Source organism: Hylobates moloch, unplaced genomic scaffold, assembly GCF_009828535.3.
Source record: "Hylobates moloch isolate HMO894 unplaced genomic scaffold, HMol_V3 SCAFFOLD_15, whole genome shotgun sequence".
Classification (NCBI taxonomy): domain Eukaryota; kingdom Metazoa; phylum Chordata; class Mammalia; order Primates; family Hylobatidae; genus Hylobates; species Hylobates moloch.
Window position 1 is genome coordinate 65,913,724 of NW_026652290.1, and position 72,089 is coordinate 65,985,812.

General features: G+C 38.7%; 1 protein-coding gene across 1 annotated transcript; it reads right to left on the minus strand.

Moving 5' to 3' along the window:
• Positions 1-8,570: 8,570 nt before the first annotated feature.
• Positions 8,571-40,953, minus strand: LOC116483294 (putative uncharacterized protein encoded by LINC01549). Its single transcript, XM_058428881.1, has 7 exons — positions 40,813-40,953; positions 38,370-38,481; positions 37,681-37,726; positions 28,177-28,298; positions 18,705-18,755; positions 11,384-11,419; positions 8,571-9,202 (listed from the first exon to the last, which is right to left on the minus strand). Exons 3-7 carry the CDS (start codon positions 37,695-37,697, stop codon positions 9,156-9,158), a joined length of 273 nt encoding a protein of 90 aa, XP_058284864.1. The 5' UTR covers positions 37,698-37,726; positions 38,370-38,481; positions 40,813-40,953; the 3' UTR covers positions 8,571-9,155.
• Between the last annotated feature and the right edge of the window lie 31,136 nt (positions 40,954-72,089).

A 72,089-nucleotide genomic window follows, 5' to 3' on the forward strand; every position in this document is an offset into this window, starting at 1 on the left:
AGCCAACCCCAATTATCTGCTTCCTGGAACACTGTGTTGAGAAGGATTCTGAGGTCTCAATGTGAATGAAAAGAGGAAAATGGCAGCATGTATTTCAGTTCTCTCAGCCACATATGCCAATCTCCAAGTTCCAGATGTCGCTGACAGCATGCCTGCCCTCTCTTGCCTGAGACACCCTTCAGCATGCCTCATTTTTCAAGACAGCTCTCCACAGAACGCTTTCAGACCTTTGTCATCCTTGTGTACTAAGAACTTTTGGTGAGGATATATAAAGAATTGTTACATATCATGTATGTTGTATAGGAGGCAGATTTCATACATATTACTAAATATGAATACATTTTTAGTCATGTGCCTTCACATGGAAATTAGAATATGTAGAAATATTTTCATGTTGATGTTGATTCTTTATGAGAAATGGGCATGCCATGGTGTAAGTAAAACAGAGATACCTATAGCTAATAAAGAGCACAATCTAATAGGTTGGTCTAATAGAAAAATGGAGGACAGCTCTCCGGTAGTGTGGTTTGCTGGGATTCTGAATATTTGCATTCTGCTACTGTTAATTCCCACTGGCCTTCTGCGGTGTCTCAGGTGCTAGCAGAATCACCATTATGGGTTGATACATCATTTCCAGGATGCCCCAACTTGAACACAAACAAACTACTAGGCAGGACTCACATACTAGATCAATAACCTTATTGCCTATTATCAAATCAGCTACTAACTTCTAAAGAGAGAGTAGAAATCTAAGGAAATTGTAGGATTTTTAAAAATATATCATTTTAAAGAGATGTGACATAGATTGAGTAGCAATATTAGCAACAAAGAATTATGCTGAGAAAGACACCTCCAGATAGAGCTGGCTGTCAGGGCTCTAAAATCCTGAGAATAAGCGATGTCAAATCAAATCAACAAACATTTTTTACATACCTCCTAGATGCTCTGGGATCTATTGCATAACACATAGACACAGCATGAGCAGATGTTTGAGGGTCACAGATAAAATGGCTTAGTATGAGAGATCTCACTTTAAAAGACCACTTGTCTTTGTTATTACTCATAATATTTTAACAAAAATGATGATTTTTAGTCTGTATCAGAAGATATAGAACTACAGCTAGCATTTTTCTATTTATATAGCTTTAAGAGCTTCATCACATTTTGAGAATTCAACATTTTTTCTCATGTCAGCACTTTCGGCGTCATGTTTTAACACTGTGAAATCTGCCCACCCACTTTCACCTCCACCACCAATACTCTGTTTATAAGCATAGTCTCTGCCCTTGAAGTTCTTATGCTTTCATGGAAGAAAGATGAGACAAAATGAAGAGAACACCTGCCAATATTCAAAATCATAAACATCTCAGTAGAGTAGCAAAATAAATCGCACATATCATCATATGCCAGAGCTCCAAAGAGAAAGAGCTAAAGCCCACCTCAGCTATGGGCAGACAGGAACAGGCCTGAGACATGTTTTGCAAAGTAGCTTAGGGCTGGTCCTGACTTTATCTTCAGAATGGAGACTGTACCTCATCCTGGGAAGAAAGCCTCCTTCAATAGAAACAAACACCAGTCTGGGGCCATTATTTGTGGCCACTTTGATCACTGGTGTACTCTTTTCCAGATTGGCCCCTTTAAACTTGAGGTTCCCAGGGGAAGCCCTGGTACAGGGAAACAAAAATAGCTATTGATGTTTAGTTTAAAGGCATTTCTGTATTTTGGCTTTCCTTGTCTTTCTTTTCCCCAGGTACCTCTTTCCACCCACCCTGACTGCAGCCTCCCTGAGGCCTCCCTGGATTTGATCTACTGACCTGGCTGCTGAGGCTAGATTTGAAATCTTCTGAAGGGTTCTTAACATGCCAGAGTTAACAGGCCTGCCTGGGCCAGCTGCTGTCTTGGAGCTGCACAAACTCCACGGATTGTTTGGCAATAAAAATCAGCTATAAAAGTGTGAAAAATACCAGGGAACCAAATGGAAGAGGGAAGAGACAGGGGAATGGTTCTTACACCCTTTTAGTGGACAACTGATTTATTTTTTAAATGGAAAAGCCACTTTTATAGCTACTGTAGTTCAATTATCTCTAATTTTACACATTTTATGCAAATTATCAGCATCTTAATTGCAAATGAGAAGGAAACTTATTTTTTAAAGCAGAACAAGGTATAGTTTCGTATTTTCTTTTCAATTTTTAATCCTATGCTTGGTTCAGCACCATTAAACTTTTAAAACTCTTAAAACTCTTTTTACACAGTTGTTTAAAATTATGTGTAATTTAAAGCACACTCACATGTTCACAAACACCCATAGCCTTAAACAAGTAGCTAATTTTGTTCCCAGATCTCATTCTCCCTTTTGGAGAAGATATTTTGATGTTCTTCCACATACAATTTCAAAAGACCACAAGGGGATATACTCAAAAGATTTCACAAAGGAACTTGGTGTCATGTGTTACAAATTAAGCACATTGGAACAGAGTCTAAGCATCAAGAAACCCAATTGCAAGGTTTGGTTTTTTGTTTTTTTGTTTTGTTTTGTTTTGTTTTTGCCTGAGTGCCCAGATTTCTAGCAGTAGTATGCTGGTAGACACTTGACAACTGACCCTCTTTGTGTGGAGATGCAGGGGGCATAATTTGTATATGATGTTTGCCGATTTCCATGGTGTAAACACTCATGCCATGGCTGATTTCAAGCTGCCAACGCTGTATCATTCAATGCGAAAGTGAAAAAGATGTGCTGAATCAGCTGGTGAGCTGAGCCCCTGTGGAGCCAGCTCTAGCACAACTCTACTCCCAGAAATTCAGACATGCTTTGAGGATTTCAACTAACTTTACTCTGATTTGGGGTAACCAGAGATAAAAAGCCAATAGAATACAAGTTTTCCACATTGAGTAAAAATCTAAGATTTTATAGACTGACAAAGGAAGTTTAGCATAATACTTACACATCTAGAATCAGGAGTTCTACTGAAGAATCCAGCAATTGCCAGCCACATAACCTGTGCTAATTCTTCATCATGGAGTCGGCTTCCTTATGTTCAAAATAGTAATAAAGTTGGCTCTGCTGTGAGCTTATCTTCTAATAGGGTGTCCGGAATTGGCGGGTTTTTGGTCTCACTGACTTCAAGAGGCTCGGGCCGGGTGAGAGCCCATGGCGGGGAGGAGGCTCGGGCATGACGGGCTGCAGGTCCCGAGCCCTGGCCTGCGGGGAGGCAGCTGAGGCCCAGCAAGAATTCGAGCGCCGCGCGCGAGGGCCGGCACTGCTGGGGAACCCCGCACACCCTCCGCAGCTGCTGGACCGGGCGCTAAGCCCCTCACCGCCCCCGGCCAGCGCTCCGGCCAGCCGCTCCGTGGGCGGGGCCCGCCGAGCCCGCGCCCACCCGGAACTTGCGCTGGCCCGCGAGCGCCGCGCGCAGCCCCGGTTCCCACCCACGCCTCTCCCTCCACACCTCCTAGCAAGCAGAGGGAGCCGGCTCCGGCCTCTCTGTCTCCCAGAGAGGGGTTCCCACAGTGCAGGGGCGGGCTGAAGGGCTCCTCGCCGGCCAGAGTGGCACAGAATGGCCTCGAGGCCCAGGAGGTCCCGAGAGCGAGCGAGGGCCGCTAGCACATTGTCACTTCTCAATAGCAAAAGAGCTTGTAGGTGAGCACTTGGTACATTGAAAGGATGTGCAAATAAAAGCAAAATGTCTTCCTGGTTTATTCAACAATTATTGGTTTAGTCAACAAAATGTCACTATAGAAGATACAAAGATGTATATATCACAATACGTGAGTTATTTTTCAATAGATTATAATTAGTGTTTTTCTGAAAAAATTCCACCTTGGCCATTTGTGGGAAATATAAGTATTTTTCTGTGTCCTGAATCTTGAAAAAAATCAGTCAGGAAATTAGGAAATGAGGAAAAAGGGTTATCACTCTGATATGGATTAAAGTTTAATTTTAATATGTGCTAATTTCTCCAGTGAAAAGAACAAAAAGAGCAGAATTGCCGTAATTAATACTCCCTGGGAAGAATGAGTAGTGCACACAAAAGAATTCAAAGATGGTGATGGCATTAAGTGAGCTCCAAGCACTTATCACATCCACCCCTCACTACAAACAATATTCCGCTGGAACATTGCTCAATGGCCCACTCAAACAGTTCGTAGTCCCAACACTTCCCAGTAGAGATTCTCCTTTTTTTCCCAATCATATTTCATCCTAGCACATCAAGCAAAGGAAACAATCATTTACCTCCAACAAAATCTAGACTCCTCTGGAAACAGAAACAAATGAGAACTGAAATGAAGACCCTTGTGTTAGCACTTCTCATTAGACTCTCTGCCTAACAATAACCAGGCTTGCTCATACTAATGTAGGACTAGGGGCAGCTGGTCCAATACTTATTTGCAGAAAGGAAAATGAAGAGTACATATGAGTGCCTGACTTTTACTACTTCTCTTTTCTCCTTTCCCTTTGTAACTTCGTGCTGGTTTGCAATTTGTGTTTTCACCACTGTAGTTAATTCTAAGACACAGTTGATCAATTCATAGCCTCCTTAGTAATGGAAGTGCTTCTAAATAAAATTGCGTAAAGCTTAACACTTTGATGGAGAGAATTCCTACCAGTCCTTTCATCTCGTATTTAGCTGGTTACCCTTCATTGAAGTTACATTTGCAGCATAATTAATGAAATAAGCTTCTCTTCTGACTTGCTTAAATAGTTATGCCAGGTGACTTGGAAAGTATCTATTTACAAGGAAGCACTGCTCCCTAAAAGGTCTGGGACCTTTCTGCATAACCCCTGGCAGCCAAAATATTAAGCCTTGAGCACGTGACAGACCGACAGGCTGAACAATACACATGCCTCCTAATGCATGTCAACAATTTTACTATCTGGTACAAATGGAAACTTGCTGAATTTATTCCCTAAACTGCTTTTTATGCTTTTCTTGGTTCTGGCTTAGTAGTAATGTATTTAAATGTCTGGAAGAAATATTCAAAAAAATGAAACACATAACTTTAGTTGAGATGCCTACATTTCAAACCAAATACTGGCAGATCAGTGAGTATCTGGGCTAATACTATCCTTATTTGATTAGGATAATCCAGCGAGACACTGACTCATGCCTTCAGATCCTGCCTTTTAACCAATCAATATTTTTAGGGTTATGGTTTTCAGAAAGCAGGTGATAATTTTGGAGATGATAACATCCCAAGGTGCTGCTGACATTGAGATGCATATTTAATATGTTCCTGGAATGACAGAATACAGCAATGTTGGAATCTCCCCCTAGAAATACACATGGGCGTGCACACACACACACACACACAGACACACACTGCTACTAACCTTTAAATTCTTGAAGCCCCAATACAGATTTAGCAAATTGCCTCTTATTAATGTCAATGAACATTTGAAAATTTAAGAAGAATTGGGACTGAATACTTTTCCCTTGGATAGTCCTGTCTTTTCAGCGTCAAGAAACTCCTGAGAAGGAAAGGGAAGAAGCAGCTCTCCACTCAAAGATCAATAGTGGGGACAGGAGAAGGGACAGTGAGTATAGCTAAAGCAATGACCTTTATCAGCACATGTCACTACCTACACAGAGCAGCAGTTCACATGCGAACAGGGGAAGGTGGGAAAACAAAGGGAATATATTAGACTTGGATTTTGTAGAATGCCATTAAAATATATCTATTTAATTTCACATGGCTAAAATTATCAGCTGGCTTTGTATTAATTTTGCCTTGTCTGAAATTAGTTGTCAGACTTCTGTTTATAGCCTAATTACCTTTTTCCTGAAAAAAAAAAAGGAGTTAAAAGTAATAACAATGAATTTGTAATGCAAAAGCTACAAGTTTGTGTATTAGGACAGGTTAGGGATGGTTCTAGGAAGAGGATTTGGAAATTGTTTAAACGAATGTGAACAGCTTTCTATTTTTCTGAAGACTAGAATTTTGCTAGTTCTCTCTGTATTATTCAGTGCCATGACTATTTCTTGTGACCACAGACACTTGAATGTGAGTACTGAACAGGTAGCTGCAGTTTGGTGTCTATTTTATTTAGCTCTTTTATCAAACCAGCTAGGTAATTAAAGGTACATACTCAGGGCCACAAATTGGCAAATATTTTTGTTGCAGGCCAGATAGCAAATACTTTTGTCTTTGTGGTCCATATAATTTCCATCACAACTACTCAACCCTGCCATGTGTGCAGAAACAGCCACAGACGATGTGCAAACAAATGAGTGTGACTATGTTCTGATAAAGCTTTATTTACAAAAACAGGCAGTGGGATAGATTTGGCTCACAGGCCATCATTTGTCAACCCCTGCTCAGGACAATTCAACCAACGGACTGTGGAAAGAAAGTAATGTATGCCCAGCCACAGCAGAGAGTAAGTGCTCAACAAATATATTTTGAATAAAAATTAGTATTAATTAAACTAAAGCAGGCACACACACATTTTACTCAACACCAGAAAAATGAAGCTACCTCAAAATCAGAATCTATGATTTAAAAAAATTAGTGACTTCTTGTAATCAACAAAACTAGCAAATGAACATGAAGGAGACACAGATTTAGCAAACTGGCTCATTAATTCAATGAGCATTTAAAGCGAATGTTCATGGAAGCTAAGTAAAGGCAAACTGGTCTTCACAATCAACTGGCCACAAAGGATGCCACTATATTATATAATACCATCTAAAAACTGAGATTTACAGTTATGCCCTTCTGCCATCAAAATAAGAGAATGTTGCAGAAAATGTTGGCTATGTCAGGGAGATGTGAAATGTTTTTTGTTGGTTGGTTGGTTTGTTTTTTGAGACGGAGTCTTGCTCTGTTGCCCAGGCTGGAGTGCAGTGGCACAATTTCGGCTCAGCACAACCTCTGCCTGATGGGTTCAAGCAATTCTTCTGCTTCAGCCTCCTGAGTAGCTGGGACTACAGGTGCGTGCCACCATGCCTAGCTAATTTTTTTATTTTTATTTTTAGTAGAGATGGAGTTTCACTATGTTGGCCAGGCTGGTCTCAAACTGACCTCATAATCTGCCCACCTCGGCCTCCCAAAGTGCTGGGATTACAGGCATGAGCCATCCCGCCTGGCCCGAAATGTATTTATTTTTTTAAGATACACATTGAAATGAGTAGTTTTAAAATAATTATCTCTCTTGAAAATATGAGCTTTATTTATCTCATAAATAAGCTCCAGATTTGAGGGTAACATTCTGGATCTCAGTCCTAACACTGCTTCTTGCCCTATAGCCAGAGTTTTCTCATCCAGTGACAAGGGCTGGGCCAGATAATCCATGTTACACAAACCCTGATTCTAAAATTCAGTGAGTCCGATGCTAGCTTCCACTATCTGCTTTTTAGTTAGAGAATTCCTGACTTTTTCTATTATGTTTATTACCTAAAGGTGAAGTGTTGGATTGCTTGTTTTTTCCTCCCCTACTAAGCAGGTTTTCACTCCACTTCCCACATCCCACCCCAGACCTCTCACAAAAAGAGTCTCATCTGAAATGTGAATGCAGCTTATCTCTCCACAGGTAGCCAGGAACAGGGTGCACAGTCAAGGCAACCCCAAAAAGGGCCTCTCTCCCGGCCGCGCCTGCAAAGTCGTCCTGAGCGTCCTGAACATTCCTCAGCTGGAGGGGCTTTTCCCTGCTCAGTGTCTGGACCATTGCCAAGAAGATCTGTCCAGCTGTAAGCCTGATTTTATATAGTTATTTTCATTTATTTTTTATTTTGCAAAATGTAAACGAATCTGTTTAGCTAGGAAATCACGTCCCTTGAAAGTGATTATAACCTAATTTGACATGCAGTATTTGTATACTTATTCTAGTGTTATGATACATTTACTGTGTTTACATAAATAGAGATTTCTGTATAATTACCACAAGATAATGTAAAGAGTTAATCATATAAAATCCCCCAAAATCTCATCTGAGTGATTTTTTTAAATTTGAAAGTAAATTTTCCTTTAGAAATAAATTGGGCCCATTTCCAAAATATTCTATAAATCTTCTTAGGCTCACAAAAACATCTACTTTATCCATTCTTATTGATCATTAATTGATATGCTCTAATTGCCCTTATACCTAATATGTGCCAAATACCAGCAAAGATAGCATAGACATGAGTCTTGCCTTCAAGGGTATTACATGTAAACAAGTCTGGAAGGGCTTCATGAGGAAAGGTGGAACTCTGCCTTGAACTTATCTGCTGATCTTTGATAATCACTATGGTTCCTTCATGATCTATACAATGAAAAATGAATATAAGAAAAGATTTTTATAGAAGAAATATCAAAAAGAGAGGCAACTAGCATGAAGGAAGAACTATACAGATTTTAAAACTTACCTCTTTTATTTTATTGACAAATAAAAGAATTTCCCTCAAATTGGAATATTTTTACTAAAACTGGGAAGGAGTAATCACATAAAGAACAACCCAATAGTTCTATACTCATACACCAATTGAAGCTATACTAGTAGATAGTAATATACAAGTATACCAATATACTACTTGTTTATCTTTCTGAAGGTAAATCAATGTTTCTCTCTGCACTTATCTGCTTCCATTCACTCAGTTTTTTATTTGTTTTTGTGACAGAGTCTTGCTCTGTTGTTCAGGCTGGCATGCAGTGGCACAATCTCAGCTCACTGCAAACCCCCCTCCTGGGTTCAAGTGATTCTTGTGTCTCAGCCTCCCCAGTAGCTGGGATTACAGGCATCTGCCACCACACCCGGCTGATTTTTGTATTTTCAGTAGAGACAGGGTTTCACCATGTTGCCTAGGCTGGTCTCAAACTCCTGACCTCAAGTGATCTGCCCACGCCTCGGCCTCCCAAAGTGCTGGAATTACAAGCATGAGCCACTTTGCCTGGCCTCATTCAGGTTTTATTGTGTGCTTTGTTCTGTCTTGGAATATTTGAGGGTTAAGAAATTAGGTCAAAAGTCTGCCAGCATACACCAAGCTGTGTGTATAGTGAAAGGAGGGCTGGCAAAATGTCTACCATGGCATCTGCTTTAGAAAGATGGAGCTGTCATTGCAGGTGTACACATCACTAATGCCATCCTTTCTTATCACTAGGTGCTGGAAACTCAGGTAAACCAGGGAGGAGAAAGTATCTTCATTTCTCCCAAGAGTGTTATTTCTCCATCATCACGTTCAAAACCTTCTCTCAATTCTTTGAGTTCTTCTCTTTATCTTGTTTCCTAAAAGAAAAATGACATTTAGACATAGCTATGAAGTAATGTCCCCAGTAAGACAGATTTTTAAATGAATGAATTCCATACAATTTCTATTTAAAAATTGTCAGAACAAAAGACAGATATTCAGAAATAATATGGGTTACAAGAATTGCTTATGGTCTTAAAAAAAACAAAGTCACTATTTGTTGTTACTAATATTCATGACTATCATTTAATACTCTATATGTTTCCATGAAATCTAATTCAAGTCAATACTTCAATGACTTGTTTTCAATTACTGTACACTGACTAAAGTACCTTAGTATGTCCAGTGGTTCACAAGTTCATTTCTTTATATCAAAAGAAGGAATAAAAAGTACCCATCATTTGTCAGTGACATCCTGTAGAACTAAAATAGTGGTATGATACCACCATTTGTAGAAGTATTAGTTATTATTTCTATAACTGAATGAACTTTAACCATCAATTACGGAATACTTAAAAGGTAACACCCTCCAGGTAAGCTGACTAAACATGTATACCCTACTTTCTGTTTCAAGCCCAAGTTCCACTTTGTTCTCCCAATCTAGATTCAGCATAGGGTCATCATGGTGAAGAATTCTAATTATGTGATTTGGATCCTAGTTCTTCTACCCAGTCCGGTGGTCCTTTGAGCCAGTTGTCAAACCTTTCTGTGCTTTAGTTTCACTTTCTGCAAAATTGGAATAACAAACACTTCCCATTTTTTGTAAGGGTTTATGTAAATTATTCCCAGAGGACACATAGAGCATTGCCTGGCACATGGTAAAATCACAGGAAATGCTCACTAGTTGTACTGGTGAGCCTTGGATGGCCTTGATTTACACTTACCACTATATTTTCCTCATTTATTTATTCAGTCTATTTCCTGAATTCTAATCAATGTCAATGGGAAATTACATTAATGATAAATTATCCATTTAAGTGTATGTGTTCTCCTCCTCCCTCCAATATCTCCATTACATTTTTGTCTTCCATTAATGTGTGGCTAATTGTGAAGTGACTATGTTCATAACTACCTTATTTATCTGCCTATTTGATGTTCCTAGTGGGAGACACTAGACATTAAAAATGACACTAACTATAATACCAACAGTATAGGAAACTGCCTGATTACAAAGTTTCCTTTTATTGCCTCCCTCTCATCTTCAGCCTACTTTCCTTTCTAACTGACCCAACTAACCCAACCCAGGCTACCAAAGATGAGCCTATGTGAAATGCAAAATGTCTAAGATCCACCCTTGCTCCCCTTTTGCCAATCAGTGCTTATAAAACTCCTAGGGCAAGTTTCCTTATTTTTGACATGAGTTCTTTGTCATAGTCATCTTAGGAAGAGGAATAATTTCTCCTGCTGCATCTATAGCATTTTCACAGTGTTACATCCAAACTGACTTGATACAGTCTCAAGGGGATGACAGGACGTTTCTGTGGAAAGTCTTCTCAGATGTGGGGATTTTGTTAGAGAGCCACATGCCCCACTTTTGAGGCAATTACCCCAGTTTTCACATTCTCTCTCTCCTGTGTTTCGGAGAACAGATCGAACGTTCTCTTCCTCCAGGTCCCTGTTGATTGCCTGAACTGTGAGAGTGCTGCTTGAAATGACAAGGGAATGGGGTAGAATTGGAGTTATCAAAAAAAAAAATGTGGTAGGAGGCTCACCATTCAATAATACATATTCTATGAGGCCTCCCCGAGGGTCGTCAGGTTTTCGGCAGAATATGAGTTGGTTACTTAACACACTCTATTACCTTCACTTAAGGACTTTAAATCAGGAAGCTTTGCTTACTTTTACTAAATAAGATACTGGAAAACGGAATCCCCCTTACTTTCAATTGGTAGGATGAGGAAAAGTCTCCTACAACAATGCTCTTTCTACTCTGGAAGGAGATGCTATATCATGAATGTGTGTGTTTGGTCTGCTTAGTAAAGTATTCATAGAATCATATAAAGCACATACTCTTCAGGTTTTTCAATTGGCAGACATGAGAAATAGTTTTGTTTTCGTTTTGTTTTAATTTTCTCTGATCTCTAAAATGTATCATTTTGCATGTGAGAAACCCAAACAAAAGACAAAAATATCAGAAGTGTCTTGCTTCAAATTATATTGGTTTGTAAATAAGTTTAGGATGGTTTATTGAAAACAGGATTAAAATTTCTCTGTCTTACCTACTGCCAACACAACTTGCTTCTGCTGTGGCACATCTGAAGGAAAAAATAAATGTTAGATGTGAAATTTATAAAAAATGACACGGAGAAAAACAATGCTCTTAATAAATAATATATTATTATAAGAGAAACAGAGTGATTGAGTAATGGCACTCTAATGATTTTTCCCCAACAGCTAGCACACCTGCTCTGGCATTGTTTTTGTACCGATTTGTTTTCTTTGCTCAGCGGAACTACTTACTGTGAGAACAGTCGTCATGAAGTCGTTTACAAAGGTGACTAAACTACCTTCTGCTAGGGTGTCAAACTGCCCCAAATTGGAAGATCAAATAAAATTCTGAATATGATGCCTGGGTGTTGGAGTGAGCACGTGTTGTGAAACACTACTGAATGGGGAGCTCAGACTGTCTTTGAGAAATCTTTACCAAGGTCCTGAGGGCCATTTTACAGATTGCCTTTCTAAATTTTACAGTGTAAACAGCCCAGACTGGAATGAATCAACATGTGTAAAGAACTGTGAGGCAGCTCCTCTCTCTCCCTGGATCTCAATGATTGTTACAAAGATGAAGGTTCCAGTCATTCCTCCAGCTCTGAATTGTCATTTGACCTATGCCAAATGTCATCAGTTACTGGATTACCATTTATTTCTATCACATGAAAACAAATCCACTGTCTTTATCATAGAGATTAAATATAGGCAAGAGATATAAAGAGTTGAAAATGTATAAAGGAACAGTGATTAATATTAAAAACAATTTTGGGTATTATTTGGTAAAACATCATTACTTATAAATATATAAGAGCAGGTTTGGGGGTTGTAAATGCATTTCTTACACTTGTTATCTAATTTATATGCCATAATCGAATGTATATTGTCATCTTGATGCCATTCATCCTTGAAGCACTGACATTTGCTATTCTAGAAAAGGCCATTTCACCGAGTTCTCTATTATAATGCCTGAACTTCTGTTTCTGAATGAGATTCAATGGGATTTCTAGAGGAGGGGGAATAGAAGAACACCCATTTCTACTTTTCTGTCTTCAAAGTTAAGACATAGCAATGATTACACATTCTTTTTAAGGGAATAGGCTCAAATTTAAGGCAATGGAAATCAGTTGTAAAGAGTAGTCAATGATAATCTGTAATCTCAATTCCTGTTCAAAAACCACTTAGCATAATTTGGTCTACATTTACTAAGCAAAAATTAGACACTGACCAGAACCAGAAGGAGAAACTAGTAGTGTAGGGGTTGATACTGTGGAATGGTATTGAATAGGTCATTCTAATTTGCCAGGCCTTCTCACAACAGTGTCAAGGCCTTGGAGTCACAAGACACTGAATTCTTATATAGCCTTAGCTGTGACAGTATCTTCTGAAACTTCTTTCGGCTATAACTTGAGAGGTGAGTCAAGTGTCTATTTGGAGGCAAGACCTTAGTTTTGTGTTTATGTTGTGTCTTGTAGTTTGAGTTAGGAAAAATGTCAGAACAAACACAATGCCATTTGCAAATGAGTTAGCTGGTTTGTGCATGCTTTGCCTGGCATGGAATGTCTATGTACATTCATTTTTAGTCTCAGGAGCTGTACTTGAAGTGTCTGCAAATGGTAAATTACCATCTGATGTGTGACACCATGGTTTATCATCTTACACTTGATTAAGTCAAGCAGGATATTGTTTATAATAAGCTACAGATCTGTGTGGTTGGATAACCTTGTAAAGCACTTAGGTCAGGGTTTGTTGCATAGTAAGCTCTCAATAAAATTAGACTCTGGGTAATTGTCATGGAACTATCTTAGAGAAAAATGGCTTTAAAAGGCCATCACATCCAGCCTCCTGCCTCTTTGTGGTAAGTATCATACAGTGAATTACTTTCTCCAACTCTTCATTCTCTTATCTTATACATTTACGTGTCTACCCTGGCTTGGCCATAGGACTTTCTTTGGTCAATGGGACAATACAGGAATGTTGGAGAGCAGAGCTGAAATATGCTTGTGGAACTGGCCTGCTATCTTGCACTTCTACCATTGCCATGAGAAGAATATTCCCCAGATAGTCACTCTCCCTTCAGCTTAGGCCTCAGAATGCATATGGCTGTCCCAGCCACCTCATGCACATCATTTTTGTGGCAATGGCTGATAGATACTGTAAATATAACCTATTATTTGCCATTAATGTGTGAGGCATCCAAAACCCTAAAGGGTAAGTGTATTAATTTTCTAGAGCTGCCATAACAAAGTATCATCCACTGAAGGGCTTAAGCAACACAAATTTATTTTCTCACAGTTCTGCAGTCTAGAAGGCCAAGATCAAGTTGTTGGAAGGGTTGGTTTGTTCTGAGGTCCATGTGGTAAAGATCTATCCCAGGAAACTCTCCTTGACTTATAGATAGTTATCTTCTCTCTATGCCTTCGAAAGGTCCTCTCTCCCTGCATTTATCTGTGTCCTGATTTTCTCTTCTTTTAAGGACACTGGTCATATTGGATTAGGACCCACCCTAGTGACTTCATTTTATCTCGTTAAAGACTCTATCTCCAAATACAGTCACATTTTGAGGTATAGCGGGTTAGGACTTCAACACATGGACTTTGAGGAGATGAAATTCAGTCCATAAAAGTAAGTGATGTACAAGTTTTCTACCAGTACAGGGAAATAAAACCCACTTTGTCTGCTACCTTTCAATTTCAATCTTGGGTCAGCAACTTTTTCAAGGGCCCTAGAATTCACTCTTCTCCACAAGTTAACATCTGTGTGTTTTAGCAACCTAATACTACATGCCTGGAAATTTAGGCCTGAGCACGGGGTAGCACTTTTCAGTGAGCAGAGGCTGAACATATCTCTCTTATGATGCCATTGACATTTCAGGAACTGTAGGGCATTGCATTCTGGCTCTGAGGGATCATTCTGGACCTACCACTTTTGTCATCAATAAAACAGCAACAGACAAAGCATTAAAGTAAGTTGTCTAAATTGAAAAGGAATTTATTTGTCAATTAATCAGCATATAACTAGGCAAATGTGTATGAGAATGTTCCTGTATGGTGGAACCCTCAAATGGTAAAGAGAAAACTTTCAAGTAATACTAGAAAATGCCTTCAGACAGATAAAGTCTGTTGTATACTGTGCCTGACTTGGGATGGATGACTTGGAGAAATTTCCATGTGCGCAGTTCATCTTTGGCCAACCTAACTTATCAAGTTCGTCAGGAACCCTACCTTCATCATAGGTCTTCCAAGCTCTGCCACCTCAATCATGTTTTCTGATATTTTATAACCACTCCCATTCTCACTTGTTACCCTAGTAGCTTTTCCTGCAGTTTTTTTTTTTTTTTTCCTTTCTATGGTCTCTAGGACTCCTCTGTGACTTCATTAATAAAAACATTTCCATTGAGCAAAACATATTACACAAAGAAAGAAAGTGAGAAAGAGAAAAGAAAGAAAGGAGAGAAAGAGAAGAAAAAGAAAGAAAGGAAAGAAGGAAAGAAAGAAAGAAAAAGAAAGGAGAAAGAAAAAGAAAGAGAAAGAAAGAAGAAAGAAAGAAAAGAAAGGAGAAAGAAAAAGAAAGAAAGAGAAAGAAGAAAGAAAGAAAGAAAGAAGAAAGAAAGAAATGAAGGAAGAAAAGACGGAAGAAGGAAGGAAGGAATCAAAATTCTTCACCTGACTTTGAAAACGTCTCCAAAATGGAAGATTCTTTCATGTCACTTCCCCCACCAACACTAGTCTCTCATATAAGCCCTTCTCTGCACATGGACCTGGATTTTTGCTAAATTCATACACCTCTTAATGTTATCCAGTTCACTGCTTTAACACATACTGTTTCCCTATGTAAAGTGACCTCTCTCATCCTCTCCACCTGTGCTAATATTATTCTGTGTCAAGGCACAGCCTAAGAGGCTTCTAAACCCTTCCTGTTCACCCAGCCGACATGCTCACTCTCCACCCCCTACTTCCAACCCTTACAGTCTTTATCTCTCTCGGACCTGTATCATGCATTATAACATAAAGTTATTTATCTTTTTAACAAATACATTTTCTCTCCCAAATGATATTATTAGTTCTTCACCATCAAGAACTCATCTTTTCACTGATATCAACAATGAAAAGTGTTACGTATGCAGCAGATTGCTCTTTAAAAATACATTGAATAACATATTTATTGAATGAATCAATGGCATCAACTCAGTATATGTTTATTAATTGAATAATGAAATATGGAAGGAACAAAGCAAGTATGTATTGAATAAGTGAATCTCTGAAATCAAGCCTACAGACTGCCCAGATGTTCTCACCCATGGGGAAAGTTCCACAGTTCCAAATCACAGTTGGATGATATTTACATGGCTTAATACCATCTTTACTGAATTATCTCAAGTTTTCACTGATACCAGAAATAAATGTTTTTGTCACGCAGCCTAATTTATATTTCTTGGCATATATGAGCATTCTATTCATAATATGGCTATTTATAGTCATTTGTTTTGCTTTAATACAATTTAACTCAGAAGTACTGAATAGAGGGCATTCAAGTTTTTGATGGTTCAGTGAAGTCAAACATATTTCAGAAGCAAATCTGGGCCACAGGGCCTTATTTTGGAGACAAAACAGTGAGAGTATAGAAAGGTTAAATAATATGCCCTAAGATGCACAGCTAATTGGCAAAAAGCTCTAGTCTAGAATAGAGATTCCTTCAGTCCCTATACCATATTCTTCACTACCTCCTGCTACCACTATTGGTGAGATAATTAAAAGACAATCTGCAATATGACCATTTTCTTCAAAATAATATTTTAATGCTATTCTCTGCACATTGACTATTCACATATAGATTATAGCATAATCTATATTATGCTGTGTATAGAAGAAGTTTAATTTCCAGCACCATAAGGAAGTCTTTGTAGTTGTTTCCCTCAACTAAGACAATATAGAAATTGGTATAAATGTGTGATCCAGGACCAGGCAAGCACAGGACACCCAAGTTGAGCTAAAACTAGTGAAGGGACACCAACCACACAAATGGAGAAGTGGCCAAGCTGAAAATGAACCACAATCACCCCATATTTGCTTTGAAATTTAAGATCCTTAAGTAGATATTCCCTCCTTTAAGTCGATATCCCTCCTTTAAGTGGAAATCCCTCCTTTAAGTGGAAAGCCTCCGTATGAAGCTTTTGTTCATACAATGTGCTATTAACTAAATGTTTGTAGAACCCTAAAATTCATATGTTGAAGCCCTAATCCTCAATGTGATGGTATTTGAAAGCAGGGGCTTTGGGAGGTAATTAAGTTTAGACAAGGTCAAGAGGGTGGGGCTCTTATAATGAGCTTAATACCCTATAAAAAGAAGATATACACAATCTCTTTCTATTTCTCTCTTTCTCTCTCCCTCCACAGGAAGGCTCCAAAGAAAGGCCACATGAGGACATAAGAAGAGATGGCATCTGCAAGTCAGGAATAGACTCTCACTAAGAACCAAATGCACTGGCACCTTGATCTTGGGCTTTTCAGCCTCCAGAACTGTGAGAAATACGTGTCTGTTGTTTAACTCACTCAATTTATGGTATTTTGTTATAACAGTACAGAAAGACTAAGATAGTAACTGGTACCAAAAAAGTGGGGTGCTGCTATAACAAATACCTAGAAATGTGGAAATGGCTTTGAAACTGGGTAATGGGTAGAGACTGAAAGAGTTTTAAGATGCAAGCTAGAAAAAGCTAAGATTCCCATAAAGGGCAGTTAGGGATGATTCTAATGAGACTTAGAAAGAAAAGAGGAGAGCTGCAGAGAGCGCGTCTATCTTCTTGGGGGATATCTAAATAATTAGGAATGGAATGTTGGCATAAATATGGACAATAATGGCCATTTTGGTAAAGGGCATTCAAGTTGTTTGGAACAACTTAGGTAGAAATGAGAAACGTTATTGGAAACTGGAAGGAAGGCAACTTTTGTTTTTAAAAAAATAATACTTGGCTGAACTGCATTTGTGTTCTAAAGTTTTGAGGAAGGTAGAACTTCCAAGCAATGAAATTAGATATTTAGCTGAGAATATTTCCAAGAGAAGTGTCGAAGGAGTGGCCCAGTTCCTCCTGACTACTTATAGTAAAATGCAAGAAGACAGAAATAAATTGAAGAAGGAATTGTTAAGCAAAGATAAACCAGAACTTAAAGATTAGAAAATTCTCAGCCCATCTATATTGTAGAGAACACTAAGCATGTGGTGGAGTAACCACTTGATAAGAGGATTAATATGGGTAGGAACCATGGACCTAATCAGCCACCCCAGCAGGAACGATGCTAATTTGAATGTAAGGGGACAGAGATGAGACTAAATGAAGGAAAGCTTTCACACTTTTTACATCCTACAGGACTAGACCAGAGAGCTATTTGGCTGTCAACATTATTCTTCAGGGAAATAGAAGCATGACTCTGAAGGTGATTCAGAAATATCAGACCTGCTTCCTTGCTTTCAAAGAAGCAGGAAGGGCGAATGCCTTCACTTCAACAGCCAGATTGCAGCATCCTAGAGCAGTAAAAGGGGGCCCACCAAGAGATTTTGGATCATGACTTTCACAAACCCCACCTGGCAGAACCACCCACCCCAATGAGTCTGGAAGGCAGGACTGCTGCTCCAGTTGGTCCAGTAGGCAGGAAATCATTTTAAAGAGGATTATTACTGAGCCTTAAGATTTCATGGAATTTGACTTGCTAAGTTTTGGACTTACTTAGGATCCATCATTCTTTCTTCGTTCAGATTTCTTCCGCTTTGAAGGGAAATGTCTGTCCTATGCATGTCCCATCATTGTATTTTAGAAACACATATTTTTTATGGTTTCACAGGATCACAGACAGAAAGGAATTTTGCTTCAGGATAAATGTATTTCTAGTTTCATCTATATCTTATTTGGATAATATATAAATAAAACTTTGGACTTCAGAGTTGATGCTGGATCAAGAGTTCTAGGGCAATTTGGATGGAATAAATGTATTTTGTATGCAGGAAGGACATTAATTTGGGGGATCACGGGTATACTATTATGGACTGAATATTTGTATTCCTCAATATGTTGAAATGTTGAAAACATAATCCCCAGTGTGGTGATATTTAGAGATGGAGCATTTAGGAGGAAATAGGGTTAAATTAGGTTATGAAGGTGGGGTCTTCATGATTGGATTAACACCCTTATAAAAAGAAGGAGATACAAAATCTCTCTCTCTCTTTCTCTCTCTCCTCTTTCTCTCTTTCTCTTTCTTCAAATGCATGCACCAAGGAAAGATCACATGAAGACATAATAAGAACACTGTATCTACAAATCAGGAAGAGGACCCTTACCAAGAACTGAATCCACTGGCACTTTGATCTTGGATTTTGCAGCCTCCAGAACTGTGAAAAATAAATATGTATTGTCTAAGCCATCCAGTCTATGGTATTTTGTCATAGCAGGCTGAGAAAACTAAGAGACTAAGACACCCATTCAATACACCTTGACTCACCTGACTATAAACTCATCTCAGCTCTGTGTTAAGAGGAGGGCTAGGCCAGGAGTGGTGGCTCACACCTGCAACCCCAGCACATCAGGAGACCAAGCACATTGGGAGGCCGAGGAGGGAGGATCACTTGAGCTCTAGAGTTCAAGACAAGCCTGGGTATTATAGCAAGACCTCCTCTCTACTAAAGTCAAAAAAATTAGCCAGGCATGGTGGTGTGCACCTGCAGTCCCAGCTACTTTGAGGGCTGAGGCAGGAGGATTGCTTGAGACTGGGATATGGAGGGTGCAGTGAGCTATAATAGTGCCACTGTACTCCAGTCTGGGTGACAGAGAAAGACCCTGTCTCAAAAAAAATATATAAATAATTAACTTTTAATTTAAAATAAGAGGCTTAATAGCCTGGTTCTGTGATGTCACATATGTACCCATTAACAGTAGCCTTCTGGTGACAATGACTTAATCTACTAGCACAGGTAGGCAATAGAGATAAAAGCTTAGCTAATTAACAAAAAAACTGATTATTCACAATAGTTCAGATATGGAAAGAATTTAAGTGTTCATTGACAAGTGAATGTTAAAAAAATCTGTGTATATGTATATATACTTTATAAATATGTATAATAGAATATATATATTTCATATATATACAGCCATATATATGTGTGTGTGTGTATGGTGTGTGTGTGTATATATATGTATATGTGTATATCTATGTATATGTAAATGTATATATTTCCAAGAGTAAAATTTCTAAGGGAGAAATCCTGCCAAGCTTGTTAATCTCATGCAGATGTATGTATGTATATATACATATGTGTATATATGTATATGTGTATATATACAGCCTTAAAAAGGAAGGCAATCTTGCCATTTGTTTCAACATGGATAAAACTGGAGGATATTATGATAAATGAAATAAACCAGACACAGAAAGACAAATACTACCTGAGTTCACTTACATATGGAATCCAAAAAGTCAAACTCCTGGAAACAGAGTAGAAGGATGGTTGTCAGGGGCCAGGGAGTGGAGGGAAATGTGAGATGTTGGTCACAGGGTACACACTTTCAGTTCTAAGATGAATAAGTTCTGAGAATCTAATGCACAGCATGGCGACTACAGTTGATAATAATGTATTGTATACTTGAAATTTGCTAAGAGAAAATCTTATGTATTCTCACTACAAAAGAAAAGGTAACTATGTGGGGCAATGAATATGTTAATTCGCTTGATTGTGGTGATCATTTCACAATGTATATCTAAATATGTTTTCATGTGTAATTTAAATGCATACAATTTTTATTTGTTAATTATACCTCAATAAAGCTAGGGGAAAATGATTGGATTCCAGGACCATTCTGCTGTTAGCTGTGTGGATTTGAGATTCTGCATTCAATCTACACATTTATATCCAAAAAAGGTTGGACTGGAAAAATACTTGCCATATAGTGTCCTCAAAAACCCTGGGGTCTCCCAGAAGTGCCTCTTGGCTTTATCAGCTAAGTTATCAGGTTAGGAATTCATGCCTCCCAACCCAACTTCAACCTGAGCTGTTCTGTTTTAATCCGCTGTATACACCAGGATTCTGCATAATGCTTAACTGGGAAAAAAACAGTCCTACTGTGAAAACAATAGCAACAAAACAAAATATTTGAAATCCACCAGAGTAATTAATCTCAGGTGCTTGCTGGCTCCTTCTCTCTGTGAGATATTAGAGAATAGGAAAACCATTCTGGTGCCTTTCAGATCCTATCAAGCAGTTCTGATCTTGTCTGGATCAGCCTGTGTTACTGGGATCAGCCTGCATTATTGAAGCTACCTACCACACAGATTCTTAGAGGAATCATTCTCCCCACTTTGAGGGCTTTGTAGGCCATAGGCAATCCAGGATTCTAGATCCAATCAGAAAGATATGGATGAAATACATTTTTTGCAATTTTCCCTATGGCCTAGACCCACTGTGAAAAAGTTCTGGGATGGTGTGAGGATCTGACTCAACAAATATTCACTGAACATCAAATATAGGCTACACATTAGCTTGGTACTGCTAGGTTTGAGCTGATGTTTGTCATTTTGTTTTCGTTGTTGTTATTATTATTTGTTGTTGCTTTTCCGTACTTAATTCAGAAACTCCAGTTCCTACAACTTTACAGAGTAAGAAAATGTAGGGGTTAATGTCCTTTCCCCTGCTCTACATATTTCCATTGAATTCTTCCAATCTCTATTTAGCACTAATTGAATGTCCAATACTGAGCTAGGTACAGAGATAAATAGAAGAAAAGTTTAAAAGATATGGTCCCTGTCTTCAAGGATTTAGAGTGTATCGAGGAGAAAAAAAAACTTCCACACACAACACGAGCAGGTAACAAAGGAAGAGTGCTAAATTAGCTACAACCACCTGCCAAAGGTGTGGTACTGACACTACATCTGCTTGGCAGTTTGAAAAGGGCAAGATCAAAGCGAGCTGGAGTTTTGGGGTCAGGGGTGGGATTTGATCTGTTTATTGAAGGGCTAGAAAGATTTGGACATAAAGAGAAAATGGCTCCTTATAGGGAAAGGGGAAAAATCAGAAGATAAGCACAAGGGGCCCTAAGGAGACTGGCTGCCTTGGAGCAAAAGCTTACTATGTCAAAGAGCCTAGACACCTAGCCACTGCCATCATGTTAGTGGAGGTTGCTGGTCAAGTGACTTCTCTGTCCTGGATCTCAACTCTTCAATTTCCAATGAAAATTAGCTCCTGGGCTCCTATTTATCTTAAAGATGCATCTCCATTTAAATGTGTTTAATGCTTGCAACATGCTCAGTGTTCACTACCTATGAGAGAGGCACACATTATTATTACCATAATCATTGTTTACCACCTGCTTGCCTCACTTGAACTCATTACTCATGCCATCCCTCTCCCAGGGGGAACACTTCGTCACCTCTCAGGGTTCATAAACCTGCTCTTTGGGAGATAAATTTACTAAATTATCAATTTTACAGTGATCCCTTTCAAACGCTTTGGGAACTTGAAAGGGAGAGTGGTATTTGACTTGGATTCCTCAATAACTATGCATGCTTTGAGAAGCTGATGGTGTTTGAGAGTGGGTCAGTGTCCTTTCAAAGTCAGTAAAAGAAAACATCCCACAGAGTGACTTAAGAAACATAAGATCCAAAATATCTTCCAAAGTAGGGGCCTTCCCACAAGAGAACAATCTTCCACATTTTCCTGTTTCTCCCACGTTCTCTTTTTCTTAAGCTAGTAATGATAATCTGGGAATAAATACACATTTTCTAAGGGAGAAATCCTGCCAAGCTTGTTAATCTCATGCAGATGTGATGATACTTTTACTATGTTGTAATATGGCTTCTTAAAAAACAAGTTGGAAGGGGGGGGGAAGCCCACCAAAAAACAACAAATATTCGCCAACCCATATGGTCAGTAATTGCTGTTTAATAGTCCTCCTATTACAAACCTAAGAGGCAGCAGTCTGAATTACCAGTAGAGTATTAATAAACAGGAATGAGTTAATAGTGCATAAAGACCTTCTAGTGGAACAGTGGGGGAGTTGAATATTCTTTTCTTCAGTCAGCTGTAAGTAATTACTGCATGGTGTGCTTCTGACTATTACCATAACAGAGCAATTGGACGTGAAGAATGGATAATAGTATGGACATGGAGGTATTTTTAGAATATCAGCAGTGAAGCAGGTAACTGGCCTACTCCAGTAGAAACCTTTAAATAAGTTTCGAAGACTTATTTTTTTTTCCTTATGACATTTAGCCATGGCAGAATTTTGAAAAGATCAATCTAATACATTATTTAAAATAACTTTACAAAGAGGATGCCTGTGATATGTAAATAAGGAGCCAAGAAGGGAGGAAGGAAAAGCCTAAAAAGCCCAGGCGGACACGAGGCATGAGCCGACGTTACTGTAACTACATAATCACAGGTTCCCTCCTGCTCCTTGGAGACACAGCCTTCCTCTGCCTGGATGCCCAATCTGCTTGACTGGCTCCCACTGGCTGCTCAGGTGAAAGTGAAAATATTCAAATCAGAGCTGTAACTATGATTGCTGGAGTTGTGGGTTTTCTAAAATTGAGTTAGTCATCCTCAGTGATTTAATGATGCATATCATTTATTTTAAAATATTATTACAGGGGCATTGACTGAGCTGCGGCTCCTTTTTCAAGGGACTGTCCATTATGCAATGTGGCAGGGTATGTCATGGATGGCGGCAGGCTGAGATATTGTCTAACGGCACAACATATGTTCTCAGATGAAAACAGCTTGAGACTTTGATTCAGAAAGCGGCAATTTTGTAAATGCACACAAATATCATTTAAGGAATATTTTGATTTTTTTTTTCAGGGTATAGGTCCTTTTCCTGCCTCCTGGCTGCACAGGCCGAAGCTGATTTTTCAATTTGCAGGTTTGTTAAGCATCATGGAATGTTTTGGTTCTCAATCAAGAATATTCTTCCCAAGTGGTTCCAAAGTCCTACGCTTGAAAATAAACGCGTGTCCTCTTTGTCTCCTAGCAGCATGTGTTCCAATGTACAATAGCAGCACAGGACGGAGCAAGGCATTGCCTTTGATTGAACCACCCTATAGGTTTTTAACCTGCCACTCTCAGGGGCTGCAAGCTTTCTTAAAGCCAGGCAGCATGCTCTCTTATTTGGGCGGCACTGGCAGCTGGAGTCCAACGGGGGTGGTTAGGAGCCAGGACCCAAGTCCTCCTCCTGGCAGGACTCCTGTCTTACATTGTGGCACAGGAGCTGAACAGAGGATAAGCCACCCCAGTGCTAATGACCTCAGAGTCCCACCTGAAAAGAAGAAGCACAACCTATGGGACAGATGGCAATGCTTAACTGATATCTGCCCACCCCTTTGAAGTCCTCTGACAAACAATTGTGTGTGAAATAAACACTGTCACACTTATTTTTCCTGAAAAAAACACATTATTGTGTCTGAGCTCCACCAGCCAGCATATTCTGATTCATCTAGACACAGCCCCTTGCTTGCTAAAAGATGCTGCAGTGTAAATGTACAGCTGTGTATTTCACCTGTTTAGCTGGTGATTCTTAATAGAAGTCAAGGGCACACCTGTAGAGGTGTTATGGCGACCCAGGGAAAGCCACGGTTTCTCTGTGTTGCTGGTTTAGGTTTTCTTTTTTTCATGTTTTTGAAAATAGATTAGTTCTCTTTTCCATAAATCTACAGAAAGATGAGGACAAAAGAAAATCTGGCTAATTAAATGCCAATTTTAAACAAAATTTTTCACATTGAACAAAGATCAAAAGTCATTTCTAGAAAGTGCTCATGACCTCTTATTTTAAGGCATTTTAGTGTTTAGAGCATTTGTGTTTCTAATTCAGTAAAATTTTGAGATTTGTACAACTCTCTTTCCATGTGACCACACTATTTATGGTGATGAGTATGTCCCATTTAAATATATTCTGCATCTCCTATTAATCCTGAAGTTCCCAAGGGCATGGGATGGACCTCTGAGTTTTATACCCAGAGTTGACACCATATCCAAAGGACCAGTACAAAAACTTCCCTAGGAAATGATACCACCAACAACCAGAACTGTTACTGTTTCATACCTAGAGAACCTTCTTGGGAGTAGAGAATAAGAGAATTCTCCTGAGTGAAACTAAGAGGGAGAAGGGGGGCTCCAACTCCTTTATATTTCCATTTAGCTCTGAGAAGCCCAGGGAAAAAGAAATACCTGGAATTGTTAAGAAGCTGAGCAGTTTCAGAGGCTACCAATTTATCTCTTCAGTATTTCAGCTGGCAACTCTCTAGTCAAGAATTCTTAGTATTTTCAGGTGTTCCATTGAAACAACTTAGCAGGCCAACACTCCAAAAAGAACCAGTGAAAAGGTAAATTATTGAGTCAATTACAAAACTCGACCATTATAAAACTTTCCAGAGTGGTTGAATTCAGCTACCCTATTCATGGGCTATCATGACAACCATTAGGACTCACAAAAATCTTTTTTATTTCTTCAGCATTTGGTAAATAATCCTCTGAAATGACCACTTATATAATATTGCACATAACAGTGATAATAAAAGGTCTAAATAATTTGGCCTCTACTTCCTCACTGGTTTCATCTCCTACCATCCTCTCTGTGGTTTTATTTCAGTTCTTCCATCACCCTGAGCTTATCTCTGCATCTAGGTCTTTTCATTGTCTGTTTCCTCTGCGTAGAATACATTCAACCTCAGTTAAAATGTCATCTCAACAAACTATTCTTAGTGGTTTTCCAAGCATTCTCTAAACCTGCTTTATTTTCCTCACAGAATTTATACTAGCTGATGTTTTCTTGTTTGTATATATGCTAGATTGAACTCTTCTTAATTCTTGACTCTTTCATGCTATAATATACATATCATTTGATATGTCACTGTGAGTAGAAAATATTCCTACCTCATTGCAATTAGGCTTAGTCATGTGACTTGCATTGGTTAATTAAATGTTGGTAGTCATCATGAGAATAGGCTTCAAATATGCCATGTGTCTTGCTTGGATTCTGGTGCTTCTGCCTTTCCCTATTAGAGAAATAGACCCTAGGTAGTCAGTTTTTGAAGAAGAGTGAGGAGACTCTTAGGACAAATCTGAACCTAATCTGAGACTTGGAGCCAAGTCTCCCTATGACCTAAAGTAGTGCTGTTTCAGCCAACCCATGAAACCATTAGCAAGGAAATAAATACTTGCTTATGCCACTGAGTTTTGGATTTGGGTGTGAGGTTTGTTATATATTATACTTGTGGCAATTGCTAGTTAACATAGAAACGCTACCAAAAATGGGCTTCTGCTATCAAAAAATATTAAAATGTGTCATTAGTTTGGGATCACATGGTAAGAAGAGAAGAAACTATTATTTAAAAAGTAATAGAAAGCTAGAAAAATGAAAACCCATATTATGCAATACCAAAACATTTGATAAAACTGTTGACTACAATAATCTGGAAGGCAGAAAGTGTACTAAATTTACTCGTAGCTTTGAGCTGGGAAGTTTTGGGGGCAAAATATTTATAGTATGAATTGGCAGTTGTTGTCTGCATGTAATAAGTTACTACAAGAAAAATATAAGCTTAGAAAAGAATTGACTGACTTGCAAATAAGATTGAGTGAAACTGAGAGAACTCCTAAATTCTGGAAATTATCAGTTTGAAAATTAAACAATTTCTCTCTATAGAGAACATTGCCATTAGAACATCGCCATAAGATAAAGATAAAATCAAGAAAATAGTTGTCACACCCCTTGGTGAGATTCCTGAAAAAAGGGCGGAGCGTGGTGGCTCACACCTGTAATCCCAGCACTCTGGGAGGCCAAGGCAGGCGGATTGACTGAGCTCAGGATTTCGAGACCAGCCTGGACAACATGGTGAAATCCTGTCTCCACTAAAATACAAAAAATTAGCCAGGAGTGGTGGCGTGCGCCTGCAGTCCCAGCTACTCGGGAGGCTGAGGCAGGAGAATTGCTTGAACCTGGGAGGTGGAAGTTGCAGTGAGCCAAGATCGTGCCACTGCACTCTAGCCTGGCCGACAGAGTGAGACTCCATCTCAAAAAAAAAAAAAAAAAAAGATAGAAAAAGACTCCTGAAAAGATTAAAGAGACTGAGGGTGCATCTCACAGATGCCTAATACATGCAAATTACCTACTTATAGCTAGAAAAGAACCTGTCTCTAAAAGAATTATGGTTGAGGCATTTGGCATATTATAGTTGACTGGAAGCAAACAGAAAGTTCACAGAGTTTTTGAGAGAGCTGTATTGGCAAGATTACCACCAGCCTGGATTGTTAAAAATTATGTCTGTTGGAAATATGTAAGAATCTCTGAGACCCCAAGATTTTACAGACAGGAAGCAGGCTGAGAAATCTGCTCAGCTACCAAGAGGGCATATTCTCCTCTACTCATCAGAAAGCCAAAAATGAAAAAGGAAGGAGTTCTAAGACAAGAACAAAGACTCATGTACAACAGTAGACTGGGGATAAACTCCCCAGTACAGAAACAGGGCTTAACCAAAATATATGCCAACATCTTTGTAGGAGACCCTGGCAAAATTTGTTCAGCAGAGTTTCAAAATTTCTTTTTTTTTTTTTTTTGAGACAGAGTCTTGCTCTGTTGCCCAGGCCGGAGTGCAGTGGCACAATCCTGGCTCACTGCAAGCTCTGCCTCCTGGGTTCATGCCATTCTCCTGCCTCAGCCTCCCGAGTAGCTGGGACTACAGGTGCCCGCCACCACACCCAGCTAATTTTTTGTATTATTAGTAGAGACGGGATTTCACCATGTTAGCCAGGATGGTCTCGATCTCCTGACCTCATGATCCGCCCGCCTCGGCCTCCCAAAGTGCTGGGATTACAGGCGTGAGCCATCGCCCCCGGCTCAAAATTTCTATATATACTCCCAATTGTCCCCTTGTTGAATGCAGCTGTTTGTTTGTTCTGTTTATATTCCAGCATGGGACATTAGATGTGTGGTGGCAGATAACATATCTTTTCAGTTCATAGAGGTCCAGATCAACAGAAGTTCCATCCAGACCCGACATGGATCATGAGATCCTGGACTTTGAACTCAATGCCATAATTGGGTGAAACTTTGTGGGTTTTTCTTGGAATGGCAGTTAATATGTCTTAGATGCAGAAGGAACATGAATTGTGAACAAGAGAGTCAACTGTGATTGAAAGATGCAGTTATTATTAATACTTTTAATCTTCATTCTCTTTCTATTATAAAATTATACATTACCCTTTTTCCTATGTAACTTCCAGTTTTTTCCAATATGTGTGAAAAATACTCCCTTGATCCACTCATATTGGGCTTGGCATGTGAATTGTCTGAGTTAAAGAAATGTTAGTAAATGCGACAGAAGCAGAGATTTAGACTTGTTGTCATGATCTGGCTTGTTTTCTTGCACTCGTACAGTTCCCCACAAGAACATGCTCCAGATAGCTGGTCCAGGGAGACTGAAGAAACAAGAGGAGCAGATCTGATCCCAACTGACAGTTTAGAGCCAAGATAAGCAAAACTCTGCTAGGGTCAGTCCCCTTCTAGCTAACCCACAGAACTGTTATTGAGATGAATGTTTGGTGTTGCAATTGAGAGATTTAGAGTTGTTTGTTTTGTAGCATTATTGTAGTATAAATGCTAATTGAAACCATTTATGTTTGTTTATTGCTTGCCCCCTCATGCGAATGTAACTGTAAGCTCTATTTTAAAAAGGAAGAGTTCAAGACTAGCCTGGGCAACACAGTGAGACCCCGTATTTACAAAAACTAAATTAAAAAAAAAAAATTAGCTGGGTGCAGTGGCACATACCTGTAGCCTCAGCTACTCGGGAGGCTGAGGTAGGAGGATCACTTGAGCCCAGGAGATCAAGGGAGCAATGAGCCATGATCACATCATTGCACTCCAGCCTGGGTAGAAGAGTGATATCCTGTCTCAAAAATAAATAAATAAATAAATAAATAAATAAAAATAAATAAGAAACTTTTTAAACTCTGTTCATCTATGTATTCCAGTGGATAGAAACATTCTTGGTGTAGAGTCATTGAATAAGTATTTTAAAAAGGAAAAATGTAATATATAGTAAGAAACTACCAATTAAACATTAACTATATATTAGAACTCTGGGCGTATCATTTATTGAAAACAAAGTTAAATTTATAGTGGGTAAAGAAGAATGGAAAAACAACAAAAAACAAAAAAAGAATGACATACCTATAAGAAAATAAGCCATTTGAAGTTATTTACAAGAAAGCATTAAAGATATGCTGGGGTGATGTCACAGATAATCTGGTGTAGAGACTACTGGACTGACTGGCATAGTGAGTGCACCAGGTTGAGTAAAGTGCATTACTGTTGGGATAGTGATCCTGTCATCTCTGTATCTGCAGTTCCAGCACAGAATAGGCTCCCAATAAATGTATGTTGAAATAAATTGACTTTCAGAGCTCATAGATGCTTTTTTTCTTTTCTTTTCTTTTCTTTTTTGTGGTTTGAAAGAGCAGAAAGTTTAATAGGCAAGAAAGATGGAAAAATCTCCCCGTACAAAAACAGAGGGAGGGGGGCTCCAAGCAGACAGAGAAAACCCCCTTATAGATGCTTTTATACCCTTCTTGGCTATTGGATATGGAAGATATTAAATTATACCAGCAAATAATGCAGGCTTTTGCCTAAGGCTTCGCTCAGCAGAAGACTATCTGACTTGGGAGGAGCTTAGTTATGCCTTTGGGGTCAGCCTTGGAGAACATGGGGAAATCTGTTATCTTTCCGCAGATGAAAAGGCAGGAATTCTACAGATACTCTTAACAGAACTCATGTTTTAGCCTTTTGTATTCTCTAAGTCAACCCATTTTAGTTTCCTATTCTTCATTAGCAATTCTTTCCTTTAATCCAAATGTTGTATCCTTCATTTAATGCAGCAATTCACCTGAACAGTTTATTTACCATCTACCATTACCCAGCCTCTATTATGGACTACATATTATGCTAAATCCTGGGAACATAATGTTTGAAAAAGACAGTTCTTCTGCCAAGGTGACTATTGAACAAATTAAGACAAATAATCTGATTGTGTGGTTTTAAAGTAAGTGCTACAATTAAAACTTCATCATAAGAACACAAAACTAGAATATCCAAATGATACCAAGGGGCCAACAAAAATTGAATTTGAAGTATATGGAGGAGGGATAATGAGGTGAGAGAAATTACCCTGAACATGTTTTTGTTGATGTTTATAGGAAAGGTGTGTCCATCATATGAAAATAAATACCTGTACCAGTGTATCCCTGAAAAAAAGTTACAAAGCTGACCAGATATACACTCCACTACTAATGCAAAAGGAAAAAGAGGAGTTTGTTGAGTCCCCAAAGACTCTTTTCTGGAGTATGGTATGCACACCTTACCATAGTTTCAAGAAAACTGATGAAATGAGAAGGAAACACTAAGCAGCAATTATTCTGGGAAGGAGAGAAAAGCAAAATCTACTGATTGAAGCAGTTTGTACACTTGTTGAAAGCAAGTACCTGTTGTTGGTAGTGGGTTTTTTTTTTTTTTTGGAAAGGCACTCGAAGTCAGTAAAGAGAGATTTAAAAGCAAAAGCAAATGAAGAAAGTCTGAAATGTAAAAACAAGACCAAACTGTACAATAATAATAAAAAAAAACCAGAGTGGAATTTGGTCTGACATAGTGAGGGTGTGAAGGGAGAAAAGATCACTAGATTCTGGAGCACTTCAAACATTCAAAAAAAAAATTCTTGCGGGTTGACTGACGAGACAAGATAAGGTGCTCTGAGGCCAATGGTTCAAGAGTTTACGCGGTCCATTTAAAAGTTTTCGGCCGGGCGCGGTGGCTCCAGCCTGTAATCCCAGCACTTTGGGAGGCCGAGGTGGGCGGATCACGAGGTCAGGAGATCGAGACCATCCTGGCTAACACCGTGAAACCCCGTCTCTACTAAAAATACAAAAAATTAGCCGGGCGTGTTGGCGGGCGCCTGTAGTCCCAGCTACTCGGGAGGCTGAGGCAGGAGAATGGCGTGAACCTGGGAGGCGGAGCTTGCAGTGAGCCAAGATCGCGCCACTGCACTCCAGCCTGGGGGACAGAGCAAGACTCCATCTCAAAAAAATAAATAAATAAATAAATAAATAAATAAATAAAAGTTTTCTGACTTAGTATAGCGCATTTTTTAAGATGGGTGAAAAATATTTAAATTTGTGAACAAGGTGTAAATTCCAAAAATGTATTTATTTTATGCCTGATACTTTTGTTGTTGTTGTTGTTTGTTTGTTTGTTCGTTTGAGACAGTTTCGCTCTTGTGGCCCAGGCTGGAGAGAAGTGGCACAATCTTGGCTCACTGCAACCTCCACCTCCCAGGTTCAAGCAATTCTCCTGCCTCAGCCTCCCAAATATCTGGGATTACTGACATCCACTACCACACTCAGCTAATTTTTGTGTTTTTAGTGGAGACAGTGTTTCACCATGTTGGCCAGGCTGGTCTCCAACTCCTGACCTCAAGTCATCCACCCGCCTCGGCTTCCCAAAGTGCTAGGCTTACAGGCGTGACCCACCACACCCGGCTGCCTGATACTTTTTAACTTTTCATACATATTGAAATTTAATTGTACCAATAAAATATCAAGTTAGTCTTTTAATGATATTTGTTTTCCCTTCTTTCCTTTTATTGATACACAATCGTTGTATATGTTGATGTAGTACATGTGATATTTTGACAAATCCATACAATGTGTAATGATCAAATCTGGGTAACTGGGATATCCATCACTTCAAACTATAATCTTTCCTTTCAGGAATGTTCCAAAACTTCTCTTCTATCCATTTGAAATATACAATAAATTATTGTTAACTATAGTCACTCTACTGTGCTATTGAACACTAGAACTTATTCCTTCTATCTAACTGTATTTTTGTACCCATTTACCAAATTTTCTTCATCCTGCTCTCCCCTCTACCCTTCCTAGCCTCTGGTAATCACCATTCTACTCTCTACTGCCATGAGATCAATTTTTTAGCTCCCACATATGAGTGAGAACATGCGATATTTATCTTTCTCTGTCTGGCTTATTTCACTTCACATAATGTCCTCTAGTTCCATTCACGTTGCTGCACATGACAGGATTTCATTTTTTAAAAATTACTAAATAGTGTTTCATCATGTATACATGCCAAGTTTTTAAATCCATTCATCTATTGATAGACATTTAGGTTGATTCTTTATCTTGGCTATTATGAAGGTGCTGCATTAAACATAGGAATTCAGATATCTCTTCAATACACTGATTTTCTTTCTTTTAGATATATACCCAGAAGTGGGATTTCTGGATCATGTAGTAATTCTAGTTTCAGTTTCCTAAGGAACCTCCATAATGTTATCCTTAATGGTTGTAGTAATTTACATTACCCTCCACAGTGTGCATGAGTTCATTTTTCTCTGCATCCTGACCAGCATCTGTTATTTTCTGTCTTTTTGATAATAACCATTTTAACTATGATGAGATCTCATTGTGGTTTTGATTTGCATGTTCATGATGATTAGTGATGTTGAGCATTTTTTTTCCTATACTTGTTGGCCATTTGTATGTTTTCTTTTGAGAAATGTCTATTCAGATCATTTGCTTATTGAATTATTTGGTTTACTTAGTACTGAGTTGTTTCATTTCCTTATGTATTTTGGTTATTGGATAGATAGTTTGCAAATATTTTCTGCCATTCTGTAGGTTATCTGTTCATTTTGTTGATTGTTTCCTTTACTGTGCCGAAGTTTTTTAGCTTCATGTGATCCCTTTTCTCTGATTTTGCTTTTGTTGCCTGTGCTTTTGAGTTTTACTCAAAAAATCTTTGTTCAGATTCTCCAATATTTTCTTCTAGTAGTTTTATTGTTTCAGGTCTTACCTTTAAGTCTTTAATCCATTTTGATTTTATTTTTTATATGCTGAGATGATCTAGTTTCATTCTTCTGCATATATTCATCCAGTTTTTGGGGGCACCATTTATTGAAGAGTCTCTCCTTTACCCAATGTATGTACTTGGTGCCTTTGTCAAAAATGAGTTGGCTGTAAATGCATGGATTCATTTCTGGGTTCTCTGTTCTTTTCCATTGGTCCATGTGACTGCTTTTATGCCAGTATCATGCTGTTTTGATTACTACCACTTTGTGGTATGTTTATAAGTCAGGTACTGTGATGTCTCTAGCTTTATTCTTTTTGTTCAAGATTACCTTGTCTAATCAAGGTCTTTTATGGTTCTATATTAATTTTATGATTCTTTTCTATTTCTGTGAAGAATGTTATTGGTATTTTGATAGAGATTGCATTGAATCTGTAGATTGCTTTAGGTAGTATGGGCATTTTAACAATATTAGTTCTTCCAATCCATGAATATAGGATATTTTTTCATTTTTATGTCCTCTTTAATTTTTTTCATCAGTGTTTTATAGCTTTCTTTGCAGAGATCTTTCACTTCTTTTGTTAAAATTTTCATTCTCTCTTTATTATTCCACTCCAGTTATTCCTCTTACTGTCCAGGAGGCCTATGCAGATGCAACTTTCTAATTGAAAATCTTATTCTAATATTTCCTAAAAGGATCTTGTTTCTCATGTACGTATATGTCCTTTGTGAAAAAGACAATTTTAGTAGGAGAGCATATGATCTAGACAACTTTTCTTTCAAGGGACACATTAATAGGAACTCTACTATTTTTTAAATTAATTGAGATATAAATTATAAAAAGTCATAGATAATTCCCTCCCAACCACAAATTCTAACAGACAAACTATAAATAATTTTATGATTCTTCTGACTGAAGCCAAAGACAAATCAAAGAAAGGTACACATAGATAGATGCCATGATGATATCCTCTTATTTTTAGTATTTTAAATCATCACCACACTTCATAATTGTTATTTTCTACTCTCTTCCTTTGGGTCTTTTTAGTCATCTTTGGTTTTTTTGTGTGCAAGAAAACAAAATGTAAGTGAAAATAAATAGGGAGGAGAAAAATACCTTAAATAGAAATTGCCTAGTTGAAAGTAACTTGTATCGTTACATACATGGTTGTATTTGATCTTTAAAGCAAATTTGGTAGGATAGGGAAGAGAGGTAGCTCACCAGAGCGGACAAGATGGTGGTCTTTTAGTGATAAATGATGGATTAGAGGGCCGGGTGCAGTGGCTCACGCCTGTAATCCCAGCACTTTCGGAGGCCGAGGTGGGCAGATCACGAGGTCAGGTATTCGAGACCAGCCTGACCAACATGGTGAAACCCTGTCTTTAAAAATACAAAAATTAGCTGGGCGTGGTGGCATGCGCCTGTAATCCCAGCTACTCAGGAGGCTAAGGCAGGAGAATCACTTGAAACTAGGAGGTGGAGATTGCAGTGAGCCGAGATTGTACCACTGCACTCCAGCCTGGGTGACAAAGCAACAAAGCAAGACTCTGTCTCCAAAAAAAAAAAAAAAAAAAAAGAAAGATGGGTTAGAATGCCACTCCACTGTATGGCTCAGTTTGCATCACTCCCTGTAAAACAGGCATAATAATGCCTACCTCATAGGTTTGCTGTGGGGATTAAGTGAAAGAAAATAAAAGCCCTAGTACACAGGACCAAATAAATAAGTCTATACATAGCAGCTAGGATTAGTATTACAAAGGTGTTACTATCTTTTTCTGCTTGCCACCTGAGAAACTGAGAGAGAAACAAGTTAACAGACATGCGTGTCCAGAAGCATGCCTAACCATGCTGCCAACCACACTGAGAAGACTTTTTTTTAAGCTTTTAACCTTCAGAGACAAGCTGTATTTAGCACTTCTAATGAGAAAAAAATTAAAATTCCCTTAGAAAAATATATATTGATGTCATTTTAATGAAATGGTTAAGTATCTTTACAACAAATGTGTCAATCCAGTTGCAAAATTTCAAAAATGCAGAGTCACAGTCTAAGCATTGGCAAAGCCTTGAAAGGTCGAACTCTATACAGTGGCCTGTAGTGGTCTCTCCCACCCTATCCTCATCCTTGCTAGCCAACTCTTACCTTACCTTAATGACATAATTAAATGGCTATAAAGTACCATAACTCTTGCTCCTTTAATTAACTGGAGGAAAACCTCTTATCTTCTCAATGTTGAAGATTCTGCTGTTTCACTTTGCATGGTATTGTTCAGTCTCCTTTGTAAAAGTGTTAGGAGAACTTATTATTTTAAATAAATAAATGTGAATTTCAGTGGTGACATAAACTTTCCATCAGCTACAGAAATCATCTCTAAAATTGGTTCCGTATATCCACCTGTTGATTTTCACTAAAGGTTGTTCTAGATAGCAATTATAAAGTTAGTAAGCACCAAAATCACTGAGCCATATAATTCTCTGTTTTTGTTTTTTCTGTTTTTTTGTTTTGTTTTGTTTTTGAGACGGCGTCTCACTCTGTCGCCCAGGCTGGAGTGCAGTGGCGCAATCTCGGCTCACTGCAAGCTCCGCCTCCCGGGTTCACGCCATTCTCCTGCCTCAGCCTCTCCGAGTAGCTGGGACTACAGGCGCCCGCCACCACGCCGGGCTAATTTTTTGTATTTTTTTAGTAGAGACAGGGTTTCGCCATGGTCTCGATCTCCTGACCTCGTGATCCGCCCGCCTCGGCCTCCCAAAGTGCTGGGATTACAAGCGTGAGCCACCTTGCCCGGCCCATATAATTCTCTTGAAAATTTTTCTGGACTGAAGAGGTGCAGCAGCACTAAAACACTTCTACAGAGGCTCGAGTTCTTCATAAAGAAAAAGTGTGAACTTGGGACAAGATACAAAATACACATTATACATTTTAGAAAAGTTTCTTAAAATCTCTTCCATTGTTCCTTTGATCCTCCATTAATTTAACAGCTCTCATTCTGGCAGGAGTTGAAATGATCTTCACAGATACACAATGTGGGATAGTCACATAAAACGAACCCAGCGATGCCACCCAGCTAGGAAGAGGAAGGTGCAGAATTTATATTCTGTAGATTGACCTCACTTCCCAAGTGGCATGGGCAAGATTAGGAAATTTCTTTATAACCCTCAAAGAGAGGACTTAGGAGAGGCTGAGTTAAGTGTCGTGGGTTTGGCAGGGGACCAGCCCCCTATGATAAATGGCAAAGGGCCTCCTCAGCAAACACTCTGGGAGGACTGTTAAAGATTGTCTGCCACTACATGGCAGAGACACAAAACACATCAGCAAAAACTGAGATGAGTCAGAGGCATCTGGGTATTATCTGAGAGTACTGATCACACAGTGAGCCAGCAGGTCCCCAGTCAAACCTACTGTTAATGCCTGTGGAGCAAAGAACAGCCAGGCAGAGGAGAGACCTTGCTACAGAGAAACCCCAGGGTCAGAGGCAGGGCATGGACCTAAGCATCCTCTTCTTCCCTCATGGAGACAGAACAAGAGATGTGGCTTTGGGTTGGGCAGGTTGTGCTCACAAAAATGTGCCCCACAAGGTGCACTCTGGAGGAAGGGAGTTTTTTTGGCATTAGTCATCACAGAAGTGTGGACTTTTTTAGTCTTTTTGTAATCCACTCTAAGTTTAAGTCTCTGGTAGCTACAGCCCTATCTCTCAGGCAGCAGGGCACCATCTTGAGAAAAGGAAAAGTAGGCTAGGAGAGCAATCTGAACCACTAAGCATTTTCCTAGAGACTAAATCTTTGAAAGATGCCTCTGTAAACCATCATAACTTTGAATAGACTGAACGTTAAAGTGAAAGAAGACTTACAAAGCAGAAGAGACTAAAATGTTGCCAAAGGAGAATAAGTTGTTTTTGCAGTTCAGTAAAGTGGTGGTGCGTGGGCCAGGTTACAGTTTTTATAAATTATAGGGCAGCATTTATTTTCTGCATATCTGAGTGCAGCATAAAGCAATTTACAACTCTGTTGTGCATGCGTGTGGTGTGTGTGTGTGTGTGTGTGTGTGTGTGTGTTTAAGATAAGACTAGAGGATTGTAACTCTAAACATAATCATGTTTTTGAATGTATACTTATATTATGGATGTTTATATTTTCAACTTTTGACTTTCACATCCTTCAATTTTTCTGTGATGAGCATGTATTAGCATTTTAAAATCAAAGCTGGATAAATGTCATTTTAAAATAATTTGTGTATCTCTTCCAGTTGTTTTTGTCTAAATCCCAACTGTTTTGCAAAATATGTGAAGTATTTGGTCAGTCAGTCCTTTTCCAGTTCAACTCTTAAATTTGATTTATATATTTTTTTACTTTTTTTTTTTACTCATAAATCCTTTTTAACTTTGCTCTGTTATAATCCCTTTATTTCAAAGATCACATCGTATCTCCTTTTTTCTCTCAAAATTTCAAAATGGCCTTTGGCCAAATGCAATAAAATTTTGCCCTGACCTGACATAAAGAATGAAGTATGTATATGAAAGCACTTTGAAAACTTTAAAGGACTTTAAAAATGCATGGTGGTATTGGTGGTGGGAAGAAAAAGGGATGGGAGAAGAGGGGGAGTAAACCGTAAGAGGAGGAACTATGTTGTATTTTCTCATAACATAAATTTTAAAGCCCTTCCTGAATGAATTTGCAAACAGAAGCAAATGGAGTCCTTATGCAACATTCTTGAATGCTCGCAATTTTATAAATTCAATCCCACACCTTAGGCAACATGGTACACCCCTTCAGGTTGACATTTTTCTCTGTCATTTACTGCTGCTGAGTGCAATGGACCTCCTTCACAATTGCCAAAATTACCTCAGAGCTACTGGTCTTCCCGGTGTGAACCCTGCGGCCACCTCTTGTACCTATATTGTTAAGAGCTGTGCTAGAAGTGGTTCCTAATTAGGAAAACTTACTTTTTTTTTTTTTGAGACAGAGTCTCACTCTGTCGCCCAGGCTGGAGTGCAATGGCGCAATTTCGGCTCACTGCAAGCTCCGCCTCCCAGGTTCACGCCATTCTCCTGCCTCAGCCTCCCGAGTAGCTGAGACCACAGGCGCCCGCCACCACGCCTGGCTAATTTTTTGTATTTTTAGTAGAGACGGGGTTTGACCGAGTTAGACTAGGATGGTCTCGATCTCCCAACCTTGTGATCTGCCCGCCTTGGCCTCCCAAAGTACTGGGATTACAGGCGTGAGCCACCACACCTGGCCAGGAAAACTTATTTAAATCTGCAAACTGTCTCTAGAGTTTATCTGGGTTTTTTGGTCCTTTGTGTATTTGTTTGAGGGATAGGATATTGAGATCCTAGAAGACAGAGAAAGTCTAAGACTACTCTATAAATTCAGATCTCCTTAGAAACCCTCCCTGCCCCCACCAGGTTAAAGGGATATAATACCTTGACAAATAGTGCATCTTCACTTTCCAGTCTCTTCAGTGTATGCCTAGGCCAGAAAAATACACTATAATGGTTAAAAGCATATACTCTGGAGTCAGACAGACTAGGTTCAAATCCCACCTCTACTACTTGGTAGTTCTATGATCTTGGAGAAAATACTTGACCTCTCTTTGCCTTAAATTCCTTATTATAAAATGAGGATTATAAAAGATTATCTTTCATAGAGTTCCTGACAGATTTCAACGTGTTAATGTAAGTGAAGTGCATTCAACAGCATCTGGCACTTACCAAGTGCCCCCCATAAATGCTAATTATTATTATTAGGAAGAGAATCCTCGAGTGTATCCAAAACACCACAAGCCCCTGAGGCTCACATGCTGTCCCCCCAAAGTGAGCTAATACTGAGAAGGCCTGGTAACTCTGAGAAAGAAATCCTTCTCCTTGCTCTTCACAGCTCAAGCGTGTATGGTGATGACCTATTTGTGCATGAACAGATGTTTACCGAGCCTTCTGGATTTACTTTGGCAGCAACAGGGTCAGGCTTGTATTGAGTGATCCACCTCTGTGGCTCAGTCAGCTCTGGGATGACTGCACATGCCTGGTTGTGGTTATGTAACACATCCATCTGGAGTGGGATTCAATGTACTGGTCTTAGGCCTTACAGAAAGGAAGCAAAGAAAAATTCTTACCGTGGGAAATAATGTTGAGTTCACAGATTTACTATTTTCTTGCCAGGCTTTTTGAGTACGGATGGCTCTCAAACAGGCATTAAAATGATTGCCACTGGACCATAAAGAAAACCTAGAAAATGTGAGGCACGAAGGTATGCTTTTACCTGCGGAGTCCTTTGCTTGCCTTCCTTTTTTTTGACCAAAGGAGAAATTACCACTAGGGAGGAGGAAGTAGAAGAATCCCTGGATATATGCTAACAATTCTCAAAAACAGAAGCATTATTTCTAGAGTGCCATTAGCATATCCTGGAAGAGCACCTTTTCTATGACTCTGAGTTTTATGGGGTTTAGCCAAATCTTTAGCGTTCTTAGGTAAATTAATATTCAATGAAATTTTTCATAAGCACGTGAAATTTTTCTGGAAGTTATTTAAAATGGATCAGCCGGCTTGATACCACACCTCACACCTCTGCTCCTAGCAAGAATCCATCTCAACATACGCTTTAAAAAAATGCTGGAGTTAGTCCTAAGCCACTTTTGCTCCATTTTAATTCATTCATCAAACAAGTAGTTCCGGGCATTATTTTTCTTGACCATTCTCTCCTCTCCCTATCTCCTCTTTCTTTTTCTCATCTCCCACGATGTCAATTTATTAAATATATATACTTTAATAGGCTCATAGAAAATAAAGACATTTCCGATTTGTTTTGGAAAGGAGGAATCAGCTTGAATTTCCAGGGTACAATTCAATCCTCCACCACACACACCTCCTCCTCCTCCTCCAGGGACTGCATTTCATCTTCCATCCATCTAGCTAAGGAGAACAGAGGCTTAGGAGCCTCTTTCTGCCTGTACATATTCAGCCAGAGGGGTCACTGGTGATCGATGCAAGCCACTACATCCTCCAAGAGCTTTCCAAGTCCCTGCTGGTCCAGAGAGGAGCGTCCAACAGTAACTCACCCTTTAGTGCCTGTGTATTTCTGTGCCTCCAATTAGAAATAGTCAATAAGCGCCAGAGGCAACTTATGTTCCCTTAGATCCAAATAAATGCCTCACACCATCACCTTAGAGCCCTTTCACAAACACTGTTTCCCCACAGATAGATTCCAAGTCCTAGCAGCCAATTACTACTGAGGTGCCTCAAAGGCTTGAAGGAGGAGGCAAGGAGAGAGAAAGGGCTTCTCCAAAGACCAAGAGTTAGGTGTTTCCTTCTAACAAAAATTGCTCCCTTTTAGTTGAGTGCTTCCTCTGAGCCAGACACTGGGATGAGGTTTAATCTACATTATCCCACTCATTCCTCACAGCTATGGGATTCATGAAGCTCTAGCCCATTTGACAGATGAGGACACAGAGGCTCACAGAGCTTAAGTAACTTCTACTTTCTGCCTCCCCTCAACTGCCCCTTATACACACAGATGCTTGTGGGCATGTGTTACGAAAGCAATTGGAAAATGTTCCCAGATGCGAGGCAAGTCAATTGACTTCTAGGCCTTAGCTTAGGTCCCTGACATTTCTTCTCTTGCATTGAAAAGAGGCTCGCTGTGCTGGTTACTCCACAGGCTGCCAGAAGCATGCCCCATTATATTCTGCCCATCATCTAGATGTTGTCAACACTTCCAGGGCCTTTCATTTTACTTTATGGGTGGGTATCACATATTCTGGCAAGTTCCTTTTGTTTTGTTTAGAGACTGGGTCCCACTCTGACACCCAGGCTGGAGTGCAGCGGTGCAATCATAGCTCACGGCAGCCTCTAAGTCCTGGGCTCAAGCCATCCTCCCTTCTCAGCCTCCTGAGGAGCTGGGACTACAGGCACACCAGCACGCCCAGCTTTAAGTTCCTTCTGGTACCACAAAGCGTTGTGTGTTCACCCTGTATAAGGTACTGCGATAGTTTCTGTATAGGTTCAAAGGATTGGAGTGTTACTTTAAAAACAGACAACACAGTCACAGTCTTCCACAATTATTTTCAATTGTGCAACATTCCACAAAGAATCAGGTCCTGGCTTAAGTGCTAGAAATAAAGAGACGAACATGCCTGAGCCATAGGTTTTATCATTCCTTTTCATGATTTTCTTTCTCTGAGTTACCTCTGTTTCCTACTTCCTAAAGAGTCTCGTTGTCTCCTTTACACACACACGTTCTTAGGCAGATGTATGTGACAGGATAAAGCATCTGCATTGACCAAAAAATAATTCGGCAACTAACTATAGAAAAGCCAATGTCTCCACATCCTGAAAGAAATCATACAGCTGGACTCTGAATATGGACTGATAGGTGAGAGCTCTCAGTATCCCATTTCATCACGCTTTCCTCTTGCAGGAACTGAACCATGGACTAGCACGAATTTTTTACCTTTTCTCAACCCTTCCTGGGAACTCACAACACATGAACATTAAATACCCAAGATCATTGCATATCTGTAAGTTCTGCAGCAGGAAAGTCTCTGGACAATGCCGTCTTACCTGGTTTGTAACTGAGCTATCTGCTACACTTCTGTGAAATGAAGGGACAGATGTGCATGGGCTGTCTCCCCGTGCAAGGCAGCAGAAGACCCTCTAGATGTGATAGATCCAGGCATAAATGTGGGGATAAGGATCACCATGTTTTTTCTGTTACGGAGAAAAATGACTAAATTCCTTGAAGATAATAACAATAATCATGATCATATATTTTATTCTATAGTACTTTTCCATTTCTCAAGCATTTTTCACATCTGTGCTTTCATTGGCTCTCCACACCAAACTTAACCTTGGTCTAAATATTGTGATATTTTTCTCAATGATAACATGTCTCTCTCTTTTATTTGATCACCGTGATTACAAAGGAAAATATTGTTATCCTCAGTTTATTAATAAAGAAACTGAGGGTTAGAGAGAGTGATTTTCTCAGGTTATAAAACAAGAATTTAAACCCAGGAGATCCTTTGCAAATTCCAGTGTTTATTCCTCCCCAATAATCTTCATTTGGTACATGGGGAAACCAAGGCCTTTCTCTGGAGGATCTCAGAGGAAACAGAGCACATGTGCCTAATAAGCAAACTGTCCCACCTGATGGATAGGAGTCACAGTGTGAGGTGTGTGGTCATGGCCAATGAAACCTTGCCAAGCCTTTGTATGGACTGCAAATCCAGTTCATTTCCAAAAGCCAGGTTCCTAGAAAACGGGTTTCTGTTGACACTTTCCCTGCATGTTTTGTTATGCTTGTTTGTGTTGGCCTAGAGAACCAGCAGCCAGGGACAGCGGGATGACTTTGAGCCAAGGGGCGGTCTGTTCACACCCTGGGGACGGGAGTGTTCCACCAAGTTAGCTGCTGCTTGAAAGGACAGCTGCTGCGCAGTCTTGCTCACTCCCCATTTTGTTATCCCTGAGATAATAAATAAAGGCTCATTCTGTTGTGTCCAAAAGACCCTTTTCAGAAGACCTGCTCTTGCTGGAAGTCTCCTGAGTCCCCTTACTTGATTACAGTCAGATGCTGGGCATTGCAAATTAAATTAGAACAAATAATGAAAATGAAAGGAGAGTGGGAAGGAGGAGGAACAAACCAGCAAAAATTGTATTCATTTAAAGTAGCCAGTGAGAAAAATGGAGCCTGAGAAACTCAACCAATACTGGCAGAGATCAATGTTTGTCATCTAGTCTTAAGCTAAAAAGAGCCATAAGTGAGAATCTGTAGGGATGACAGTTCTAGGTCAGTTCTGTTTAACATATTCTGCTGCAGATATGGCCAGGTTAGGCAGGAAAATGTTCTAAATCTAGATCTGAAGTTCTATGGCTCTTGGACCATGATTCTATCTCTATTTGGTTAAATGATGGTATATGCAGGATATAAAGTTTAGCTCTTGGAAGGTGTGGAAAACACGTCTCATTGCACCAATTTGTTTTCTCTACCAAATCCTACCAATGTTGAAGTGTCATTTGAGCTCAAAATTATCCCAGAGATATGCTTAGAGACCCATTGCTGTGTGGATGAATGGGAGAGTAAGAAGTAAATTCTTGTAATACGTGGTCTTGATATGGTTCAATGTCAGCAAGACAAATTAAATGAAATTAATTTAAAATTAATTGAAATGATCATGGACCAAGATTACTGTGTGTCCACTCCCAAAAGTGATTTAAAACAGAATTCTTATTGTTCAGTTAAAAACAACTTGCAATCAACCAGCCTAACAATGCCCCCAGATCGTTTCAGCCTCCTGGAGATCCCTTTACCTTGGTTATGCTTTCATCACATCTGCCTGATACTCTGCTATCCCTATTTCAGTGAAACTAAATATTGCTGGATCCTAGAAGAGCATTAAGATATTTGATAAGACAATCTAACTTCACCATCCAGATGCTGAAAAAATATTTACATTTGATGTGTTTTTTCAATCCTATTAGCCAAAGTAATATATTGTACAATAAAATATATCGTTGTATTACAGTACTCTTATTGTGAAGAAACAATGAGCACACAGAAACGTAATTCATATTACATCATCTCTCAGTAAAGGAGGCCTCTTCAACAAACACAAACTCAATTTAGATAAAATAAGTTAATAGGTGCTAGAGGGTTAACTTCTCTTGTGACAAAAAGTCATCACATCACATATTAAAGGCCAGTATTAAAAAGGAAAGAGATTCAAGAGAGCATAAAGGATGATTATCTTTTGAGACCTTCCTGCATATAGCATTAAAAAATATAATTTGGTCTCACGGTTGTGCCCTAACATCACTCCTCATATTAGTATCTATGGTGGCACAAGTAAAACTTTGAAGTCTCAAAATGAGCTAGTGCTGTTGAGTATTTCCTAAAAAATGTGACAACTCTTATATTTAAAATAAATAAATAAGCATTGAGGAGTGATCAGTGAAAATGTCTCTTAAGCCCATTATTTTTAGCTGAGCACTGTTATGACTGTTTCCATGGCTAAACCATGAATATGTTTTCCGCACAAGCACGGTCAGCTAGTGGCCTTAATTAGCTTTCAAATGGAGAATGCTGCGGTTTACCACTTATTACACATCCACCACACCAAGTTACAATTTTGCCCTTCCACACCTCACTTAGTTGAGACACCTCAAGGAACCCACAATGCTGAATAACCAGTGATTTAAAAATATGTACCATGTGTGATGATCGGACTGAACACACAGGCTGTGAGGGGAGTTCACTAAAACCTGGCCAGATTTCATTTCCAGATGGAATGATACAATTTGTAAATTGAGGCAACAAGATAGGTCACCCAGAAAGAAAGAGATGAAGTGTAAGCTCTAGCTAACACACTGTCCTTATTCATAGGAATTCAACATACATTTATTAAGTGCTTGCATTGCATTCTGGATACTAAGTCTTCATCTAGATTCCTCATGTCTAGGAAGGTGACTAAGTGGAATACAGGATCTGGTGAAGAAGAAGAGGACTGTCCCAGCATTCAAGATCTTTAAACAGTATGCCCCCTAGAGAAGGAAGAAAGTACAAAATTACTCATCAAGCTAATCTACTCTTAATACAACATACAAGTAGACTAACCTAACCAAGCTCATTTCACCAAGCATTTTATTCATGAGGGAGACGATGCAGTTTGAGATTCAACTGAGACAGAATTAGTTTTTCTGATTAGCTAGGTTGAGTGGTTAAGGTATGGTAATAATGATATCATTATTTCTTCTCTCCCCTTTCTCACACAACATTCAGAGACACATTCTCTCTCTCTCTCTCTGTCTCTCTCTCTCTCATACACACACACACACACACACACACACACACACACACACACACCCCCTCACATATCTGTTTGGATTTGGTTTGCGAATCTTCAACTGGTAGTGTCTGTGTATCAACTTGTATACTCCCAGGGGCAAAAAAAAAAAAAAAAGTGAATTCACCTCTTGTCGAAATTCCACTGTGTATAAAATGGTCTTGAAATTTGAAGGAAGAAAAAAAATCCTCCTACAAAGAGAACATGTGAAAAGGCCAAGGGAGAGCATAACTGAAAAAAATATATAAAAATGCAAATTTTCCTAAACTTCAGCTTTGGATGGACTGAAGCATAAGTGAGAACTTCAACAAAGCAATAGAAAAAGATGACAGCTCAGAGTTTCAGAAATTTAAGACAGCAGCAGGATTAGACACTTTGGGTTGTCTTCGCACACATTTCTTATGGGAGTTAATTCCATTTGACATGCAAGACCAAAGCAAGATTACAGAGGCATAGCCCCATGGCGAGGTGTATGCTGTAGCTAAAAGCTGGGATTTGAATAATTGTGCAGGCTTACTCCAAGAATCAGGCAAGAACAGAATGAATGGATTATTACAAGGAACTTTGTACATTTTTAACTGCTGGACTTAATAAAATACCCTCTATGTGAGAATAGTGTTATGGTCGTCTGCACTTACTCTAGCTGAAGTTTGTGGTAGGATCTATCAAAAATGAGAAAAAACAGAAGCTGTTTTTTAAAAAAGCAAGAAAGGAAAAAAGAAATTCGAAATGAATGACTGGGCTGGGTCATGCCCGTATGATTTATAGAGGAACAAAAAATTTGGAGAACGTGAGATCAACATATTCGAGCCCCCCCCCCAAAGTTACAGGGAATTCATTTCCTGTGCAAAGAAGTTTGAGGAAAGTGGAGAGTAGAGTTCAGGGAAAGTGGGCCACAAAAAGGTGGATTTTTATTTCACGATTTCAGCTCGTTAAGGAGGTCATTTGTTACTGGAAAAAGTTACTAACCCACACATCATTTTATATATATGTATAAATGTGACTTCTTTCCTTGGACGCCATGGAAGCACTTGTCTGTAAAAGGCAGAAAGAGTATAACAGTTCCAAAGACTTCTCGCTGCTTAATTAACTTTCCAGTGAGAATTATCAAAATTCTTCATGTAATTCTTATTTAGTGCTCATTAAAGTGAAAGATACAAATGCTGGACAATGTAGGGTTCAGAGAAGCTTTAAGAAAGAAAAGTTAGTTTTGCAATAGCTGAGAATTATGAAAAGCTGTCATTAACGGTAGCCAAGTAGACCTTTCATTTTAAAAGTCACTGATTCAGATCTGAAATGATTAGATTTGATTTTCTCCCTTAATCTCATCTTCATGTCCTCCTTTGCTGAAAGCTCATTTCTCCTCGATTCCTTCTCAGCCCTAACCAGCCTAGTGGGGAGGGAAGTCCACCCAGAAGAGGAGGAAACTGCTCCGGGCCATGGCACTGGGGCAGTGCGCCCTCTGCTGGGAAGCCAACCTTCAGTCCAGCTTGGGAAAATCCCCCCAAAGAGCCTGCCCCTAGGAAAGCAAAAGAGATGTGCATTTCCAAAGGTGAAAACCCCTCATACAAGTGGCATCTCTTTCTCTGGTAAGTGGATATTAGAGGAGGGACCTGGGAGGGTGTATGCGAAGGCTATATTAAACCAGAACTCAAATGCAGCTCTCCTCAAAAAACATGTCTGACAACGCCAGCCTACCATGTAAAATGGCATCAGGAATGATGAACAGATTACAAATTTGTAGACCCTAAAATTAAACTCCACCTCATTTATTTCATACTTCAGCAGGGCTGAGGATGCCTGACAATAAAGGTACAGACCTTTCTTGATAAGCCCCGTGGTTTCCTTGTTGGAGAAGGGATTGTGCTCTGTATAGATGCATTCAGTCTTCTTGAAGCCCAAACTCTGCTTGGTGGAGCCAGGAAAGAAGAGGCATGTTTCAGTGTTCTGAAGAAGAAAGTCAAGAATCCTATCCCTGAGACAGAAGCAGGTGAATGTATTACCACAGGAAGACAAAGAGCTAGTCTTTCCCCCCTTACCTCTGTACATCATTTAGATCTTTGCTAGTAAAAATGTGGTTCACAGAGCAGCCGCTTCAGCATCACCTGGGAGATGATAGAAAACCAGGAGCCCAGAACCCACCCTAGACCAACTGCATCATAATCTACATTTTAACAAGATTCCATTAATTCATAAGTATGTTAAACCTTGAGACGCACCAGTGTAAACACTAAAGAGCTAAAGCATAAACAAAACTAGAGTATGGAACTTTTCAAGTAGAAGGGGACCTAGCCACCACCTGACTCCTTTGATAGAGAAACCAAGGCCCTGAGGGGAATACAACTCCTCACATATCTACGAACATTATTTTATACAGGTCTCAATTTGTTTTGGTATATAAGCTGGAACAGGGATATCACAGATTTTTGTAGCTATCCTCATCACATACTACAAAACCAACAGAATGTGGCACCAGCATTACAAGTGGCATAGGGCATAATTTCTCTGTGGGAGGAACCCTGTCTTCTAATCAGCTCTGTTCTACTGAAATGACTTGTCTACATTCTGCAGGAATTGACATAGAAATGAGAATCTGATATTCCTTCTATCCATATAATGATTGATGAAACACATGGGAAAAATAAATTGAATTATATTCTAATCTCCCAGGGAAACATAATTAAGTTGTGAAGCATTCCCATGAAATCCTAAAAGCCCTATATCATCTAGGCAGTGACTTCTACTACATGATCAATAATTATATTAATTATAGATAATTAATTTGATAGGATGGTGTGACTTTGGGGCTCTACTTATTCTTGATCTGAAGCATTGATCCAATGGTGATGACTTGGTTGGAGCCAGAGCTGAACATAAATAACTCTTTTGGGGTTCCAAAAAGCTTTATGATACTTATGTTAACTTGTACTAATTTGTAAATCCTGGCCACCAATTTGATGTTTATTCACATAATCTAAAGGGTCATACTTGTGCAAGACTACCAGAATAGTAATTCTATTCTTAACTCTATAAGAAACAGAAGCAAACTACTCCAGCAAGTAATAGATAATATATAATACATAAAATCCAATATTCCTTGAACGTTCAAAATTCCAAGACATCCAATACATTCGTTGTGTGTACACAGGACTGCCAAGCACATCCATGGCAACTCTTAAGGCAGTGAGCTAAAAGAATCAGACCCAAAGTTAAAAATGCTCAGAAAGTTAGGGTGACCATGGCTCCTTATATATTTAATATCTTTCTTTGTAAACACTTAATTATGAAGGCCATCCCTGCAATGCGTTTCTCATAGTACACATTTTACGCACAGGCAAAAACTGAGACTTCTACCTGACCCTCTTTCAACACTTTCCAGAGACAGCCTGAGTGGGTGTATATGCCTTCTCACCTGAATAAAAGTATCAATAAGAATCAACAGAAAATACAGAGATATTTAAAATAAAAGTAATAAAAATACCTAGGAATCCAACTTACAAGGGATGTGAAGGACCTCTTCAAGGTGAACTACAAACCACTGCTCAATGAAATAAAAGAGGATACAAACAAATGGAAGAACATTCCATGCTCATGGGTAGGAAGAATAAATATCGTGAAAATGGCCATACTGCCCAAGGTAATTTATAGATTCAATGCCATCCCCATCAAGCTACCAATGACTTTCTTCACAGAATTGGAAAAAACTACTTTAAAGTTCATATGGAACCAAAAAAGAGCCCGCATCGCCAAGTCAATCCTAAGCCAAATGAGCAAAGCCGCAGGCATCACACTACCTGACTTCAAACTATACTACAAGGCTACAGTAACCAAAACAGCATGGTACTGGTACCAAAACAGAGATATAGACCAATGGAACAGAACAGAGCCCTCAGAAATAATGCCGCATATCTACAACCATCTGATCTTTGACAAACCTGACAAAAGCAAGCAATGGGGAAAGGATTCCCTATTTAATAAACGATGCTGGGAAAACTGGCTAGCCATATGTAGAAAGCTGAAACTGGATCCCTTCCTTACACCTTATACAAAAATTAATTCAAGATGGATTAAAGACTTAAATGTTAGACCTAAAACCATAAAAATCCTACAAGAAAACCTAGGCAATACCATTCAGGACATAGGCATGGGCAAGGACTTCATGTCTAAAACACCAAAAGCAATGGCAACAAAAGCAAAAATTGACAAATGGGATCTCATTAAACTAAAGAGCTTCTGCACAGCAAAAGAAACTACCATCAGAGTGAACAGGCAACCTACAGAATGGGAGAAAATTTTCACAACCTACTCATCTGACAAAGGGCTAATATCTAGCATCTACAATGAACTCAAACAAATTTACAAGAAAAAAACAAACAACCCCATCAAAAAGTGGGCGAAGGATATGAACAAACACTTCTCAAAAGAAGACATTTATGCAGCCAAAAGACACATGAAAAAATGCTCATCATCACTGGCCATCAGAGAAATGCAAATCAAAACTACAATGAGATACCATCTCACACCAGGTAGAATGGCCATCATTAAAAAGTCAGGAAACAACAGGTGCTGGAGAGGATGTGGAGAAATAGGAACACTTTTACACTGTTGGTGGGACTCTAAACTAGTTCAACCATTGTGGAAGTCAGTGTGGCGATTCCTCTGGGATCTAGAACTAGAAATACCATTTGACCCAGCCATCCCATTACTGGGTATATACCCAAAGGATTATAAATCATGCTGCTATAAAGATACATGCACAAGTATGTTTATTGCGGCACTATTCACAATAGCAAAGACTAGGAACCAACCCAAATGTCCAACAACGATAGACTGGATTAAGAAAATGTGGCACATATACACCATGGAATACTATGCAGCCATAAAAAATGATGAGTTCATGTCCTTTGTAGGGACATGGATGAAACTGGAAACCATTATTCTCAGCAAACTATCACAAGGACAAAAAACCAAACATTGCATGTTCTCACTCATAGGTGGGAACTGAACAATGAGAACACATGGACACAGGAAGGGGAACATCCCACTCCAGGGACTGTTGTGGGGTGGGGGAAGGGGGGAGGGATAGCATTAGGAGATATACCTAATGTTAAATGACGAGTTAATGGGTGCAGCACACCAACATGGCACATGTATACATATGTAACAAACTTCCACATTGTGCACATGTACCCTAAAACTTAAAGTATAATAATAATAAAATTGAAAAAAAAATGAAAATAAAAATAAAAATAAAATAAAATAAAAGTAATAACTCAAGGGATCATATAGCAAATACACCAGATTTTTTTAATATGACAACCATTATATATTAACTTTCCTGAATTCTCCACATAACTCAAGATAACTTGGGTTGTTTTAACATAAAGGGATAATATAATTTAAAAAACGACAGAGTGACAGAAATAAAATCACTTATAAGTACACATTATTTTATCAACATTTCCTTAAAATATTTGTAAAATATCTTGTTCACATGCTGGTTACTATACGAGACATTGTAGATTTTTCTCTCAATGAGGCAGAGAAGTTCAACATTTAAGAGTCAAGACTTAAGAGCCAAGGCCACCTGCCACTTACCACTTATATGGCTTGAACAATTTACTTACCCTTGCTCTGTGCCTCAGTTTCTGCATCTGTAAAATAGAGATAAAAATAATATATGCCTAATGAAGTTATTATAAGGATTTAGTAAATTAATAAGCATGAGGCCATTAGAACATGCATGAGAAGTACTAAGCACTCAATTTATAATGGCTATTATCATTATTGCCCTTATAATATGTGTAGGTTGGCTTATTTATGGTCATGATGCAATTTATTCAAGAATAGTCTTCTTTAAAGTCACCATCCAGAGGATCTGAAAGCCAAGTTTTAGTCTCCAACTTAAGATATGCTTTCTTAAAAGCACATTTAAAAAAGAAAAAGCATTCAGAGGACTTGAAAACATAAGCTTACTCGTTATACTTTGACACACACACACACACACACACACAAACACAGAATAGTAACACCTCACAGCCCATTGCCAGAAGTTCCCACACAGGGGATTTGCCATAAAGAAAGCTAAATGTGACCGAATATTCTAGTGAGAGATCTCACCATTCAGAGCAGAATAACCTGAGAACAAAATAAAGCAAAAGGCAGCCCGAGGTTCCTTTGTCTTTCCCCAGGTAAAATCAATTCCTTTATTATCCGCAGTTGGGTACCGAATGGCAGATGAGCAGCATGGCTTCATCCAGCGATACCTCTCAGAGAGTGGACTGCATGGGTAATATCTCACACCCTGATTCACTCAGCATTGTCAAGAGAGAAAGGGGGAGATCCATCTTAGGTAGGGAAATTCATTCTAAGGAACTATTAAGACATTAGAGAAGAAAAAAGGGAAGAAAAATCAGGCCAAATTCATCCAGAAACACAGATTCCAGCCTGCCCCTATCCTCAGACAGAGAGGTCAAGGTGATGGGTGATATTTCCACACCTGATATCTTTCTGTCTACTTTTTTGTAGGGGGATGGTTTAGCCATATTTCCTATGTGTGGGAAGGAAATGAACCATGCACATGATGCTGCACAGCAAAGTGAAACAGAAAAAGCTTCCCAAAGAAAGTAGGCAGACATGAATGTAGCATTGTGTAACCCAAGAAATAGACCAACAATGATTGAAAGCAAGAAAATGACTTGGTCTTTCTTAAAACTGCAACAATTCGGCAATTGAGCTAACTAATAGGATCTGAGAAGATGTAAATAAGTTTTCTTTTTTTTTATTAACAAAAGAAATGAGGAGGCAAATTTCAGCCCAGATGAAAGAAGGTAAATGATTCCTCCCCAAAGGCAGAGCCAAGATTTCTCAAATGAGTTTCCTCCTAAAAGAGGCAGAAGTAAAATACATGAATCCAGATGACATAATATGCTGTGGCCTAAATGTAGGCAGTGATAGTATCCTATTCTACAGAACAAGCTATGGGTAATTGAATGCAACACAAAGCAAAAATATAGAAAAGGGCACTCCGAAACAGAAACATAAAAATGCAGTGTGTGTAACAGTACTGAGAAGGGTACAGCTTTGTAGAACTGATTAATAAGGAGAGCAGTGAACAGAACAGAGTGGATTTGCAGAGATTAGGATGTAGCAAGCTTTGTCCAGAAGATTGTATAAAATTCTTATTGGCCTTGAATCTAAAATAAGGTTAAAAAAAAAAAAAAAAAGGCCAGGCGCGGTGGCTCACGCCTATAATCCCAGCACTTCGGGAGGCCGAGACAGGCGGATCATGATGTCAAGTGATGGAGACCATTCTGGCCAACATGGTGAAACCCTATCTCTACTAAACATACAAAAATTAGCTGGGAGTGGTGGTGCGTGCCTGTAGTCCCAACTACTTGGGAGGCTGGGGCAGGAAAATCGTTGAACCTGGGAGGTGCATGTTGCAGTGAGCCAAGATCACGCCACTGCACTCCAGCCTGGAGACAGAGCGAGACTCCATCTCAATAAAAAAAAGAAAAGAAAAAGAAAAAACCTACCTCCCATCAGGAAAGACCCCCTGTAAGCTTTTGGTATATCTTAGTCAAAAAACTTACCTTTTCCCATGTGCTATTTAAAAAATAAAATTTACAATAATTGTAAATAGTTGTAAAATTATAAATGACGTGCCATCAAATTTACTATAATGTGGAAATCATTCCCTCTGACATCTCTCCTGGAAGAGAGTAGGGGAAACGTGGTACTGTATTTTTGATATTAGAACATATTGGAGACCAAACTTTAATTTTTGTTTTTCATCCACAGCATCTGAGCTCTGAGAAAACTCAGAGCTTCATAAGGCCTAAAGGTCAGGTACCAAGGTGAACAAGAATGAGAGTCAGAAATATGAGATTGCCAGATGAGCGTCAAGAACTTGGGCATTTGTATTTCAAACTCTATGAGCTTCACACCAGAGCTTGCTCTACTGTGAAGGGCAATATCACTTACTCCAGGTTTCAGACAACAGAAGATCATTTTTTTAAGGAATAAAGAAAAAAAAAGGAGGCCGGGCATGGTGGCTCACATCTGTAATGCTGCCACTTTGGGAGTCCTAGGTGGGTGGATCACTTGAGGTCAGGAGTTCGAGAACAGCCTGGCCAACATGGTGAAACCCCGTCTCTACTAAAAATACAAAAATTAGCCAGGCGTGGTGGCGCATGCCTATAATCCCAGCTACTGGGGAGGCTAAGGCCCAAGAATTGCTTGAACCCAGGAGGCGGAGGTTGCAGTGAGCTGAGATTGCACCACTGCACTCTAGCCTGGACAAGAGAGCAAGACTCTGTCTCAAAAAAGAAACAAAACTAAAAAAAAACAAAAAAAAAGAAAGAAAGAAAGAAAGAAAGAAAGAAAAAAAAGGCCAGCCTACAAATGCTCAGGAATCTAAAACCAAAAATAATATTTATAAAACATAGATGTACAGACAACAAATGATAATTGCCATGGCTTTAGGACCAGAAAGCACCTTTGGTGCATGAGCTTCTCTCCAATAATTATAAGACTTGGGATCGTCATTAAAGAGGCAATTAAATGTGTAGCCCTTCGAGGCCATAAGAGCTACTCAGCCAACAGCCAGTGATCCCCTCCTTTGCTTTAATCTGAGAGTTCTGAAGACGCTTCTGTTATCAGTGCTGTAATTTGTTATGTGGGGAGTTTGGAGATCTTGATGTCAGGGAAGGTGTTTGTGTCTCTAGGTGGGCAAGACAGAAAAATAAATAAAGAGAAAACTCGGTATTTTAGGAACGCAAATGCAACCAAAAATCAGGAAACCTTGGCCAACAACAGTTCTCAGACCTTGCACTTATAGCAAGAGGGAGAAGGGAAGACTTCCAAGTGTTAGACAATCCTAAATCAGGAAAAAGTAAAAGGTGTACTTCCGTGGCTGTGGAAGAAAGTTCTACCTACCTCAGGAAGCCTCAGTCCCGTCTGCTTCTTTCTTTCATTTTGACTTCCTCGGTCAGCTTTTCCCTGTGGTTTTAGGGAAATTTAAAAAAAAAAAGGGTAAGAAAAAATACATATATACATGTATATATATATATGCCCACATACACACGTATGCATGTTTATTATATTCCTTTCTATAAACAGAAATAAAGACAAAAGAAGAAAAGTCTAATTTGCAGTTCAGTTTTCCAGCCTCAATTCTGGCTCACCAATGAATCTTCTTATATACAAAGCTGACTGAAGGGAGGGGTGGGATTGAATAACAAATTTATGTGATACAATCACATCATTTACAATCACATAATGGACCATATCCCAATTTTCAAAAGGCATAAAGTATCCTCATTAATACGATAAGTGCAGCAGTCAAATCAGCACTGTGATTTTATCAGGGTTTTTGACTGTACATGAATTAGAATGTAAAATGCATACAGAATTTTTAATGGGAAGGCTTTAACATTCACTGAATGTATTTCTTACTGTCATTTGCATCACATTAAAGTGAAATTCTACATAAAAGGATAAAGAGAATATGTCCTAAATTACAGTTTTTCCATAGTTGTCATGTCCACACATAGAAAAATCTGATTCATAAGCTTGAACATGATCCTAAATCTGAAAAGGCTGCACCGCTTCCCTATTTGTTTGTAGGTTTTATGTGGCTGTCAGGGCTGGAGAGAGCTCAGTAAGGTCAGATTGTCAGGACAAAGCTACTAAAGATCATGGCAGGGCGGGGGAGCCGCGGAGGGAGGGTGATTGTATTCACTGTCTCTACTCTAGCACATTATTAAATACTGTGTCTGCATTTTTCATTCTGTATCAGACTACTAAAAAGTCACTCATGTTCCTTAGAGGTATTCTGTTGCTCCTTTAGAAAGCTTCTGTTTTTGGTTTAGTTAACTGCAGAGAGTTTATGAACATAGAGTGAATGTTTTATAAATCCAATTCTGTGTATTCCACCATGAATAAACATGTATGACATTGTTACGTACATGGGATATTCTGTAAACACTTGCTTCATATCGAACATGTGTATATCTACTTATAGGTTAAAATATGATCCATATGTCAGAAGTTAGTCCCAAAATAATGGCAATTGGGTTAAGCGTGCTTGGCAGCTTCTATACACTGAGGCAAAAAAAAAAAAAAAAAAAAAAAAAAAAAAGCAACCTGTCATTCCTCATTAACCCCGCATCACACAGAGAGAAGTCAATGATTGGTACATAGCAGTTGACACAGAATCTTTGGAATCTGAGAAAGAGCATTTTGCATCCTAGCAGAGGCCAACGTGTCACCTGCCAAGCTAATGAACTGGGAATAGAGCATGCCTACTACATATGTACTGACTACCTGCACACTGGCCAACACATCTGGCCCATGCACACGAATTCGTACCAAATGACATCACTCTATTATCATTTTAGAGTCTGAATAAGACAGGATGCCGCCATACCACCAATAGAAAAACATGCATGGAACTTGGGGTGAAATAGTTCCAATTCATAATAAGACCTACTAATGTATTTTGTACCTAGAAAAATCATTTCATGTATGCATATGAAATGGGCCTATGTGAAATAAATGGATCTTGGCATGGTCAGTCTATCCATTATAATTATTTTATCTTTTATTGGTGGGGACAGGGGTGGGTAAGGCCAAGTCTTTCTCTGTCACCCAGGCTGGAGTGCAGTGGCCTGATCTCAGCCCACTACAACCTCTGCCTCCGAGGTTCAAGTAATTATCCTGCCTCAGCCCCCCGAATAGCTGGGACTACAGGCGTATGTCACCACGCCTGGCTAATTTTGTATTTTTAGTAGATACGGGGTTTCACCATGTTGGCCAAGCTGTTCTTGATCACCTCAAGTGATCCACCTGCCTAGGGCTCCCAAAGTGCTAGCATTACAGATGTGAGCCACTGTGCCTGGCCTCCCAAAGTGCTGGGATTACAGGCATGAGCCACCATGCTCAACCTAATCATTTTATCTTTAATAATTTGTTTAATTACTTTATCTCTGACAAAGATCAAAGACTGCATATCCTAGTGTTCAGCATTCATGGCCAAATATTGCTGTTGATTTCTGTTCATCTTCCTTGAATATATGTAGCATATAGATATTAGATATATTAATAGATATATCATTGTCAGGAAAATGTACCCATTTCTTTCCATGTCTAGAAACAGTTTCAAAAACATTTATAATGACCACAGATTTTACCTGGGCCCTTTCTTCTCTCTCTCTCTTTCACCTCCTCCCTCCCTCCTTTCCCCTTTTCTGTCCCTCTGTCATTCTTTCTGTTGTTCTTTCATTTCTTTCCTTTCCCTCATATTCTTTATATTAAGATAGGAATTGGAATTTGGGCCTAAAAAAAAGATGTATTCAAGTTCTGATCCATTTTTAGCCATGATAAAATTGTTCTCTTTAATACCAAAAATACTTGTCAAATGACAAGAATTCTGTGGAGAAGCCATTTATGGGTTGAGGGAAAAGTGACAGAAATTATCTGATAATAACATTACTCCGTTTAATTTATTCTGTTTCAAAATTATGCATATTACCATTAGAGACTTCATAACATCCTTTTAGTGGGCAGTTCACCTGTTGAAATCTTGGCCCTTGCCCTTCACTGGCAGGAAGAGCTTTAACAAGCCCTTTATCCTAAATATTTAATTTATTGACTTATTATAAGTACAAAATAGAATGGTGTGCATCAAATATCTAGAGTAGTTCCTGGAACAATGTATACCACTCATACAAGTTAGATCTACCATGCAAGTTATTTCATGTTGTTTTTGTCAAAAGCAAAGAATGCTCACACCTTTTGTAAGAATCAAATTAGATGCTATGAAACCACATTTTTATCTGTGACTAGACTGTATGACTTCAAGTAAGTGAACAACATTTTCTCCTCCAATAAAATTAGGATACATATCTTTAATTTCCCTCTATTCCCTGTTGACTGCCTGGAGATGTTGCCAAAAGTCAGAAACTAAGGAAAACATATTAGGACAAAAGGAGGCAATGTTCTTTACTTGTGATGAGGAATCAGCAAACAAAATTTATTTTAAAATCTCTATCATGTCATTTGTTGTTTTCATAATTTTATCAATAACATGGCTATAAGTTGATCATTTGAGCTGGTATTTCTTTTACTTAAAAAAAAAGTATAAGGTTATCTGGTTCTAACTTCCTAACTCACTGTTAGCATAAAACAAATACATTTTTATTTAATTTGTACACAGAAAGAAAAAGTTCCTTCTATAAAAAATATGCATTTGTAGATCATGGAAAAATTGATTAATGTTTCCTCAAACTCCACATTTGTTTCATAATACCAAGTATGTCTAAAGCACTGCCTTCTTTCAGATAAAACCAGTAATCTATCTCCATGGAGTCAAATGTATGCCATGATTTTTTCTTGCCTTTTAAATGCATACTGTTTATTTTATAGGACCCTATTACCCATGCTTCATTGTTTTCACATTTTCTTCTCATGAACAATCCTAGTATTTTACAGTGTATGGATGTGTTAAGCTTATTGGCAAGTAATTTTGAAAGCTGCTTGAACTTTTTACTTTACATTCACTTTCCTTTCCTCCTGTCAGCCCATATGCAAGTACTACCTTAGTCTTCAAATAACCATACAGGTCAGATGGTTCACTAGGTTGTTACATTACAACCTTAAAGATTTTGTGTCTCAAAAAATTCTTGATTCAATTTAAATTATTTAGGCATAATAGCTCAACTTCTGCTACTCATTGTTTCATTTCTTGCTTCATTGGAAAGGAATTGCTAATTTGTAATGTTTCTATCTAAACCTGTCAAGTAAAATGTCCTTAATACTGTTTTTTATGCTTCTTTGAGGCTTCGTCTACAAAAAGACTGGAGCTGGGTCAATAATGCTGATAGCAGCAGCAGGCAGGAACATAGTAGGCAGATAGGGCAGGTCCCTGGTAAAATCCCACCTTCAAGCCAAGGACAGTTTAAAGCCTAGCCACAAGTCCCAAGTAAATCCATGGACCAGATTGAGAACCTCTCTTCCCATTTGGCGTGCTTTTCTCTGATTGATCCCCACCCTTCACCTATTTTTCATATACCTACCCTTCCCTAATTGGTGTTTTACACTGTCATGCCCACCTTTGAGTGGTGCCTTTGTTTCAGCATTTTTTGTATATTCACAAACCAGTCAGCATGCACTCCCTCATTCTGACCCCATAAAAGTCCCAGAACCAGTGATACTGAGAGAGGGACCACCTGACTTCAGGTGGGGGACCACCCTCACATCCTCTCTCTGCTGAGAGCTGTTTTATCATTCAATAAAACTTGTCTCTGCCCTCCTCACCCTTTGATTGTCAGCATAACCTCATTCTTCTTGGACACGAGACAAGAACTCGGGAAACACAGAACACGAGTATGAGCTGTAACACACGTGGGCTGGGGCATGCCCAAGCCAGCTGTGGGCTGAGCCAGTGTGCAAGCCAGGCACAGCCTGGTGGGCCAAGTGAGTGGCACACCTCCTGTGGCAGGCCTGGGGCTAAGTGAAGCCCGGGCAGGGTCATCACCAGCCAAAAGTCTCCGGCTGGCAAAGTGATCGAGAAAAATCCTGCATCAATACAACTAATTTAACTGAACTTAGATTTCTATTTCCTTCTGATAATTCAATTGTTCATGTTCAACAATTTCCCGATAAAATTTATTTATATAAGTAGCCAAAGTCATAGGCTTGATCTTGGCAGAAACAAAAACTTATAGGTTTCTGTTAAACAATTTTAAAAAGTTATAGAAAGGTGAAGAACCAAAACTATGCATGCCATTTATTCATGTATAGCTTAATTTCAGTAATGGCTTATATAACTTGTTGGTATGATGATAAATAATATTCTTCATATTCACACAATACTTTTATTTATGACTATGCTTTTTTAAATCATCTAAACATACTCTAAAAAGACTCTGTATGTATCCACCTTTCTTTTCCAGATAATAGACGGGTTTTTTTCATTCTGTTATTCTACCAATCTATTAATCTTGATTAATTTCTGGTTTACTCTAATGTCTCAGTTGCCCATTGAGAAACTATTCTTCAATAAAATACTGTATATACCATACAGTGTATTATGACATTATGATTGTCTTTCTTCCTTTATGCATCTGATTTACTCTCTTCTTCCATCCTTTGATTTTTGATAGCCAATGTGTTATGATAGTAATCAGGCCAATTTATGATATGTTCAGCATGGACCAGAGAGTCAACACATTCAGGGATGTCCTCTGCAGATTTATGAGGAAAGGTAGATTTAGACTCACCTCTGCCAGAAGAGTTGACACAGAACTTTCTCTCTCACCCAATGCATTCCAGAGGAACTTTAGGATGCCCTGAAAAACAGAAGGCAGGGTGTCAGGCTGAACCCATTGCATTCATCAGATTCTTTTCTTTCTAAACAGCTAAAAATGAAATCAATGTTCTCAGATGCTTTAAACAAAAGGAATTTTCTAGGGCAGCATGTAAAATAATCTTTACAAATTTCACATTCTCTCCAAGTCTCACACCCCAGTCTACAGATGTTGAGATTTCCCTAAAGTATCAAAGTGCTAAAGGAAAGAACTTAAGCAAAACTCAAGTTTTCCTATTGCACCATATTTTCTTCTGTCTTTCTAGACTCTGCTGAAACCCAGCAGCAATAAGCTTTTATAGCCTTCTTATTCTGTCAATCAGTTCCCATTTCCAAATATGAAAAAGGCCAAGGAAGTTTGTCCTCTTTTGAATTCTCAGCTTCCCAGGTCATGAAAATGTCCTTCTCCTCATTGTAAGTAGATTTGTGTTCTACCCTATTCCATATCCAACAATCTATTTCATAGTTAAGGTACACCATAAGGTATAATACCTTGAATGTATTTATGTGAAAGTGTGGTATTTTCTTTCTTTTCCTCCCACAAGAGGATATGTAGAAGAGAACTGCTATCATTACTTATTTTTATTCCTTCTGCTTATATCCAAAGAATTTCCAAACTAATCTAGTTGAGGAATATATGTCCTTACAAGATTGCTACATCTTGTTCATTGCTACCTTCTTCATCCCAGTCAGTTCCTTCTTTATTCCCGGCACGAGTGCATTGACACTGACACATTGATGTTCTCCTTGTGAGAATTAGCCTATCACATTCATTTACATCCACTTAATTGCTGCTGCCATTGTTTAGTCTGTTAACTTCCAGCTAGGGTGCAATTCACGTGAACACTGGGGAAGCACAACCATTCGATTAGTTCTGCAAAGCAGATTAAAATCTTCTGGCTAATTGGAGATTATCCATACTGCTGCCTTCCTTCCAACTCTAGGTTGAACAAATGTTATGTCTTCAAGGGAGGGCTCTTAGTTGGAATACGGAAGCCTTGACTGGACCCAGTAGCATTTTCTGAGCATGTTTGTGTATGGGACACTGTGCTAGGCACCATGCCAGCAATTATCACCAATCTGGTCTTTGCTTGCAACCTGCAACTAGTCTTTTGATTGGCAGCTTGCCTTCTTCATTTTCATAAGGAGCACATGCACACTGGAGAAACTCCAACTTGGTACATGGCTAAATCATTAGTATCCCAAATTGGTAAGAATTTCATTTTGAAACACAAGCACTAAGAAAAATCCTATAAAACAGTTTGTCTAGTTTGGGGGAAAATGATAATTATGAATATGATAGTCTTACTTGCATGATCCAAAGCATTATGCCATGTTGGACACAGCTAATTTATTCAGAACTTATCATTGATGTAATAGCAAGCATGCTTTGGTTACTAAGCTGTCGCATAGTTGTAGGCAACAAAGTCCCAAAGCTTTCTTTGGCAACATGTCACCATTCTGTGTACATTAAGCTGAGGTGCTTTAAGATGTTTAATTACGTTTTATCTAAGGAAGATGGAAAGCTCATATATCTACTCCAGGAATTCTAAGACATAACAGTAGGTCAAATTTCTTCATTTAATCTAAAATGCCTGTCCCAACTTGGTTTTAGCCTACCTCACTAGCACATTTTCTGACTATCCCCTAAAATGCAGCTGAATAAAACTGGTAACTCTCGTTCAAATGCATTAGATTATGTTTATGGCCTGGTGTCCTTATGTTACTGTTCCAGCTATCTGGGGTTTGTGATAGGTGTGATGGACACATACAGGAAGAAGTACTTATGTTGACCTGGGAATCAACACAAGATGAGATCTATCTAAAAAACACACCAGATGTTTTCCATCAATAACATCATCTAATCCTCCCAACAGAATTTGGAAACAGTTGCCTAATACCCATTTACTGTTTGACCAAGTCTCAGAAAGTTTGAGTGACCTGTGCAAGATAACATAGTAAGTCACAAAGTATTGAATTGAAATCACTTCTATCTCTATATGACTCCACACTTACTTCTTTCCTATGACCTTATAGAGGTGTTCATTGGGAAGACATAAATCTTAAGCTACAAATTGAAGAAAAAGTAAGTGTTAACAAGGTAGAAAAGAAGAAGGTCAATATTTCTGGGGAGAAACCCTCCCTTCTCACCAAATGTTGATGGCAGGTATAACATCAAAGGTAACAAGATCACCAGGACTTGAATATAGGAGAAATAAGGAAAATAGTGTTAGAATTTTTGTTGTTGTTGAGACAGGATCTTGCTCTGTCACTCAGGCTGGGGTGCAGTGGCTCGATCACAGCTCACTACAGTCTCAACCTCCTGGGCTCAAGTGATTCTCCCACCTCAGCCTCCCAAGTAGCTGTGACCACAGGTGTATACCACCACACCTGGATAATTTAGTCATAGAATTTGTTAAGACCATGTGATGTCTCTGAGAAGCATATCAAAAACAGTACCCATGGGACAGCCTGACAATTTTAAAGAGTTTGTGAAGAGGGTAAAGGATACACTGAGAGTAACTAGAGATCCAGAGATTTCCAGACTTAAGATACACATTGCTGCCCATCTCCTCTGAAGATACCAAGGAGGAAAGTATCAGGTTGCTTTTCATTACACTGTCTGTGAAGACTGCAGAAGTGGCAGTTACACAGTAGATCATAAAGTGGACACCTTAGGACAAAAGAATTTACCTGATTCATCACTGCTTTATCCCTCTGACTCCTGTTTTATATTTCCATTGTACGTGAGGGAGATAGGCAAGAGAGAGCAGGAAGAATCTACTTGGGATAAAGTCACAAAGTAATGATTACCCCCAACATTCGAAGGGCCTGGAGAAAGAATACAAAGGGAGGTCCACATAAATGTAGGTTGAAATATTTTCATTACAAATCAAGCTAGCAAACTGTTGACAAAAATAAGGTCTAGCCCTCTGTCTTGATTAATAGGCTGTAATAACAACCTGGAAGTCTAAGTTTCAACTTAGAATCTTTGGGATCCTAGAAGTTTGATGCTGGAACTGACAGAAGAGGAAAACCAAACCTCAGCCTCCCACCCACCTCTTGTTTTTCCCATCCCTCCACTGTGAGGGTCCTCACATGTGCGGATATATTTTTCCACATCTCCATGGTCAGTTGACACCAGGGTTCAGGGGAGCAGAGGCCATTGGTAAAGTCCATCCCTAAGAAGATGGACCTACACAGGCCCTACGGTGGGTTTGGGGCCACATAGGCAAGGAATTTGGGGATCTATTATGTTTAGAGCATGACCTACAAGGGGGCAAATGTCCAGGATTCAGGTAAGAAAGTCTGTTGGTTCTTTGGATACCCTACCCCTTAAGAAGGACTGAAAAAGCCCAGAAAAGAAAAGAAAAAAAAAAAAATGGGCCCAGAAAAGCACAGGGCTCAAGGCAAGGACAGCTTTTGCCTAACTGTAAAATGGTACTGCAAAGAGTAGCATAAAAAAAGTCTTTTTATAATCCATAGATCGTGTTTTGGCACCAAAGCTCCTCTTTGGTGCTCCACTTGGCCCATAGCATTACACAGCCTCCTCAGGTGGCCCCATTCACATTGAGGCACATGGAAGCCTTGTGTTAGGCATGGTTAGGTTGCTAATAAGAGTCCCTGAAAAGGGACTAGGAGTTTTAATGTTCCTCTTTTACATTTTTGAGCAGCTAAAAGCTTTTTTTAAAACTCTCATTTAGTCCAGTATCTCCAAATAGATTCAAGTTGCCATAAAGGAAAGGAAAAATTTTGAGACCCCCCTTCACCTGATTTCTCCATTGCCTGCACAAATACATACACACATGCGCACACACAGACACAGAGTTTAACTAGCTATTCAATACTGTCCTAATTAAAAGTTGAATGCATCAGCAAATTGAACCCTAGAAGATAGCTAGTTCTCTGCCTCAGTCTACTCACCTAGCTATAGAGCTCACTCCATCAGAAAACTCTCTCTGTTCAAAACAGAGAGCTTCCCTCTGCAAACTTACTCTACAAAGTGCATTAGGCTCCACATCACATCTACGCTCCTTCAGCCCTAGTGGATAGAATAAGTTTCTTCGAGAGGATCATTTCTGTTGACCGAACTTTAAGTTCTTTTCCCAGATCCCTGACATGATTTGACTGAATTTCTTGAAGCTTTTGTGTGTAAAGGTTGCAGAATGTCAATTCTCTAGTGATGGGATTTAGAAAAGGGAATGAAACCCAGAGACTTTATTCAGAGTGTGTGAGGAACCACCTTTATTACTAAGTATTTCATACAATGGTATTAAAGCTATTTGCCATGCTTTTTTTATCCAAGGGTTGGACACAATTTCTTATTGTGCAGATAGCTGCTCCTAAAATTAAACCAATAACAATCAGTAGCATGTTATTGAAAGTTTATGATGTTCCAGACACTTGGCTTCGTACTTTTCATGAGTTCTCTTCTAACCTTCTATCAGTCTTATGAAATGATTATTATTATTACTGTTGCTGCTGTTATCGATGTCATTATGAAGACGAGAAAACTGAGGCTTGGTGAAGCTAAGTAACTTCTCCAACATTTTATTGCTAATAAGTAGCAGAATCCTGAGTTAAAACCAGGCATTGTGATACTGTGACTTCAGAAGCCTTCTACTTAATGACACTAATGCCCATTTGCATTTGCAAAGCATATTTCTGGAAGACACAAGCACGGGGCAAATATTCCTCTGCCTCTTAGTAATACCTTAACCTAAAAGGGAATTAAAAAATGAGAAAGTACCAAGGTGGAGTAATAGGGACTATATTTACCCTCCCACCTGAACAAATAAAGGAAGAGAGAAAATATGAATGTATATATTCATATTCATATATTCAAATACATAAATACATGTGCATTATAATGAATACACACACATATACACACAGAGAGAGACCTACAGTTTTCAGACCACTGTCCAATTAAGTGACAGAAGAGAGTGATATCTTATAAGTGGCAAACAAGTCAGGTAAGCCCTAAGATTGTCCCACCTTATTTCCTTGAGAGAATTTTTAGGCTACAGTGCAGAGAGGCAGCCATTCTTCTCCTAGGCATTTACTCAAGAAATAAAAGTGCATGTCCATATAAAGATTTGTACATGATGTTCAGAGCAACAGTTATATCTGTAATACCTAAAAATTGGAAACAATTCAAATGGGTAAATAAAATGTGGTATATCCATACAATGGAATAGTGCTCAGTAATAAAAAGGAGTAACTATTGATATCTGCAACAAATGAATGAATCTGAAAATAATCATTCTGAGTAAGAGAAACAAATGAATACATACCATATGATTTCACATCATATAAAATTCTAGAAAACGCAAATGAATCTAAAGTGACATGAAGCAGCACAGTGGCTGCATGGGTGCAGTAAAGGATTGCAAAGAGACAGGGGAGTCTCTGTGGATAATGAATATGTTCATTTTCATCACTGTGGTCATGGTTTCACAGGTGCATAAATATGTAAAAATTTATCAAAGTGCATACTTTAAATATGGGTTGTTTATTATATGTCAATTATACCTCAATAAAGCCATTTAGAAAATAGAACAGTTTGAATTAACAAGATGAAAGGTTTCTATCTTATTTATTTTTAGCAAAGAATAGAAGCTGTATAAGAGCAGAGATATTGTTTATCTTTCTTATTTGGGGTCTCTAGTGACTAAAGTTAGGTGTACCGATTACTACTTCTGAGTAACTATCGCAAGATGTAGTGGCATAAAATGGTCACTGGTCATGTTCATGGATCCTGTACCTTAACATTACGGCAGAGTTGGGATGGCTTCTCTCTGCTCCATAACGTTTGAGGTCTTAACCAAATTGCTGGGTACTAGAAGCACTGGAGCTCCCTTATCACTTTGTGTGGTCTCTCCAGCGAGGAGGCTCCAAGGCAGCCAGACTTGTTACCCATCAGTACTGACTCCCAAGGGAGAAATCTAGGAGGAAGCTGTGTTACCGGTTTTGTAATCTACCCCCAGAAGTCACTAAGGGGCACTTCCACCACATTATTTTTGGTTGAGGCAGTTATAAAAATCTGCCCGGGTTTGCGGTGAAAGAATATAAACACCACTCTCAATGGAGGATTCTCAACATTTGTGCCAACATTTTAAGATCATGTGGGATAGAATATATACCAGCGCAGCCATCTTTGGAAAATTCAGTCTGCCGCACTGTGTCTATGTCACACACATGAAGACATGAACATGAGTTAGTCATTTCAACTTCATATGCAGTCTTACATGCCATAGAAAATGAAATCTATGCATTCATTACATAAGTGCATCTTTTTTACACAACGAGGTTTCAAGATAGAATGTTTTAACTTGTACCCTGAAGGAGCTCGTATTTATAGATAAATACATGAGAAAAGAGAAAGAAAATATAGAAAATGGCAACTTAGCCTAGAAGGTTTAAGTCTTAGGGAAGGTATTTAGTACTATCAGGGTTTTGAAAAGGCAGAGGCTAATACTGGCTGAAGAAACAGTAAATGCTGCCGAGGGTGTGGAGTATTAGAACTAAGATTGGGAAGTTTAGTAAGATTTCCACGGAAGATGCTGAGAGACAAGCACTGAAAGTAAGGAACAAGTTTGATTCAAGAAATTGACCAAACCTAGTATACTACCTAAAACTCCAAGGCCCTTTAGAACTACAGATTCTATACCCTACTTCTAGAGTATTTTAAGTTATTAAATTCCTCTCCCCCAGGACATTTTGATGATCAATCAGATTTTAAAACCACTGAGGTATAGGATATACGCAGATGGAAATAAAGATATCTGTAAGAAAGATTAGAACCAAATCACAGGGGACTTATATGAATCAAATGGTCTGCAATAGAATCTGATGATTATTTCACTTTAACTTATCACAGCACCACACTTTCTAGCTAAATGCTGCACATTTGTGGTAAGTCAGATTATAAATCAGTAAACAATAAATAACAGCAGAATTAAGTACTTGATGATACATAGACAAGCCTACAGTGTAACTTTAAATTATAATTTTTAAAACATGGAATTAAGAGTCAGGAGAAAGCTTAGCAGTACTTCAGTTTCTTTCCCTAAGTTCACAACATTATTTAATTCTTCCCCAAAAGTGTATATGAAGTTCCTGATAGGCCCCTTCCTATTTTACATGGAGGAGACTTCAGAAGTTCATTTCACAGGAATAGCTTCAGTGAAGAAACATTTTGTGATATGGAATGAAAGGTGCCTTATGCACACAAGATGTTATACCTATAATATTGCTGTCATATTATTTATAAACCATAGGCTTTTCGTATCACTTTTATGCACTGGTAGATTTTGGCAGTTCTGTGGTTCCTTTGATATATAATTTATTGTGTCAACTAATCTTGAAAAAAAATCCACAATAAATAGATAAATTGATGTTCATCCAGCAGAACTATACAGTACGAAATGTAAGTTCATTTGCACAAAAGAAAAGCTATATAAGAAGCAGAATCATTGTTTATCAATTTTGAATTGCTAAATTTGTTCTTTGCCAAAATTTCTAATTTCTAATTAGGACTGTAGGTACTATTTCTCTCTCTCTCTCTCCCCGCCCCCACCCCCGTGTGTGTGTGTGTGTGTGTGTGTGTGTGTGTGTGTGTGTGTTTCTCTCTCAGAATGGCATCTGTGAGTCTCTTTTAATAATGAATACGCCAAGGGGGCCCAGAGTTAAGTCTAGGCCTCAGAACTAGGAATATTTCCATCAAAGATGGTTTGTTAATAATAAAGTAAGGAGGGAAAAAAGCTATTTGCTTCTTTTGTGGCTCTGACCCTCCCTTGGTCCTGCCAGGCCTGCCTGAGCATCAGCAGAGTTCAGTGGTAATTAAAGCAACAGTGTTGTGAAAAAAGTGTGAATTACTTTTACGGGAAGACTTGGATGTTGCTACTGACTGACAAAGCACAGTGGGGGACTCTGCTGGATATTAAAGAGTGATGGTAGTCCCTGTATTGTAAGGTGGCTTTTCAGCACAATGCAAAATTGTGACTTTTCACAAGTTGATATCTCTGGAACCATTCGAGTTATCAGCTTAAAATTTAGATATATATTTTTCCCCTTGGCAAGCTTGTGGAGCAAAACTATGTCACATTTCATGAAATGCGATATGGTGGTTGGAATTATGGAGAGCTAAAGTATATTTTCTTCCTTTTCTTCCCCTGGATTTTGACTCTATCATGGAATTATTTCAACCTTGAAGACTGCAGAAAATAGTGAGGAAAAAGCTATAAAGGGATCATATGTTCAACCCTCTCTTGGCAAGTTGTTTCAATGTCAACTATCTAGGCTTTCTGTTTCTGTCATTTTTTTAAAAAAGAAAGAAGTGCAGACCAGCACTCTGTTGACAATGCCAAGAAATGCCAACTCTGGGCTCTCAGCACTGGTGTATAAATACCCAGAAGGATGGTGGGTTCCTCCCACCACGCCCAGCCAGGAAAAGTTCTGATCTTACTCCTGTCACTGCCAATCTTGTTAAGCCAACTCCCACACAGGTGTGATATTAATGTGGATTCTGCTCCATATCCAGTGAGAAAAAATGTCCTTAACCAAATCCAATAAACCGAATTTGTGGATGTGAATCAAGAGGATAAAATAGCCCAATAAACTATTAATCACTTTTCATTTTACAAGCTAACAGACACTTATCAGTATTCCTGAATCAGTTTCACAGAGAACATGTGGAATTCTATGTAAAAACATCAACAGACCAGGGAGGACTGCAACTGAAAAGTGATGGGAAATATCTATGTTAGATGAGCCTGTATTAGTGATATATTAACCACGTAACCAATGAATAATATATCATGTAATATGCAAATGCTCTTTCATGTTTATCACTTTCTCCCTGAAGTAAATGGGTTGAGATAGTGAGTAAAATTCCTATACTTGGTATATTTTTGCTAACCCTATCCACATCTGACCACAGTGGGACCTTCTGTGGATCAATGGACACAGCAAAGCAGAAGGCAACAGAGTATGGTGAATAAGAGCTCACCCACACACTGTGCAACCCCAATTTCTCCATGTGCAAAAAGGTTGTAATAGGCATTCCCAACTTATTTTTAAAATTAAGTGAATTAAGATATTATAAATAGTTTAGTGAAATGCCTGACATTTAGGAGTAATTAATAAAAGCTAATTGTTACTATCATCATCATCAAACTAGGTGTGATAATGATGCAAGGTGATCCAAGGAATCCACTTTGCTTTTAGATATACTGATTCTATGTGATTTGTCAAGCAGTGGGGTAATATTTTTTAAGTAGTATGAGGTCATAAAATGGCATTTAGGGGATGAGGCTGTGACATGCCAAACAATAGATGGTTTAAATAGACAACAATGATATAAACAGAATAACTGGGGTACTCAAAATGACATTCTTTCACCCCACTAGTGCAAAGTTTAATTAGTATGTAAATGGCATACTCATTTAAAATTGACATAATGCCACCTCTTTTCATGCCAAGCTGTCAGGGCCTATGAAACTGTAAAATTCCTGACACTAAACATTTGTTGTAAACTGATCCTTCCAAAAGTAACTTAACTAAAGCTGAAAAGGCAGGAAAGGTGATAATCACTTTTTTTTTTAAGCCACTTCTTCATTCTTTCTTTCAGAGAAAAAGGCCCAAACTGCTTTTGGGGAGAGATTCACCACATTATATTGGGCTGAGGGCATATTCTGTAAAAAAAAAAAAATACATGAACCACCAACCCCAGTGATGAAAAGCAAAACGGGTGAGGAAAAAAATACCCTCAATTGACATAGCTATTTTCATCACATCAAATCAGCCATCTGTTCTTGACATAGTTTATTATCATTAGAAAGATTTTCTCAATTCAGACATGGTGATGAGGAAAGATGAAGAATTAACCAGATAAATAGCCAATTTGGAAAATTCAGGCTGAGACCCTTTTCCTCAATTTCCATCCCCTCCTTTCTCCCTGCTCCATCATCACACTCCAATTATTCCAAGAAAAGCTTCAATGACATGATTAGACATGTTTATGGTAGTGTTTTTCTCTCACTTGCATAGGCATAACAAACTAAACACACTAGGTATCAAATGACACAAAGGTGATCGACATTGTACAAAAAATAGTAATTTCCCATTGGTAAAAATGACTGCATAAACTTAGAATGACAAGTGGCTACAGTTAAGGGTGAGGGAATGAAATACTCCGAACTGAAGTATAAAAATGCTGATGTTTTCCTCCCAGAATTTATTCATTAGAAATCCATCAATTTACCTTGGGATAAGAGTGTTTAGAGAAGAAAATTTTCTTTGAAATCATCACGAAGTAATTCCAACAGCTCTGTGTGAGATAATCTGGAAGGAAAAAGTAAATGTTGGAAACCAATAATAAAAAGAAAATATTTAAATCCAATGCTTGATATCAACTTCATAAAGTGAAGTTGGAAATTCACAAAAGTTAAGCTCATACATTTAGGGGAAAAAGTTAAAAGAATACTTGACAAATATCAACACAACTATTCAAAAAATTACTCAAGCTGGTTGTTTTATTTACATAATGTCGAAAACAAGTGTGATTCTCCCTCAAATAGTTTAAAAATTCATGTTAGATTTACAAGAATCTAACAGATTTTGAATTATACTTGAAAAAATATCTTTTTGATTAAAAACCTAAAAATGTTAAGGGAAGTAACTATTAAATCATGCAGACTCCACAAAACAACTTTCACCCTAACCCCCAGGTTATTTTGTGTATATGTATCTGTCTTTGATAACATTCCTGTGGTCTCTTATTCTGATCTTTTATACCTAAATATCTGACTTACAACTAATTGTCAAAAAAGTAACTTTTTATAACTCTTCATTCCTCAACATCTCTTTTGAGTCATCATTGTTGCTAGACCTTTTTTTGTTGATACACTTTTTTCTTAATTTCCTATGTCATAGGATCTTAATTATCTTCATAACTCTTAGTATGCCCTTGGTTTTCTTTGTTGCTCCAACAAAGCTAAATATGGACATAGTCATTCCACCACAGTATTCATCAGTTCAGCAAATGTCTATTGAGACCCTACTGCAAACCAGGTGTTATTCTAGGTGCTGGGGGTACAGCAGAGAATCAGGCACACATGATCCTTGCCCTCATGGAGCTTAAGTTTCTAGACTAGGAGTCAACAAACTAAAGCCTCCAGGCCAAATCCAGCTGGTCACCTATTTTTGTAAATAGATTTTTCTTGGAACACAGCCATGCCAATTCATTTAAATATTGTCTACAGCTGCTTTTGGGATAAAATGGCATGGTTAATTACTTGCAGCAGAGACCTTTAGAACACAAAGCCTGAAATGTTTGTTCTCTGGCTCTTTACAGAAAATGTTGGCTAATTCTGGTTGACTCTAGATCCATCTTCAACTGTGGCGGCTCTTCAATCTTTATCTTGGAGAGTACATTCTTGACTTCTCGTTGTTTCAATCACTTCTACAGAAATGATTTCATAACCTCTAGTCATAGTCACCATCTCTCTTTTGAACTTCAATCACATATTTCTAATTGCCTATTTAACATTTCCCTCCCATACACACACGCACTGGTGAGTAAAGCGCCATTATTTCAAGATGGCTAAGACTGAATTTATCTTTTTCCCAAAGCCAACTGTGTTCTACCATCAATCTCCCAACCACTAGGACTTAAGATTCTGGAGTCTCTCATTTTCTTCTAATATCCAGGTTAAAAAAAGTTTAAAAACTTTAAATATTCTTTATATTTACCAACTAATATTTGTTTCTACTGCCACTACCTAGGTTTGGACCTCAAAATCTTGTACTTCAGATATGGTAATCATCAATCTCCTTATAGTTAATCCCTTATGTCTCCAGTGATCTGTCAGTCAGTCTCCCTGAGACATCACCTTGTACATGTCATTAAAATCCTTAGTAGCTTCCCATTACTAAGATTAGGGATTCAATCTGTAGCTGGGGCTTTCTTTTGTGGGAATGCTACAAAATGACTTCAAAAGGCCTATAAATCCCATTAAACACACCAAGAATTCCCTGGAGGTTGAATAAATAAGTACCCTGAGAAGATGTATCACTATCTATTTTTCAAGTGTACACAGATGTTCTTCTGATAATTAATAAGTTCAGCCTGGGCAACATGGTGAAACCCCATCTCTACAAAAAAATATAAAAACTAGCCAGGTGTGGTGGCATGTACCCATAGTCCCAGCTACTCAGGTGGCTGAGATGGGAGGATCACTTGAGCCTGGGAGGTCGAGGCTGCAGTGAGCCAAGATCGCATCACTGCCCTCCAGCCTGGGTAACAGAGAGAGAACTTGTCTCAAAAACAAACAAACAAAAAAGCAAAAAACATAAAATACAAAGTTGCTTTTATAAGTTACTGATATGGTTTGGCTGTGTCCCTACACAAATCTCATCTTGAATTGTAGTTCCTGTAATTCCCACGTGTTGTGGGAGGGACCTGGTAGAAGATAATTGAATCATGGGGTCAATTTCTCCCATACTGTGCTCATGGTAGTGAGTAAGTCTCACGAGATCTGATGGTTTTATAATGGGTTTCCCCTTTCGCTTGGCTCTCATTCTTTCTTGCCTGCTGCCATGTAAGACGTGACTTTTCTCACCTCCTTGCCTTCTGCCATGATTGTGAGGCCTTCCCAGCCATGTGGAACTGTGAGTCCACTAAACTTCTTTTTCTTTACAAATTACTCAGTCTCAGGCATGTCTTTATCAGCAGCATGAGAACAGACTAATACAGTTACCAATTTCATTGTAACTTTTTTCTCATTCTCTATTTTAACAAGCAATTGATTTTAAAAGTGCAACTAATTTTGTCTGTAGTTTGTATCAAATGGTCTTCCATTGGCCATTAAATGCCTACTCTACCATGAGGAAGGGTCTGTTAACAATTTATAAGGAAATTACAGGAGCCTAAAACCTCAGCATTTGGAGGGGAATGTAAAAGGCTTAAAAAATCTTTAAATCCAACTATGTCCTTTCCTCTCTCCTTGGATGAGAGCTATGGACTTGGAGGATTTAGTGAGGTACAGAAAGACCTTGGGAAAAGAGTTGGCTGTTTAAGCCTAACTCCGTTCTAGACTTCAAAGAAAAGGAACTTGAGGGTTCCTGGTGGTTTCTACACTGTCTGCCTCTGCTGGTTAGAGACCAGGAGCATATTAGGGTTCTGGACAGAAGCTTTAATAAACGATGTGCTTTTGGCATCCATGTCTTCAGTCATATTTCCTGGAAACCCAAAAGAGGTGGTGGAAAACTGAACATAAATACAGACGCACAGCAGGGGAAGGAAATTACTAAAAACCATATCCACATTCTTGGCCTTGCAGTATCTGTGTCTTTCTGTTTAGTCCTTGTTCCTGGTTGTAGTTTTGTTTCTCCCACCATCTCCCTATGGACTATTTGATAAGTGATGGCAGTTCTCCTGTTTCCTGGCATATTATGTCATGGCTTCCCTGGAACCCAGTGCAGTGCCATCAACCAGCAAGCAGAAAGCAACTAAAAATTGTGTGTGTTGCCATTATCCAGTGGTTGCAGAATAATCATAAAGCTCTTATTTTTGCTCATGTGTTGAGTCATTTGTCATGGTGAATACTCAGGCCAATTTACGT

What these genes read in the sequence shown, in the direction of transcription:
- LOC116483294 (XM_058428881.1), bottom strand. An exon ending in CCGAGTAGCTGAGGCTACAG is followed by an intron (nt 18,756 to 28,176) that starts GTATGTGCCACT and finishes TATTTTTCACAG; the next exon opens with TTCTGGAGGCTGCAAAATCC. An exon ending in GCAAGTTGTGTTGGCAGTAG is followed by an intron (nt 9,203 to 11,383) that starts GTAAGACAGAGA and finishes TTTTTCTTTTAG; the next exon opens with GAAACAAGATAAAGAGAAGA.